This window comes from Callospermophilus lateralis, chromosome 11, assembly GCF_048772815.1.
Source record: "Callospermophilus lateralis isolate mCalLat2 chromosome 11, mCalLat2.hap1, whole genome shotgun sequence".
In the NCBI taxonomy this organism is placed as follows: Eukaryota; Metazoa; Chordata; class Mammalia; order Rodentia; family Sciuridae; genus Callospermophilus; species Callospermophilus lateralis.
The window spans coordinates 102,624,617-102,696,705 of record NC_135315.1 but is presented as its reverse complement, the minus strand read 5'-3'; the positions used below and the strand labels follow the sequence as shown (position 1 = coordinate 102,696,705).

Below are 72,089 nucleotides of genomic sequence, written 5' to 3'. Positions count from 1 at the left end.
AGGCATGTGCCACCTGCCAGGTGCAAATTATATTTTGAAACACATTTTAGATTATTTTCAACAATAGTCACCCAACCGTGCCATAGAAGTATCAGGAGTGATTCCTCCATTTTGGTCTTTGTGCTCCTCAATGAACTCTTTCAATCTGTCTATTTCTACTCCTCCCGGTGTCTTGTGATCACTATTCAATCCTTTTCTACTGTATTTACTTATTGCTTTCTACAAATAAATGAGAACTTGTGGTGTTTTGTCCTTCTGCTCTTGGCATATTACACTTAACATATAAAAAAGGTCAAGGTGTACTTCTTGTTATGAAAAGGTGCACAAAATAGAAAATGTACCATTTTGATCCTTTTCTTTGTTTTTCTCCAACATCATTTATTTTCTTGTGTGTGTGTGTGTGTGTGTGTGTGTGTGTGTATAATTTTGAAAGGTTATACATATTTAAGTTGCCACCCACTAAAGTTTTGGTGTTATTTCTTTTTTGGTTGAACTTTTAGATGCTTTCTAAGAATGCAGATAAGAAGCAGTAAGCACATTTTTACTATTGTGAAATATTCATCATCCATTCCATTGATTTTTCTTCTTTTCAAAATATCACTGACACCTTTTCTCAGCTCCTGGTAAATGCCATTCTATTTTCTGTCTGTATGAGTTTCTACCCTCAATTTCACCTTCTACATTAAAGTCTTACAGCATTGGATAATTCATGACCTACGGGTCACTTGCAATAATGTTGAAAGGTTCGTGAATTACTCCTGAAACCTTTTTTGTTGTTGTTCTAGTCTGAATAATATTTCATGGTATGCCAATGCCATGTTTTTTTTCTTATAATTTCATGTGTTTGGGGACATTGAGGTTTTTTATCAGAGTTTATTTTTAAAAATGCTAGTATGAGAACAGGTGTACATATGAAATCTTGAGTCCCTACATTCAATTCTTTTTTTAAAAAAAATTTAATTTAGCTTATTTTTTAAATACATGACAGTGGAATGCATTACAATTCTTATTGCACACATACAGCACAATTTTTCATCTCTGTATGTATATAAAGTATGTTCCCACCAATTCATGTCTTTATACATGTACTTTGGATAATAATGTCCTTCAAATTCCACCATCATTTATAACCACCTGCTCCCTCTTTTGCCTTCCACCCCTCTGCCCTATGCAGAGTTCATCTATTTCTCCCATGCTTCCTGTAAACACCGAAGTATAGGTTTTGTCTTTTGGGGATTGGATAACTTCACTTAGAATTATCTTCTCCAACTCCACCCATTTACCTGAAAATGTTATAATTTTATTTTCTTTTATTGCTGAGTAATATTTCATTGTGTATATATGTCACTTTTTTTATTCATTGATCTACTGAAGGGCATGTAGGTTGGCTCCACAGTTTAGCTATTGTGAATTTTGCTGCTATAAACACCGGTGTGGCTTTTTCCCTGTAATATGTTTTTTGTAAGTCCTTTGGGTATAAACCAAGAAGAGGAATAGCTGGGTCAAATGGTGGTTCCATTCCCAGTTTTCCATGTAATCTCCACACTGCTTTTTATGCCAGCTGCACTAATGTGCAATCCCACCAGGTATGTATGAGTGTACCTTTTCCCCCACATTCTCACAAAACTTATTGTTGTTTTTCATAGTAGTTGCCATTCTGATTGGAGTGAGATGACATCTTTGAGTAGTTTTAGTTTGCATTTCTCTAATTTCTAGAGATAATGAACATTTTTTTCATATATTTGTTGATTGATTTTGTATCCTCTTCTGAGAAGTTTCTGTGCAGGTCCTTGGACATTTATTGATTGGGTTATTTGCTTTTGTTTGTTTGTTTTGGTGCTTATCTTTATGAGTTCTTTATATATCTTAGAAATTAGTGCTCTATATGATATATGAAGGGTAAAAATTTGCTCCCAAGATGTAGGTTCTGTATTTACCTCAAAGATTGTTTCTTTTGCTGAGGAGAGACTTTTTAGTTTGAGTTTTTCTTGATTTTAATTTTTGTGCCATAAGAGTCTTATTAAGGAAGTTGGAGTCTAATCCCACATGATGAAGATTAGGGCCTACTTTTTTCTTTTATTAAATGAAGAGTATTTGGTTTAATTCCTGTGTCTTTGATCCATTTTGGTTTAATTCCTTTGTCCTTGATCAACATTGTGTGTGTGGTGACAGATGGGGGTTTAATTTTATTATGTTGCATATAGGTTTCCAGTTTTCCCAGACCATTTGTTGAAAAGGCTGTCTTTTCTAAGGTGCATGTTTTTGTCACCTTTGTCTAAGAAACATTCTGGGAAAGAAAAATATGCAAATACAGGTTCTCTTTATTTATCAGAAAACATTATTACATTTCTCATCACTGACAGCATAAAATATGTTAATTTGAATACAAAACCCATATAAAATTATTTCTTCTTTTTAAAATTTGTTTTATACATACACATGACCCTAGGATGTATTTTAACATATTATGCATATATGGAGTGCAAACCATTACATTTTTTATCCCATTGTTGTGCAGGTACATTGATCATGTGTTCATATGTGCATTGAAAAATCATGTGCAATTCATTCTACTCTCTTTATATTTCTACCTCTCCCTTCATTCCCTTTGTCCAATCCAGTGAACTTCTATATTTCCTCTCCTTCATTATAGGTTAGCATCCACACCACAGAGAGAACATTTGGCCTTTGTTTTTTTGAGACTGGTTTATATCACTTAGAATGACAGCTTCAGTTCTATCAATTAACAAGCAAATGCCATATTTTCATTCTTCTTGAGGATGGGTAATATTCCATTGTGTATATATACCATACATTTTTTATTGATTCATCTGTTGATGGGCACCTAGGTTGTTCCAACAATGTTAATTGTTAATATTATTCTATTACACACTTAAAATGACTAAGATGTTATTTTAATAGAATTAATATTTGATTTTTCTTAAGTATCTTTTAAATTAATTCATTCCTAGCTGAAAATTATAGATTTAAAATGCCAGCATATTTTAATACAAAAAAATCTATGTATGTATCCAACATAAAAATGTTCATATGGCATTACAAAATTAGATACTTAATAGTGCGTGGGACTGTAAAATAAAATATGCAATAAGCCTGTTACTCTTGTAAGTTGTTTTTTTTTAAATTTATACTTTGAACAAAATTAGTCTGTCAGTCTATAAAAAATGGATAAGGTGGTAAAATCAATTTTTTAATCACTCAAAGTAAAAATGAGGGAATTAACTTTGCCCCTTAACTAATATGCTTGAAGGACATACATATATAACAAGATAATGGGAAGGGAACGACCTGTGAGAACAGAAGAAGATAGGAGTGAGTCAGCTGAAAGCTGAGGATTAAGAGTTATCACCAAAGCTAGGAAGAGAAAAATATGGATTTTATCTAGAGTCTCAGAAGGAGCACAGCCTTGTTCACACTGTGATTTCAGATTCTGACTGCTAGAATTTTGAGAGAATAAATGTCTATTGTTAGCTACACAGTTTATGGTATTTTGTTATGTAATTTCAAGGAAAATTACATAGTCCCATTCATATCTATTCTGTCACATAACTCTTAACCACACGTGGGCAGAAATAATAATAAATAAACCATAAAGAGATTATAAATTGATAAAAAAATAATTTTGGTGGTTAAAAACATTAACATTTACCTACTATTACTACTACTACTACTAGAAACACGTTTAGTAATTGCCAGGAGTTACCATGGAATCGGGACAGAATAGTTATTAGTTATTGTGAAAATTTGGTCTTGTAGAGTGTGGATTTAGGTATTTTCATTGTTATTTTGTACTCATGCAAAAATTAAAAGAGCTCAAATATTTGAAAACATATATAGATATGAATTTGAATTCCAATTTTAGAACCTGACTATTTTTAAAACAACAGGTAGTTGTTAAATTAATTTAAAAATCATAGTTTTCTTTATTTCTATTCATTTATGTTGTATGTATGTATTATGTTGTATGTATGAGAGAAATATATCCATTTCAGCTTGCTGGTTTAGAATTTAGTGTAACAAAATCTGAAATATCTCCCTAAATACTTCTGTCCTAAAACAACAAAATATTGCTTTATATTGCATACATGTATGTATGTATGTATGTATATATATATATATATATATATATATATATATATATATATATATATATATAATTAAATGTATTTAATGTGTATATGGTTCACAGTGTTCTTTGAAAATTGCATAACATACTTTGTAGCTATCCAAAAAGTATTTTTTTTACTTTTCAAAAAAAAACCCACTTTTCTTACAGATGCACATCTCAAAATAAAATGGAAGTAGGTATAAATATGCAATTTTTGTTTAAAATGCCATTTTTAGGAGGAAATATAAACTAGACTGATTTCTTATTAATAATGAATTAGCATAATATTTATAATAAATGTTTTAAGAATATACAAAGTTTATTAAAGTTTTCTGTGATGATAAAGGAATCATATTTCTGCAAAATAGTTAAAATGCTAATGTTATATTATTTTAGAAAAATTATGTATTAATTACATTTCTAAAGATGGCAGATGAAAAATTACATAAAAATTACTGTCAGGCTTCATTAATGGTGCATTGATTCTAAACTTTATTGAGATGCTCATGCAGTTCTAAAGATGCAGGTGATAATGTCACAGAGAAGAATTTACCTACAGCTTGTTCCTCTGCTGCAAGGTGCTTAATGTCACACCTATAAAACATGAACATGCAATGTGTTCTGCTGTTTAACTTACAATGCATGTGATCATCCATAAAATGTCACACATTTTTTTTCTGTAACTTCTGGCAAGATTTCTAGAAATAGAATTAATAGTATAAAAATTTCAAGTTCTACAATTAATTTTTCAGATTCATTTTCAAAAGAATTAGAAATTTTCTAGTTCTCCATCGTTATTCTCATATAATAGATCTGCAACCTTATGTCCACACTATAATGTTTTACTATAGTATTGATACAGTTAAATATTTTGTAGAACTACTCATTTTTATTTTCCATGTATCTCAATGTATACATGGAAATAAAAATGTATAATGTATAATGTATATGTATAATGTATATGTATAATGTTTATATTGATCATACTTATGCATCTTATACAAATGTTTTTGTTAAATTTAAACTATTTAAGTATTATCCTTTATAGCTTAACTTTGTAACTTATTTTTTTAATTCAAAATATCCTGATTGTTTATTTTTTCCCAAAACAAGAACAGTATTATTTATTTCAGTGAAGTGTTGTAGTTTTTTTTCAAATACCTTAGATCACTTTTTAAAATTATTCCCAGAAATACTGATGCAGATATTAAAAAGAATTTTACCTTATATCTGACTGCTGATATTTATGATTTTTATTATATTATTCCATTAACAAAGATGTGTACCATGACAATTCTTTTATTTTTAGTATTTATTTTCAGTGCATAAAAGCATATTAATTTCTAAGTTGCAAGGAGGAGAAAATCACTGACAGATTATTCATTAAGTCTCAATATAAAAGAGAAGATGATGCCACTAGAACATGATTCATCTTACTTCTGCCAGTCACTTCAGCAGTAAAAATTGGGAAAACAATCACCTATACTGAAGAATCAATGGAAGGACTAAATTAGAGAACTTGTATAATATGTTTAGCTTATTGAATAACAAAAGGAATTCATTATATTTATGTTAGCTTCTTTTGGTTTGTATTTTTATCCTAAAGGTACATCTGAAGTAATGTGACAAGAGTAAATTCATTTTTAGAAGGAAAATTCCGATGTAAATTTAAATAATAGGAAAAGCTACAGAAGATAGGTGTCATGGAGACAATTTGGAAGGCTGTTAGTAATAATATTTCAAATAGCTGCTGTTGGATGTGTTCCAAGAATGTCACCCAACAGTGTATGAACAATGCATAAAATTTTTTCAACCATGTGCAGGAAAGAAACCAACCATTCATCAAAAACTAATTTATGACAAACCAAACCCAGAAAGATTAGCTATCACAATTTAGATCACAGAGAATCAATGATATTCTGAGGGATTAAATCTCTTTCATCCTACAGCACTGTTGTAATATGACGACAAAGGACCACAAGATGAATGACAGTGGCAAGAGTCACTGCCATTTTTGTTGGGCACTGTCTACACGTCAGCTGTCTTCACATCATTTATTTAAAACTAATGGCAAATACTGTAAACAAGCTGCTATATTTACTGCTACCTTTAGATAGAGAAAAAGAAACACAAAATAAAAATAAGTAAATTGCCTCAGTCCCCATAGAGCAAATGGTTCAAATCTTGATTACTTGACTTGAGAGAACACACATCTTTGGGTCCTTCATAGAGGACAAGTTGACATTCTCCTTTGTCATATAAAAAGCTATAATATAAAATTGTCTTTTCAATCTCCAATAAAACATGTTTCAAAATAAATGGGTAGACATAGATAGATTCCCATATCAATCAGAGAAAGAGAGAGGAAAAAGCATTTTCCAAAGTCCTTGTTATTATTTTCATACTTCGGTATTTGCCACTCACACCCCAGCTTCATTAAACCCCCAGATTAGGATTCTTAAGCCATATTTATGATTAAATTATTGATATTTTCAAAGAATGGTGGCCAAGCCATGCCCACTATACACTAGATACAACTAGTTTCTAACTAGTTATTAACACACAGAAATAAAAATAATTAAACTAGTATTTCAATTTTTCAGTAATTTAAAAATTACCAAAATAAATCCTATGAGTTGTATAATAATATGGTTAGTACAAAATAACATTCTCCTTTTGTTTGTTCCACCTAAATTTAAAAAAAAAAAAACACCTTAAATACGTTATCTCGAAAACATACATGTTCAACTAATTGGTTATTTTTTTTCATTTATTTTTAATTCATTTCTTTCTAACACTGGAGATTGAACTCAGGGGGGCACTATCACCAAACTAGATCCTCAACATTTTTTTTCAGTGAAACAGATGGAACCATTTTTGAGAAAGGATCTCACAGAGTTGCTGAGGCTTCTCTTGAACTTGCAATACTTCTGTTTAATGTCATTATGTCTTATTGTTTCAAATTAATGTTTTCTCTGGTATGTATAAAGCTCTGTTTTACAAAAAGTAATGTGATTAAAACCTTTAATCAAGTGCTCCTGAATTCAACCCATCATACAAAAATATAAATAAGTAAATAAATAAGTAAATATGTGTACTAATAGAGAATATTTTAGTGACGATTATAGAAAAATGTTTATGTACTTTTCCAATTACATGATTATTCAGTAGAAGCACATAAAATTCAGTAACTTTTCCTTGATGACAAAAGTTCATTTTAAAAATTCTAGGTAATTTCAGGTTTCATAATGCTTAATTCAAACCTTATGAAAATGAGCAGAGTATTAGCTATTCAAAGCCATGTCACTGCATCAAAATAACAGAGAAACTAGTTAAAGGAGAAAAAAATTATTTTGGCTATTGATTTCAGAGGTTATAGTTCATGGTCCTAAAACTGCATTTCTTTGTTGTAAGTTGAGGCAGAACATCATGTCAGAAGAATGTGGCACAGGAAAACCACTCACCTTGTAGCATCAAAAAAGCAAAATATATAAGATGTACCCTCAAAGGCCCACCAACTTCAACAATGACATGCCTCCTACAGTTTCAACTATGTTCCAATAGTTTATTTAGCTATGAATACTCAATGGATGAACCTGCAATGGATAAAACCATTGATGAGGTCAAAGCCTCGCAATCCACATCCTCACCCCCAGAAAACTGTTTCATTGTACAATGTCTTCAACACATAAGTTTTTTGGAGGGCATTTCAATTAAAAAACAAAACAGCTTCATAATAAATATAGTAAATAATTTGGTTTTTTTACTTAAGTTGATTATTGGTTATTTTTAATAGCCTATAAACATGAAATTGTAAAAGAATTTATTCCAATCTTAGTGTTAACTTATCCTTTTTGAATATTACATGAAATTACAAATAAGTTGAAAATGCAGAAAATTATAATAAAAATCAAGATTATAGTGTGTAGGAAACGTTTAATTCTCTCAAAAATGTTGAATAGTGATTTAGTCTAATATGCACTTCAATTAAGCTTAAAGTAAAGGCAAATAATTAAAATATTTCCTTTGTTAAAAATGTATTGATACACAAAATTGTTAATTTTATAGGACAATTAAACCACATATTTCACAAAATGTCATTTTATGTGTGTAGTAAAAAAAACAAGTAAAATTAACACTTCTCGGTGAAAGGTTTTGTGATTCCTGTGGGTGGTCTGTTCACCTTTTGTTTTAAAATATAAAACTGTTACAGCACTGCCTCTTTTAGTAAGACACTCAGATTTGGGGAAAATATCATAAATACATTTTTGTTCAAAAATATTATTTAAAGAATTATTTTGATGCAAGTGGTTCAATTATTTAATATTAAGATATTCAGTGCTTATTATTCACCAAAATTCTATAGTATTTTTCAGATTTTTATAATTTATCTTCTCTGCATTTTTTCTCTTATAAAATATTTATATTTTAAAGGCACACTCCAGGAAAGAGAAATGAGAAGATACCACTAGAAGTTCAACATTGAATAACTTTGAATATTTACATATAAATTACAGAGAGAACAATTTGAGTTCAAAAGTAAATTAAAAAAAAATCTTCACTATCATTGCACATTTCACTATTAAAATTCTATATGTCAGTTTAAAAATGTTTGAACTCATGGTATTCACTTGCATATACACATATAAAAATATTTAATACACAAAATATTCAAAACAACTGATAATACTTTAATTAATTTACATGTAAACATATTCTCTAAACAGTTATATCAACTTCTGCTTCTGATTGCTGTAATGGCCCTTTCTAAGACATTTCATAGTCAGCCCCATTAGCAGGCACTATTTGATGTGAAAAGTGGAATCTAAGAAAACACACTGAGAGTATTAAATATGCTTCTAATCATTATGTATTGCTTTCTTCTACAATTCTGAGATCTGTATTTCTTCAAATATTTCACTAGTCAGCTCATGAACAAATAATTTTTCAATAAATTACTATTAACTAGGTAGAAATGTAGAATAAACTAGACATAATTTACAGCTGTGAGACAAAAATGATATATGTGGCAGTTTGCCAAAGAACACTTGGCATATTCAAAGACTAAAAATATGTAATATCCCAGAATGGTTGTTTTCCTTTATGTTACAGGGAACATTTTATTGTCATATTGTTTCAAAAAGACATTGATTTTTTTTAAGAGAGAGTGAGAGAGGGGAGAGAGAGAGAGAGAGAGAGAGAGAGAGAGAGAGAGAGAGAATTTTAATATTTATTTTTTAATTATCGGCGGACACAACATCTTTGTTTGTATGTGGTGCTGAGAATCGAACCCGGGCCACACGCATGCCAGGTGAGCACGCTACCACTCGAGCCACATCCCCAGCCCGACATTGATATTTTTTATGAATAATGTTTGTTATTTTTATATGGACTTTACTTGATTTCTTTTTCTTTTTTCCCATATGTCTTGCACACTGAGATGGTATTTGCTAGGGACAAACATGGTGAGATACAGATCAATCAATGGCATTTTCAAATAATGTTTAATAATACATTTCTGATGCATTTCAGTTGTTTCCATTTTATATAATGGCATCATGCACATTCAGCATGAGAATAGATTACTTCTTAAATTCGCTATCCATATTGTGTTAGGTACTTTTAAATGATGTTGGGAAAATTATAACGATAATGACAAAATCTCCCAGTATGTTGTTTCCATCTTTTTTTGTGCTTCTGCTGCTGCTACTAGTATCAGCATGCTGACTTTAATTTGCATTGTCCATATAGTTTTTCAAAAGATAGGATACTTAGAATTGAGAAAATCACATATGACTTGTTTGTTTTATACACTGATATAGGCTCAATGAGAGACTTCAGCATTATTAATGTATATTTTATCAAAATTCTATTAAATCACAATACGATGTACACTAACAAAATTTTTTATAGCTTAAGATTTCATTAACAATGAGTGATAAGGCATCATAAGCTAGTATGTATTTGTAACTATTCATTTACTGAAATCCATTCATTTGCAATATAGTATTTTTAAAAAAAACACACATGTCAAAGTGCTTGTTTTTGAAAATATGTTTGGTGAATTACTAACATTTCAGAATTTACTTATTATCTATTATAAGTGGGTCATATTTTGCCCACATAGTAAAATTGTTACAATATTCAATGAGTTATAGGCAAAACCAAAAAAAATGCCACATACCACATTTTACAGATTATTTAAAGCACTTATTCTTTCTTCATTCATTATTATTTTTTAAATTATCAGGCATTTACTATAGGCTAATTGGCATGAAGTGCATCCTAATTATTTCAGATATTTCAAGAAACTGCAAGACTTCATTTCAGAAGAGCATTGTAGATTTCAGAAGTAACTACTCTTCTTATAGTGACTATTATATATAAAAATTTGCTAAGTATTTGGGGTTTGCAAAGATATTTGCAATATATTACAGAAATTCATATGAAAAAATAGTGCTATTTATCATGTTAGATAAATGAAGACAGATATCATACTAACAGCTAAAATGGATTTTTTTATACGTGACAGTGAAATGCATTGTAATTATTATTACACGTATAGATAACAATTTTTTACATCTCTGGTTGGATACAAAGTATATTCACACTAATTCATGTCTTCATACATCTACTTTGGATAATAATGATCATCATGTTCCAACATCATTTCTAACACCATGCATCTACCCTTCCCCTCTAACGCCTTTGCCCTATCTAGTATTCATCTATTCCTTTCATCTCCCTCTCCCTATTCCACTGTGAATCAGCCTCCTTATATCAAAGAAAACATTTGGCCTTTGGTTATATGGGATTTTCTAACTTAGCATTATATTCTCTAATTCTATCCATTTACCTGCAAATGCCATGATTTTATTCTCCTTTATTGCTGAGAAATATTTTATTGTGTGTACATGCAACAGTTTTTAAAATTCATTCATTTAATGAAGGGCATCTGTGTGGGTTCCATAATTTAGCTATTATGAATTGTGCTGCTATAAACATTGATGTGTCTGTGTCTGTGTAGTATGCTGTTTTTAAGTCCTTTAGGTATAGATCAAGGAGAGGGACAGCTACATCAAATGAGGGTTCTATTAAATGAAAATTTAATAAAGAAAAGATAAATTGTGCACTGGTATTTTAAATAATAATAATTTTGACTATAATCTGTTGTTTCTGGGTCTTATTTCACTCTTTACTGCAATGACATATCAATTATATTTTGACTTAATTACCCCTTTGATGTTAAAATATGTAAGGTTAATTTATTGTGGTTTGAGATGTCAAATGGAAATAATTTAGTAGATAATTCCACAAATATTCTGTTATGCTGTACTAAAAAGTTATTTCAGGTTTATTGAAAAAATTAGGTTTGTTTCCATGTAACAGTAGTTTCCAAATGTACAAATTACTAAGATAAATCTGGATGTACTCAAGAAATCTTTAACACAATATTTGCTAATCTTTATGTTATACTCTATATGAAATGTTGCTTCCATACACCCAAACTAGACCTCATTAAAATGTCATTTGTTGAATCAGCATATCTTATTATAGATGGAGACTTTGTCATTTTTCTCTCCTTTCTTTCCACCTACAACCTGGCTAATTTACCATAGCAAAGTTTTATGCTTGTTGATCCTCTCACAAACCTCAGAACAAACTGTAAAATATTCATGACAATCTACAAACAATCATATGTCTGGTACTGTATAAATTAACATATAAAACTTCCAAAAACTTATTGATCTGGCCAAGAGATGATGTAGTAGCTATATACTGATCAAAAAACAGAAATTTAAAGACAACTAATACTGAGAATCACTAACAATCATGTAGCCATTAAAAGCAGATATTCTGAGTAGGAAGCTATTGGAAATGATGTCCACTTCATTTTTCATATGAATATTTGCTCATTATGAGGGTCACCAGATTTTAACCAGGATACTTTTGAGGTCTCCATAGAGCATATTCAAAAAACTCCCAGCATTTTCTTTATGTACCTAGGTATGATTTCCTAAATATCCTTTGAGTTTTTTCACTAACTATTTAAATCTTTTAATACAACTAGCCCATTATTCCTGTCTTATTCAAATCTATCCATCCTTTAAAAAGAAGTTTAATTAAATTGCCTAGGATCTTTAAAACAGTCTCCACTAAAATATTTTTCAGGTTCTCAAGTATTTTTATTGAACTATCTAGTATCTTCATGACCACTAAGTAATGGCCTTCTATGTCTCATTTGTACAATGTGTCTCTATTATATTACTTCCATTATGATTTGAATACGTTGTTCCAAGGATCATGTGCTGGGAGCTTGGTTTGCATTGTAAGAGAGTTTGTAAATAGTGGAACTTATAAAGAGTTCACTAGTAGATGGTGGTTAGGTAATTTGGGAAAATTCCCTTAGAAAGGACTAATGTAGCTCTCATGGTGCTCAAGTTAATTTTTATTAAAGCATGATGCTACAAAAAGAGCAATTGTCCCCAATTTGTCTGCTTCCTGTCTCTTTATCTTCTCTCTCCCTCTTGAATTGGCTGTCACAATCATACCTTCTAATGTGTGATGCAGGTGAAGGGGGCCTCACAGAAGCCAAGAAGATGCTGGGAAAGTGTTCTTAAATCTTCATAACTATGTACTCAGATAATATTTTTATGCATTTTTTCCTTTTTATGCATTGGCCTGCCTCAGGAATTTTTGTATAAAAGTATAACACAGACTAGAACAAATTCTGTGTCTTATTTCTCAAAATAATTACTGGGGAGAGACTGCAGTGCATTACCAGGAGTTCTAAAAAAAAAATTGGAAAAAGTTCTGTTCTGCATTCACTGAGTTATCTTTAGTGAGTGATTAAATGTCTTTGAGTCCCAAGCCTCTCATTTATGACAATGAGTAGGACATCTATGATTACATTTTTAAGGATCTTTTGTAGATCAGATGGTAAAGGGCTCAATTTTTTTGAATCTCATATTTTTTTTTTGTTCAGAAGATGTATCTTGTATTTTTTATATTCCCCATGGTACTTAGACTATTTTTTTTGCTATTTACATTGGAACTGAAATATGTGGAGTGATTTTGCTCAGTAAGCAAAAGGAATGGTGACTTCTTAAATCATAGCAAAGACTCTATGTGAATATTCTGATATATAATGTGATGCACTGCCCACTTGCTACTAATTATAGAGCAAAGTGGCATTTATGGCTAGATCTTGATGGCACCCATTAATCAGAAGTGATTTGAATTTACTTGATCAAAACTGTTAGAAAACCATAAATAAAGAGGCTGATCATTAAACAAATTTAGGTTTTGCCAGCAGCAGTTTGAGTCTTCAACTAGAGTAAGAGTTATGTGTATTTTTACTAGTGAATGGACTTTAAATTATGTATTTACTCTTTAAGCTACTTTTATTAACATAAGTCAAAATCAATTATAATAGCAGTGTAGAAAGAGATATGAAGATCTTCAAAAGCTGAAACATGTCCAAGTACAAACTCAGGTTTGTATTTGAATGCAAAACAGCTCTCTTGATTCACATCATACCTCTTTGGGCTTGAGATACTCATCCAGAAGAAAGCAAATTTTGTGTGCCTATGCACATATGTGGGCAGGTGCTAAATACATTAAGAACTAACATAATTAGAATGTAAAGTAAAAATATTTTTATTTGGGGTTCATTTGTTCAAAGTAGGAGGAATTGCCTAGGAATAAAATGCAAGAGATTTTGTCCTCCATTTCACCAACTTTCTATGTGAAAATCAATTGTCTGTCAATTATAAGTGGAACCCAAAAGTAATCAACAGCAGGTATTGAAATGCTGTGATGAAAAACCAAACTAAAGATGTTTTTTCTCGTTTCCTCTAGTGCTTATTGCTGTGCAATTTGATTTGGATGTTTGCTATGTTAAAAATTGTATTGAAAATAAACATGACCTATTTTTAAAAATTATTTTAATGTTATTTTAAAACCCATAGCCTAAGGTCATAATACACATTATAGTTACCTCTTATTTTTATAATGCACTCCAAAGATAAAGCATTTGGAATATATCCTTTCCGAAAAAAAATCTTATTTTTCTGAGTAAAACTAAGTTGTAACATGCATCATATTTTTCTCTGAAGTATATGTTTGATCTTAAGATTAATAGAAGAAAGTGTTTTTATGGAGCAGCCAAAATATTATTATGATCTTTACTGGGGGGATGTTGTGGCAGGATAGATGGAGGATGAACCAGAAGTCCTCGGGGATCATGTAATTTTTTGGCCAAAGACAAAGAAACTGACATCATTGTTATTAATGGAAAAGACTGGCTAAAAACATCAATGTTCTTTAAGTTGTACATAAAAGAAGAATTTCTTTGTTCAGCAAAAATTCCCTGTGCAGCCAGCAAGGCTGAAATACACTATACTGAGATTTTGGGAACCTGGGTTCTATTTTTGATAGTTTCTGTAACTAGTAAAGTGACCTTAGCTAGCTCAATAAACCTCTTTATATCCCTTCATTTGCTTCTAATACCAGAGGAGCAATGCTTTCTAAAAGAAGAGGATCAATACATTTCTTTTGTTTCTTTTTTTTTAACTTTCTGGATTTTTTTTTTCCCAATTTGACTAAGATAAAACCTGCAGAAATATTTCAGAGTGTATCACACAGCATACAAATGGGTTTTAATAATCATTGCTAACTCTATTTATGACTCTTTTTTCTTTCAAAGGTTGTCCTTGCTCAAAATGGTTTATTCTCTTACTGCAATTTACTCAAACTGATTATATATAATTTTTTCCTCTTCTTTAGCCATACTATATCCACTAGTAGTCTCTTGCTTAAATCTGTACATTTTTTTGTATGTTCTTGTATGTAAACCCAATTGAGCTTGCATGTCATTCAGTCATGTTTGGGGACATAAAAGTTGTTCATATAATATATTTTATCATGTTACATGTTGAATTAAATTGGAAAAATGTATTTCTATATTTGAGAGTGTACTATGTTCCCATAGCTTGTTTTTAGCCATATGTTTTTGTGAACTTACTTCTTCATGAATTATAGGTAATATCAAAAAAATTAATAATTTTGGAATATGATTGTTGTATAGACCCCATGTATGAGAAGCTTTTACCTTATTGTAACTGGTAAGCCAAAATTTTATTATAAGAAATTTAGTATTATTTACATTCAACCTGCTCTGGTTATCTTTTACACTTGGCCCACACAAAATAAGTCTCAGAAACATACCTCACTGTGTATTTTTTCAGATATCTAGGGCTTCAGCCTTGATTCCAGATCCATTTATCTGATTCCTGCCCTGAAGTCACACTACATATGGAACCACAGTGATCTCAGAATTTACTGGTGTACCTTCAAACATTATTGGCCACATTCACAACAAGATTAAATATTGCCACCAGGGCTGAATTCTAGAAGGCCATTGTGCACACACAAGCGAGAGCAAGCTGTTCTCTCTTACAAAAGTCCACATTTAAGTCTGTGGAAATTCTACCTTCTCAAAACAATTCTTGCTCAACCCAATCAAAATGCATGGCTCTGACCAGAGTGACAGTTCACGATGGACAGGAAGCAGCTGCTAAATTTATCTAGGACACAACACATTCTGTTACTGAAAATTAGGTGAGGAAAGCAACCCGATGCTGCCACTGGTCATTTTCTACCTGAACTACAAACTTCACTTCACAGTATTCTTACTCACACCTTCTAAATTCTACAATACATGTAGGTCTGAGAAACGATTAAGAAATAATTAAAACCAAGAATCAATAAATGGAATGGATTCAACCAAAATGTCTCTTCCTCACCAAATGAACAAACACACAAACAGAAAAACAATCTGTGAGGTGTATAGAGAGCCTACATCCTGGTAGCAAATTTTTTACTCCTCACATATCAGATAGAGAACTAATCTCTACGGTATATAAAAAACTGTAAAATTCAAGCACCAAAAAACAAAAATAACCAAATCAATAAATAGGCCAAGGACTGAACAGTCACTAATCAGAAAAGAATACAAAATAAATCCACAAATATATAAAAAGAATGTTAATAATCTCTAACAAATAAAAACTACTCTAAGATATCTCACTTCATTCAGAATGGCAGCTACTATGAAGACAAACAATAATACGTGCTGCCAGGATGTGGGGAAAAATACATTCGAACACTTCTGGTGGGGCTACAGATTGGTGCAGACAGTATTGAAAGCAGTATGGAGATTTTTTTTAAAAAATGGGAAATCACCATTTGGCCCAGCTATTCTCTCCTTTGTCTATACAAAAAAGATATAAAACCAGCATACTACAGGGACACAGCCACATCAATATCTATAGCAGCACATTTCACTATAGCCCAACTCTGGAACTAACCTAGATGCCCTTTACTAGATAAATGGATAAAGAAAATGTGGCATATATACACAATGGGATATTACTCAGCAATAAAAGAGAATAAATCATGGCATTTGCAGGTAAGTGGATGGAGTTACAAAAGATAACTTTAAGTGAAGGTAGCCCATCCAAAAAAAATTCTGAATGTTATTTTTGATATAAGGAGGCTGATTCATAGTGGGATAGGGCAAGGGAGCATGGGATTAATAGACAAACTCTAGATAGGGCAGAGGGGTTTGAGGGGAAGAGAGAGAGCATGGGGTTATTAATGATGTGGAATGTGATGATCATTATTATTCAAAGTACAGGTTCTAAGACATGAATTGGTGTGAATATACTATATATACAACCACAGATATGAAAAATTGTTCTCTATATGTGTAATAAAAATGTAATATATTCTGCTGTCATATATGAATAAATAAAGAAAGAAAAAAATCCATCATATATAAAAAAAATGTTTGTATTCTAGGTGCATTACTTCAAATACCAGAAAACCCTTAAATAACTAAATACAATATAATAGACAATAAACTGAGAAATATTATGCTACACAAATACTTACACAATAACTATAAAAATATCTTCTTTTACAATGTAAAAATCATGAAAAAGTTAATAAAGTGGAAATTATAACCTTCTTAATTTTTAATTTTATTTGTAAACATTATGGAATCCCACTACATTATTTTTGTGCTTGTAAAATTATGTGTGTCAAGCAAACTAGTGAGTAAGGAAAAACAGTTATTGAAAAATTAAAAGAAATATCTTTGTAGAGGCTATCCTGCAAACAGGAAAGCTTCTTACTCTGAGGCTACAGAGAAAACTCAGAGTGCCTGTAGTCAAATTCTGAAAACATTCTGAATTTGTTTTGTTTTGTTTTGTTTTTTGGATTGGCTAACTTCACTTAGCATTATCTTCTGTAATTTCATCCATTTATCAAATGAGAATGGTGAATGTGAAGAGTGATCTGGAAATCCAAAGATAGGGCAGGAAGTCTAAGGAGAGAACTGAGCAGCATAAGTAGGGAATGCATTTAACTATTACAGGAAGATAGGGTCCCAATGAATTTGGACGATAGTTACGACATAAAATCATGCATATCCATAGTATAGGCCATTGAAAACAGATTTGGTCCTATTTCTTTGGAAGGACTAGATCCAGGCTTATATATACACAAACATGTAAAAAATGCTTACTTGGACTGAAAAATGCTAAGTGAGGTGGATTTTGGTTCCATGAACAAAAATGGATTGAATCACTCATCAAAAGAAATTAAAGAGTGTTTTCTGGAGTGAAAAAGGTACAGGAAATTCCAATACAAAATGGAGAGTCCAACAAGGGAATTCCTGATCCTCTTGATTCAATGATTTCACAGGTCTATCGTCTCGTGTCCAAGATTCCTAATTTTTCATAGTGGTAACATGCAGTTTTAAATGTCTCTCACATATCTCTTTAGTTCATAGATTTTAATCACATTTCCCTGCTATTTTCTGAATGTACAATACACTAATGAAAAAGTATGACCTTAACAAGCATACTGAAAGAATACACGTATTTTGCTGGGATTCTAACTATGAGTCAACATTATAAATGTCCCTTCATTACTATCATTTTAATATCCACCCATAAATTTCTTCAGAACAGATTGAGATATAAAAATGTATTTTTGATGAACAAGGTGACATTCCAGTGTTTCTAGATACTTAGAGAATCTCTCTTGAAAAGAAGATCCATAGCACCAAGTGCTGGGTCTGCACAAATATCTGCTCTGCCTTACTGGGATACCTAATCTGTTAGTTTCCTCACTTGTAAAATGAATGATAATATCTGCCTACTGACATTTTCATGAAACTTAAATGGGATAATTTATGTAAAGTACACAACAACATTTATATCCCAGTTTAATTATCTTTTGAGATTTGCCATATATTAACTTGTATCATGGATATCTTTATGCATCTTATCCCTCATGGGGTAGCTCCATGATGTACTGTCCTGGTTATACCAGTAACTCTCACAATATTTACTTTCCCTAAAGTGACTTGAAAAGAGTTAAGTTGGATATTAAGAAAAAAAGCTGGGCTGGGATTGTGGCTCAGTGGTTGAGCACTCACCTGGCACAGGTGGGACCCAGGTTCGATCCTCAGCCCACATAAAAAAAAATTAAGGCATTGTGTTGTGTTCATCTGCACCTAAAAAGTAAATAAATAAAAATTTTAAAAAAGAATAAAAGGCTGGGCATGGAGGACCATGTCTAATTCTAGCAGCTCTAAAAGTTGAGGCTTGAGAATTGTGAGTTCAATGCCAGGCTTACAAAAGTGAGATGCTAAGCATATCAGTGAGACCCTTACTCACAAAAATACAAAAACACAAAAGAGGACTGGTTTTGTACCCCTGAGTTCAATCCATAGTACCCATTCCCCAGAAATAAAAAAAAAATAATAATGTTAAAAACAGCTAGGGGAATAACCAAATAGTAGAGTAGTCGCCTACCATGTGGGACGCCCTAGGTTCAATGTCCAGCACCATAAAATAAAATAACATAAAATTAATGTGACATGACATAAAGTGAAATGAAGTACAAAGAGTGAAAATGAGGAAAAGCATATTATATTTTTCTTAAGAAAAGTATGTTCATTTAAATGTAAATTAAGTAAAAAAAATACAGATGAAATCATAAAATCTAGCACCTAGTCTTTAATACTTCAAAATAAGAGTAAAACAGAAACCCATTCAAAACAATCTGGATGAAGAAATAATATTTCAAATATTGATAAGGCACTTTGAGAACAAAAACTTCTGAATGCTAATGATAAATAAAGTGAGGCTGGGTTTGTGGCTCAGTGGCAGAACATTTGCCTAGCATGTGTGAGGCATTGAGTTCAATCCTCAGCACCACAAAAAAACATAAATAAAATAAAGGCATTGTGTCCTTCTACAGGTAAAAATATTTTTTAAAAAAAAGATGCATACAGGAGATGATGATGTACACCTATAATGACAGATACTTGGGAGGCTTGAGGATTGCAAATTCAAGGCCAGCCTGAACAACTTAGTGAGACTGCCTCAACATAAACAATGAAAAGGGATGGGCATGCAACTCAGTGGTAAATTGCCCATGAGTTCAATTCCCAATACCAAAATATAGTTTAAATAGTTTAATTGAAAGGATAATTCAAACTTCCTTTTACAAAAGTTAATTTTATAGCAATGCTTGCTATTTTGTTATTCCCAGGAAAAGGCTGCTATATTACAGTAAAATTGCAAAACAACAGTCCTGAAAGGTGTCTATGCAAGTTACAATGTAATAAAGCTAGTGTCTAGACAGAATTCAGTGGCACCCACCTATAACCCCAGAGACTATGGGAGCTGAGGTAGGAGAATTGCAAATTCAAGGCCATACTTGGCAACTTAGAGAGATCCTGTCTCAAATTTTTAAAATAAAATAAAGAGGATTGAAGATGTAACTCAGTGGTAGAGTACTCCTGGGTTCAATCCCTAGTACCAAAATAAAACAAAAAGAAAACAAAATTAAAAATCTAGGAGTCTACTAAACACTAAATATGCATATTTCACCTCAGTTCTCACAACAGTCATCCAAAGTTAGAAAGGTAATTATCTTTCTTTAATGGAGATAATTATCCTCATTTTCAGAGGAAAACACTGAAGTTCATGGAAATTAACTAACCCAAGGACACATGACTAATGAATAGAAGTTAGAACACTGAACTCCCATCATGCCTGCTTATGCATAATCAGGATCAAAAGAAGACAGACCAGATACATCAGGAAAGTGGCAAGTATCAAAAAACGTAAGACAAGACTTCAACATATTTACCACAGATTCTGACAGAGTACAATATACTCACAACATTAGAAATGGTGCATATTTCAAGCAAATCTGAAAATTTTAGGAAGACACATTTAAAAAGTGGCATTGCAGGGTGTTGTAGTGCATACCTGAAATCCTAACAGTTTTGCATGACTGAAGCAGGAAAATGACAGGTTCAAAGCCAACCTCAGCAACTTAGTGAGGCCCTAAGCATCTTAGTGAAATACTTCATTAAAATAAAAAATAAAAATGGCTGGGGTTTTGGCTCTGTGGATAAGCACCCTGGGTTCAATCCCTCATACCAAAAAACTTTAAAAAAACTGTAAAATAAAAAGAGAGGTATTGATAAATTCCAATATTAATAAGCTAGTTATTTAGTTCTTATTAACTTTCTTAAATCACAGGATCAAAGTTTTTAGCTTGTTTACTAAATAAAAAAAAATGTTCTAAGCATGAATTCTATAAGTAGCACTATCATACAAACAGAAGGGCATTATGGTTAAGCGGAAGTTCTTAATGTTACCCAGTCTTAGCTTAAACAAGAATATAAAATGAGTCTGGAATTAAGCATCCTCCATTCCTATTCTCTAGTTATCAGACATGATGGCTCTGTACATGAAACCCGCTCCCCTGCCTGCCTGCCACCTTCTGTTCATCAACAAAGATGCAGTGAAAGTGTCAGTTTCCTAGGAAGCTTCCCCTTTGGTTTACCAGGAAAGAGAGGGAGATATATCTAGCTAACTTGAAGCATAATGATCCTTTACTTTGGTCACAGTCTCTTTTTGAGACTGTGTTGAAGTAGACTGTCCTCCTAGTAAAATATGTTCTCTCAAAAAATTTAAATATTATTTCAGTGAATTCTACAACATCTAAGGACACAGGTTAATAACTCTTGCTATAGAGAAACAAATGAATATCTCATAGATAGCAGCACATGAAAGTGTGACTCCTGTTTTACATCTTGCTGAAAACGGGCTCTTTTCTCCTTGTCTCCTAAATATGTTACACAAGAAAGTCCTGGAAAAAATCTAAATCCAAGGAAAAACTCAGTGAACTAAATGCCAGAGCCATGAGATGGTTTGTGCATGTCATAGAAAAACTATAATATGCAGACACCTTTCAATAGGTGCTGCTCATAGAAAATATGCTGGGACTCTGAATTATCACCTAGAATAATGGTTAAACCTCTGGGTAAGTACTGTGTTTAGAAGGGAGAATAAATAAGTCTAAGAGTGTCTTAGGCTAACTAAAAATGTAATGATGTTTCTCACTTTAGTTACTTCCTATGTGAATATGAGAAGGACAGTTTCTCTATTAGATTAGCAAAATTTATTAAAAATGAGCATCAGCCTACAAATTGCAGAATGGTAATAATAAAACTCATTAGATCCTCCCCCATTATATCCTGGGTCTTACTTACACTTTTTCAGTTCAAGTTTTCTTGAATAATATCATTGACTATGACAAGATTTTGACTTATGATATTTTACACATCATCTAGAAAAATATCATAACATAAATAACACAAGTTTATCTACATCTACTCTGTACCTTTTCATTTCTTATATTCAGTTGTTCAAAACAGAAAAGGGACAGAGTTTCTGAAAAGGTCCCTTGTCATGTAAGCTTCCTGCAAATAAATAATGAGCACAATCATGTGGAACAAAGCAAGAAGGTAGTCTTGATGCCATTGTTTCCCCATTAGAAACAACAAAGAAGTTTGCACAACCACAGAGAGAGAACACATACTCATATATAATTGCTGTATAAAGAAAGTATAAGAAAATTATACTATTTTCAACACAGTAGGAAACTAGTACATTCCTAGAACGATATCAGGTAAGCCTCAGTGAGCTTGCCAAGGGAGTTGATAGTATTCAATTACTTCAGGAGTTAACAACCAATGAGGTTCTATATTTATGTAACTGAATATGTAATGCAAAAAAAAAAAAGTCAGGAAAGAACAGAAATCAATTAAACCAAGACACATGATGGAAAAGAGAAGGAATACTTTGAAAATATTAAGCCAGAAATGCTAAGACCTGATTGCAAACAGGATCCACACATTGTGGTCTCCCACATTGCCCTGGCTGCCCAATGCCCATTCCTCCCCAACTATCTCCCAACTTCTATGTTCTCTTTCCTTCTGTATCTATATATAGAGTGTCTTCTACTGGCTCAAGTTCTAAGATCAGGTTATGTGTGAACAAAACAGATAAAACCTCTTGGTCTTTTTAAATTGGTTAGTTATAAGGGTTTTTCTAACTATTTCCTGAAGCTTTTGAGTTTACTAGTGCTGGAATTTAGTTTTTCTGACAAATTTTTACATAGGGAGCATGTTATCTCAATAATAAAATTACAGGAAGCCTCAGTGTGCCTCATGATTCAGCCTACGCTGAAATCCAAAGAACTGTCTCTGACCTTCTGCTTTTTCTGAGTTGATAAGAATCCAAAGCCATCTTATACTCTAACGTGATAAAGACTGGGTATTAGGTTTGAAAAATAAACATGCCTATTGCATATATATCTCTATTGCTAGGTACAGTTATAACATTAAGCAAAGGATGTTCCCAATTTTGATACCCCAAACTGCTCAAAAATGGCAAGAAAAATAATCTTCAACATCAGAAGTCTTAAAAGATCTGAGAGTTCTTCTGAAAGGCCCATGATGCATTGTAATTCATAGTGAGGTCATTGGTAGCTGGTTATGAAAACTAAATGAAACCATGTTTTTTAAAAATAAGAAACTAAACACAAATTTGAATTTCTAGGATATTGCAAAGGACCAAAACACATTGGAGGAAATGAACATGGAGATCACCCAACTATCTGCATCTCAGCAGCAATGACTCCAGAGATCAAGAGTCATCCTTCATGATTGAGGTTCCAAAGTAATCTCATTCGCTTGGGAAGTCCACAGGCAAAGTGTTTTCTCCATTTGCATGGCCCATAGATATGATCTCTGAAGGTAAATGGAAACAGAGTGTGCTATATCTTCTCAATTATAGGACATGGATAGCTGTCTTTGGTAGGTTGTATTTCTATTCCTAGATATCCACTTTCTCCCCTATGGGATTATTGTGCATCCTGACCCTTAGTCAGGTGACTTTCTGTGTCTCTGAATGGCAGTGCTCATATGCATTGTTTTGGAATGTAAATAGATATTATGTATGAGTTGAAGCTTTAAATATGCCTGCTTACGTTGTTTCTACCCCCTGCCATGAAACATGTAAAAGTCAATTAACTTCCATGGTGATTAAAATCTTTCCTAAACCTCCATGTAAGTATTAATTCATATCATTTTCAAAAAATCTGTATGCATATAGATATATGTGCATGTCTCTTAATGTTATCAACTGTAGTGGTGGAACTTCAGTGTTTCTGCATCCTTCTTCATCATGCCTCTTCATTTGTTCCCATATCTCATATCTCATTTCCACTTTAAGTTGCCACCTTAGGTTTTCTGCTATGGCATGTATTTTACTATACAAATAAGGTAAAGATAACTGTTGAATAATTAAATGACTATGCTGCACAAGTGTTTGCCCCTCACTACCTAGAGGTGCACTAATTATCTGGGAAAGTCATTTCTCTTAATATTTTTTAATATCATTTTTTTTCTTAGTTACTAATGACAGTAGTATGTATTTTGGAATATTATATATACATGGATTGTAACTTCCCATTTTTGTGGTTGTACATGATGTAGTGATACACCAGTAATGTATTTACATTTGAACATAAAAAGGTCATGTCCATTTCATTTACTGTCTTACCTATTCTCATCACCATCCCTTTGCTTTATTCCCCTTTGTTTAATCTAAATTGTGTCTGTTCTTCCCTCCCCCTGCCTTATTTTGTGTTAGTATCTTCATATCAGAGAGAACATTCAGCCTTTTTTGGGGGGGATTGGATTATTTCACACAACATGATAGTATCTAGTTCCATCCACTTTCCAGCAAATTCCATAATTTCATTCTTCTTTATGGTTGAGTAATATTCTATTGGGTATACACAACACAGTTTCTTTATCCATTCATTTGGTCAAGGGCACCTGGTTGTTTCCATAGCTGAGCTAATGTGAATTAAGCTGCTATAAACATTGATGTGACTGTGTCCCTGTAGTGTGTTGATTTTAAGTCCTTTGTGTATAAGCTGAGGAGTGGGATGACTAGGTCCAATGGTTGCATTCCAAGTTTTCTTATTAATTTCCATAATTCTTTCCAGAGTGATTACACCCATTTGCAGTCCCACCAGAAATGTATGAGTGTGCCTTTTTTCCACATCCTTCCCAACATTTATTATTATTTGTATTTGTGACAATTAATGTTATGACTGGAGTAAGATGAACTATCAGTGTAGATTTAATTTGTGTTTCTCTAATTGCTAGAGATGTTGAACATTTTTTTCATAATTTTTTAATCTGCAACTCACAGTGTTCTTCCTGTCTCCTGGGGGGAGGACAGTATGCCCACACTATGGGGTCATGTTGGCCTGCAGTGTCAACCTGGTATGTTTTCTTATACATGTTTTCTTATACATGTTGTTTCCTACCTCACAGAATTAAGGTGGCAGCAGGTGTGAAGATCACAGCCTTGAGAACTAGCAGTGGGCAGTGGACCACAGCAACACCCAGATGATGGCTACCTTCGCCTGCGTGGGCCACCAGACACCCAGGGCAGGTGAATGCTGAGAGGCTCAAGGCCTAAGGCAGTCAGGGGGCTGGGGATTGTGTGGGAATCCAGGGCTGGATGTGGCATTTAGACTGATGCAGCTCCACTGAGGATATGTGCTCTTCCCAGCCCAGTAGCCCGGTTCTGAAGGTCTGTGGTGCAGGACACATGGGGCAGAGCTTGGTTCTTTTGCTCTTCATGCACAAAGGCCTAATGAGGTGGATGGTGTCCAGAGCCATTGAGTTCACATTTATCATGGTGCAGGGTTTAATATCTAGTTTCAGATCATCTTTATTATTGTTGTTATTATTGTTTTTAACTAAGGGTTGATGAAGGTAGTGGGAAAAGCAGAACTGACATAAGAGGTGAGAGGAAAGTGGACATTTTATGGCAAACAAAGGGAAGCTCTGGCTTTTGGTCATTGTTCCTTACGACCTAAATAGTCATTGCTCTGATGTTACACCTGGGGACTAGTGCATATCTTTGGTCTTAAGCTAGGTCCCAAGTGCTGCTGGCTGGCGGCCTCTCTTCTTCAGGTGGGGATGGAGCCTCAGTTATGTGGGCTGTGCTCAGCTGTGCTGCAGAGAGAGGTCCTCACTGATGATGTTGCATCAGGACACCTGGTAGGTGACAGGATCCATTGCCTGAAGTCTCGGCCCCTGCCCCCTCCCATGTGTGGAGCAAGCATCTTCATCTTGTGGAGCAAGGTTATTCAGGTTAATGACTACGACAGCTGTGCAGACAACATCGCAGCTCAGGCCTCACCCTGGGTGAGGCATCAGCTCCTCATCTGGGAACACGAGCCCCTGGGGAAACTGCTCTGTCACCCTGCATTGTCATAGTCTTTTCTCTTTTCTTTCTTCTCTATTAGACTCTTTAAGGACCAAGGGCACAGGAGTTTTGGGTGGTGGGGACAGCCTGTTCCCTGGAGTGGCATGGTGTGGCAGCCTCTTCCTTGTGACCCTGACAGCATCAGCTGCAGTTTCTCTCTGCCTGCTCTTTCAGGGGCAAGAGGGGCTTAGATGAGTGCTGGTTAGAAGCCTATTAGGAACCACTGTCTGGGTTATCTGGACACCTCTCCCTTCAAACTCATTCCAGCAGCCTCAAACTCTATCTCTATCTGCTGAGCACCCCCAAATGCTGGGCACCCCAAGTCCAGAGCATCCCCAAATCTTGAACATACCAAAATTCTGAGCACCCCAAGCCTTGAGCACACCAAATTCCTGAATGGTTAATATTAGCTCAGGGGATTCAGCTGCAAGTAATAGATCATCTGCCCACAGATGGCTGCTACAAAAGAATTTGGTCATCTCCTGTCACAAGCAATTCATAGCTGGTTGATCCTGTTATTTGTGACACACTGGTACCACATGTCTGCTCAGTGTTTCTGTCCTTCTACTCCATTCTAGCCAGAGAACTGACCACCATCCTTCACCTTATCTACTCATGGTCACAAGATGGCTGCAGCTCTTCCAAGCATTGAAAACTCACCCAGAACTGTTCAGGGGTTGAAAAGGAATGGGACTTGTCCTAAGTGTCTTCTTCTACAGTCAGTCTCCAGGGGACTCTTCCCTTCAGAGCTCATTAGTAAGCTGTAGGATCTCCGCCTTTCCCCAAGAAGCAGGTACTCTTGGGAAGTACCTGCTGGGTAATATTTTGGGCTTTGTAGTGGGAGATGGTCTCTGCCATCAGGGAATGAAGAGGGGAGAGTAGCCGATAGTACTCTTCAGAGTTGGTGTCTGTCAAGGGCTGTGACTTTATTCTGTTTTGCACAGTGTGTGATTCAGCTTTTCATTACTGTGACCAGGATACCTGACCCCTACAGCTCTGAGGAAAGCTTTGTCTGACCATTTCAGAGGCTTCAGTTCCTGGCTGGTTAAATAGATGGCTCTGTTCCTGAGGTGAGGCAGAACATCATGGCTGGAGGGTGTGGTGAGGAGAGCTGCTCAGTCCCAGGCCTTGGGAGTGGGGAAGGCAGGAGCTGGGGATGAGATGAAACTTCTCAGGCCACATGCCTAGTGATAACCTCCCTCCAACGGGGTCTCACTCCCAATTAGCCATTCCCATCTTCAATCCATCTGCTGCATTATTCCACTGAGGAGGTCAGGACCTGGGGATGGAGTCATTTCCTATGAGCCAAACCTCTGGACATTGCTGCACTGGGAACTAAGCCTTTAGGTGCATGAGTCTTTGGGGTAATTTCCAGACCCAAACCATAACACACAGCACTGCTGTGCATATTCCTGGTGGAAAAGTTCCTCTCAGGTGCTTGGTTTATCAGGTGGTTTTGTCCATTTGGTCCTGTAACAATGAATGTCTTCAGACAGGTTGAGTTCATGGTGGACAGACACCAAGAGTGTTGGATTGGGGCTCCAACCTTTTTTTCAGAGCCTATCTCCATCTTCCCATGGTTGTATTCCTCTCAGGTGCTCTCCATCCTGGAGGAGGATGGTGGAAAATGACTACATCTGCATCCATCTGCTGAAGTGGTCACTCTGATAGAAGCTTTTCTTCCAAGACAGGCCCAGCACAGGTCCTGGTCATCCCTGGCCCTGGGGATATAACTATGACATGTGATCCCCTAAGCAACTGCCATAGCCCTCCTTGAAGACAGGGGTTAACATCAGCCTCAGCTGAAGGCCTGGGATGGAAGGTGGGAGGGAATCTGGGGGGGGGCATGTACTCTGATGGGGACTTGAGTGAGAGTAAGCCAGACAGTCAACACAGTGTCAGGGGTCCTCATACCCACAGAGCATGCTGTGGGTGCCATCTGTCCCTGCATCCTGGGACACTGGGAAGGTGATGGTGTCCAGGTTCCATTCAGAGGGAATTTTGTTGAAATGTTTGGTCAAATAGTAATCTCTTTCTGGTGCAGAGAACCACACAAATTCTTGTAGATGGTTGTCTCTGTTGTTTTTTTAAGAGCAGAGTCTGTAGTTCTTAGAAGTATGAGAAAGATTGACAGCTCCTGGCCTCACCCTCCTCCCCAGGGCTGAAGAAGGCCAGAGATTGTGGCTGTGGTGTGATAATTTATGCTTATCTAGAATCCCCCTAGAATCCATTCCATAATGTAAATAAATAACTGCTTCTTTGTATGCCTTCTATTGCATTTTTATATCAAATGAGGTGTGAAACACAGGCCTGTGGAGGAAACTTGCTGCTAACAGGAATGTGTGAATGTATCTCAGCACATCATCTGGCAGGAAGCTGTGATCCCTGGGTTGTGACAACCTTGAGTGGAACTGAGTTTTTAATAGAATATAATGTACAAACTGCCTGAAATCCTGTGATAAGAATTACACGTGTTGTGTGGGGAGCCCTGATGCACACAGCTAGGAGGGCAGTGCAATATTAAAATATTGTAATGAATACTCATTCTGAGGGAATGAGAGTAATAAAGATGAAACCAGAAGACAAAGGGTTGTGTTGCCAAAAAAGAAAAGATTAGAAAAAGAAGCATATTGGAAACGTTCAGAACAGATAAGCTGAAGCCAAGGGAACAAGACAGAGGACATGGCTCTCTGCATGGATGCCACGTGCCTTTGGCCAGTGGGGGCAAGTGTTTCCCTGCCTTGTCTGGCTGTTGGACCTAGACCACAGGAGGTGAGCCACCATGACCCATAGTTCAAAGCCCTTCTCTTCTGAGCACTGTTGGTGGGGAAGAGGAAGGCTCTGTTGTCCACAGGGAAGAGGGGAAGCAAAGCCCAGGCTTTCTGCAGAGGACAGGCCCTCCCCATGCTGTTGCCCTGGTGCAACGTGAGCTGGGAAATGTGACGTTGTTTGGAAATCTGGAATCCATTCCCAGCTCCCTTCTGGGATTTTTCTTTGCTGTTGTGGTCCAGACGACATGGTGACAGTTCACTGGCTTCCATTACTGGAACAAACACTTGAGACATCAACTTGTAGAGAGAAGGGGTTTGTTGGCGTATACTTTTTGAGGATTTAGACTGTGATCAGGTTTGGGGGCTTGTGGTGAGTTAGCACCCTGTGGCAGGTAGCGTGGGGTAGAGAAAATGTCCCCTCATGCTTTCCCTGAACAAAAAGAGAAGGGAGCTGGCTTCCTGCAGACTCCCTCAAGGCCCATGATCTAGAGCCTTCTGCAAAGTCCCCAAAGATTCCCCCCTCCATCAACACCAGACTAGGAACTCCATCAAAACCTGGCCTCTGGGGATCACCCAGATCCAAATGGAAGCAATCACTAATGAAACAGGGGAGGGCCACCCTGTCAATCAATTTGTCAAACCCAGTTGTGTTTTGTTAATATTCAACCATTGGCCATGGAACCAAAACACAGTGCTGATTAAGACAGCCAGCACATCATGGGTCATGGGGCATGAATCAGACTGTGTCTCCCATTGAGCTTACATTTCACACCTGAGCTGAGAAGAAGCAGCTGCCAGCCAGTCCTCACCAGGCCATGCAGCAACTCTGCAACTAGCCAGTGCAGCTGCCTCTCCTCACCGCCGTTTGGTGATAGCTTCTCCTCTTCTTCTATTAAAGGGTTAACTGAAAAGTGAAAGAACACAGGGAAAGTTTAGTCTGTCTCTCAGGAACATCTTGTGTGATTTGGTCATCTATACCTTATTTTATGAAAAGATTTTGTTAAAATCACAAACACACAAACACATATATAGACAGACTTATATAAAATCATATATATATCAGGAGCCAGAAATCATTTTTAAATTCTTTCAGGAGAACAACATTTCAAAAATTAGAAACCTGAGTCCTTGTAGTGAACACCTCTTATTTTTCCCACTTGACAGCTGTTTGAGTGGAGATCCAACGCTTAATGTCCCACAGCCAGTTTGTGGTCAAAGCCATTGACTCCAGAGCTGTGCTTGGACCACTGCCCAAGGCTCTGAAAATGCTTGTCAATGGGTCCCTACATGTGTCCCCATCCTGCAGCTCTGTGTCCCACTAGATGGAATCCTCAGTAGCAGCAGCTCCTACAGTGCCAGCGGCCATGTAGCATATGGACGTAGACAACAGGGGCCCCTCCAAAAACAGGCCTGCATTCTCATCTCCAGAACTTGTTAGCCTGATCTTTGGTCAATGGGCCTTTGCAGAGTTGGTTGATGTGGGCTATAAGGTGGCCTTCACTGAGAAACTGGCACCACCCTCCTTGGCTGGACAGGGGAGGGAACTGGCACCATATTCTGGGAAGGAATCCATTGCAGCTTCTCATTCAGTAAGGAGCAGTCTTGTGTCCACAGAGGATCCTGAAAGCTCATCTTTAGATGGTGCCACAGACAGGCAGCTGTGGGCCAGGTTCTGTGAACACTGACATGTGTGGGTCGAAGGTGGCAATTGTTTCCTTGGTTGACAAAGAGGAAAGAGCCATTTACTGTATTCTTGACATTATGCTGAGTTATGTGCTTCAAACTGAACTTTAATAGGTGTTTGTTTTCCAGAGCAAATGGCTCAGTCTATGAGATCCTATAAGTGGACTTTGGCATCGACAATAGCAGTAGTCTGTCTGGGACCCAGCAAACCAGGTGGCAAGTGGTGTACCCAATCAAGGACTTCATGAGTGAGCTGGTCATTTCTGAAATCTTTATCAGCCAGATGACCTTTGTGGGCATTGTCCCTCTTGCAATGGTGTGCAATTATGGCTTTAGGAGAAGAGGTACAGAGACGTTTTTTTTGAATGTCATCTTTTCTCTCCCATACACTTGGAACATGTTGTTTAAACAAGAAAAATATTCTTAAATTGCATTTCAAGCAGAACTAGTATGGCACTGAGTAAAAACGTGGATGTGTAACTGATGTGATTCTGCAATCTGTATCCGGGGTAAAAATAGGAGTTCATAACCCACTTGAATCAAATGTATGAAATATGATATGTCAAGAGCTTTTTAATGTTTTGAACAACTGATAAAAAAATTGCATTTCATTTACCTGTTTTCTATAGTGCCTCCTGGAAACTATGTACGTCTACTGTGTAAATCCTTTTTCATTTTTGGAGACTGTGGAATGGTTTCCTGGGGAGCCCTTGTCCTTTGTTGTCTCTGTCTTTGTGCATGTCAGGACCAAGTGTTGTGCTGAGGGAAGATAGTTTTATTGAAATGTATGGTTGCGTGTGTGTTGGAACAGAGTTCTGTGTGCCCATTTACCAGACCCTCATCAATTGGCTTTTCTTTGAGACTCCTCAGGTGGCCTGGGATTGGCAAACTTTGAAGTACAGGTGGACCAAAAGAATCTTGTTGGCAACTGCCCAGATAAACTTGGACAGGATTCTAGAGCCCACTAAACTGCCTGTGGTTTTGCTTCATGGGTCAGAAGGTGGCTGGTTTTCTTTCCCTGTGTTTGGCTGAAACTCTGTCCACAACCAAGGCCCAGGGACCACACTTGAGGATGGAGTCATGGATGATATTCCAGTTCATGAAAAGGAGGGTGCTGTGGGTCTATCGGAGGTCCATGCACTCCATGCTATTCTGTCCTGGAAATGATCAGGTACATTCTGCACTGAGTTGAACTTCCTGCCGGGACCTCACACACAGGTGTTCTGGGGTGTTCTGGGGAAATCTGTGGCTACTTTGGATCATTTGTCACTCAAGTTGGATACCAGAGTTGAGCCAATTACAGATGAAAACCCTATTCATTAATTAATCTACCTGTATTTCCCCCATCTTGAGATCCTAACATGTGCTCTTTGCCTGGAACACATGTTCCCTGCCTCTCCCTGGGTTGGTTCCTCTCCTGCACCTTGGCTGTTAGAGAGGCACCTTCTCTGACCACACTGGTTTGTGCAGCCCTCAGCCCCTCCCTGCCCTTCTGTTTCTGTCCATTTCTTCCTATTTTATGATCCTCACAGATGTCACCCCTGGCCATTGCTGGAGTCATCTACTGACTCTCTCCCCAGAAGATGAGATCCTGGTAAGTTTTATCCACCCCTGTCTCCGTGACACCCATAGAAAGGTCTGGCACAGTTGATGGTTGTTGAATGAATGAATGGACCCCATGCTTGAATCCGAGTTCCAGGGCATTAAGGTTTTGAAAATTCTGTGATCCTGTCAGCAGTGATCCACATTTTGGTGTGGTGGAGTCAAGACTTTGTAGGAAAGCAGCTGCTAAGGAACAGAGGGGGCTGGTGTGTATTTCAGGGAGAGATGAGGCATCATTGCAGTGCCTCTCCCCGGGAGCTCTCCTGCAGATTCTCCCACTCAATCTAGCTTGGGCCACAGTTGGGGAATATCTTCACTCAAGTCCTTGCCCTTTGTTGCATGCTTTATCTCCAGCTCTCAATTTCCTATTGGTGCCAAAGCCTCCTGACACTTACAAGGGTAGAATTAAGCAGAGAGTTTCATGCTCTCTTCTTGGGAAGGCATCAGTTTTGAGAGTTGCTGGGAAGCAAGATGTGTTTACCTGTCAGGACCTGGGACCAGAGCAGGAGTGGAGAACAGGGCTGGGCAAGTGCAGAGCACAGGCTGAATCCAGCCTTGTGCCTGGTTTGTACATAAAGTTGTATTAAAATTCAGCCATGATCATTTTCAGAGTCTATGAGTGCTTGGACGGTGATGCTGGTGGAATTGAGGATTTGCAACACAGAGTATCTTTGGCTGAACTTTAATTTTACCACCTTGTAATAATGTGTGAGGAGTGGGTGAGGAGAAGACTGCTGTCCTGTTGCTGTTAGGGAACATTGTTCTTGACTCTCAGCATTTCTCATCAGGAAACGAGACTTTGCCAAAAGCACTCCAGCCCTCTTTGACCAGTGGTGATATTGTCTTTCATTGGGCCACAAAACTCAGGTGCTGGGCTAATTGAGATGTCACTTACTGTGTCAGGTCCCAGGGTGGGGACAGAGCAGAATTGGGTGGAAGAGCTGCCAACAACTTCATGGCTGTAAATGAAGGGCTGAGTGACAGTATGTGGCCTGTGATCAAGATGCAGGTCAGCCTGGACAGTCTTTTACAACATTACCACTGTCCCCAGGGGGCTATCAGTTTCTTGGTGACTGGAGCAGAGGCCAGTAGATAGAGCTGGGTGCTGCCCCCATGGGTGGCTGCCTGAAGCTTGGGTGAGGTGCACTCTCTGTAACCAACCTCATTGTCCTGTTTCCTCCCTGCTGGTGCAGGCTGAGTGTCTTGACACCACACAAGGCCATGATCCTGCTGTGTGATTTGCAAATAGTGGCCATGAGCACCCCCACCTGGCTGATCTTCACTCAGCAGCACTCATGGTATAGCCATCTGCTTTTGGAAAGTGCTGTGGAACTAGGACAGTGGTGTCAGCTGTGATCACGCTCAGGACCCCAGTCATTTAGTGGAGTTTCATGAGGATTGAGACATTACAGGCAGTCTTTGTAAACTGACCTGCATATTGCATGCAGCTAATATTTAGTTTTTATTATTTTCATCCAATATTGTCATCAAACTCACACCTATTCACAGGTAAAAGGAGCCATTTCAAACTGTCAAGGACAATGTGTGTTCAGTGAGCTCACTTTACACATGGCCAGAAATAACTACTCTTGTTGGTGGAGCCATAAGCTTGTGCAGCTGGTGTTCACACTTGCAGCAGAGTGGGTGCCACGTGGGTGCCACATAGGTGCAACACCAGTGCCCAGCTGAGCATCTTTCTAGCATGTGGCTATAGTGTGTCATAAATATTATTGTGCACAGATGCGAGGACGTGTTCCTCAGGGCTATGTCAGTAGCAGTAATATTTATGACCCACCCACAAAACGACCATCATGCAGCACATTCATCAAGGGCTTCTACCCTGGGAGCATTCAGTTTTGTGGGCGATGGGGCCTGAGTGACAACTTTAGGAGCGATTATGTGAGGGACTCAAGGTTCTGTTTGACACCACCTTTAAGGTGCTGAATCATCAGGAGAGCCAGTCTGAATACAGTGGCTTTCTTAAAAACCAAAAGACCCATTTGACTGTTGGCAGGTGAACTAGGCTGTTTATCACGGCATGGAGCTGTGGCCGTGGGAGCTGTCCATTGGCACTGTGGCTTCCAGAAGCCTTCCACAAGCATTCTATTTCTGTTTGGAAATGACAGAGAATTCTTGCCAACAAATTGCCTTGCCAGTCTCTGCACTGGCCCTGGCGGGGAGAGCCCTTACCCACAGTTGGGGACCAGGGAGATGTCTTTGCTCACACTAAGACAAGCTGATCAGTTCCTGTCTGACTCACTCTCTGCTGAAACTGTGCCTTCAGCAGGTCTGCCTGGGTTGTCCCATCTGCAAAAGGGTCACATGGACTCTGCAGTGTTGTGTTTCCAGTTATTGTAAAGGCAAAACACAGGCACACACCTACACAAATGCCACATAATTCACATATGGGAAATGCTAATGCTATTTTCTTTTTATATTTGCTTAAAGAGGAAATAAACAAGAACAGTGGTGGCATTCAGAATGCTTCCTAATGGGCGGCACAGGTTCAGACCAGCTAGAATAGGTGTGACTTGTAAATAATCACAATGGCTCTGCCTTTTCCTGGGCCCACCATGCTGCACACCAGCTTCAAAGCACACAGCAAGTGCCCTCATGCTTGACTGGCTCACTGCAGAGCCCAGAGAACTCATTTCTAAATTCCAATGGTCAAGGTGACAATTTTTTTTTAATCTGATTTGATTTTTTATTTTGCAGAAGGGAATCATGGGTGACTGTCCCTAATATACCCACTAGATGATGCTGACATGCCAGGTTGTGGCCACAGATGTTCTCTTCTCCCCTCCCCCAGAGGGCTCCAGAACACCTGAGGCCAACTGGCGTTGCCTAATCTCCCCTGAGAGTAAGCAGAGAAGCTCCCTTCTGTCACCCACCTGGTCCAGCCAGCACCTGGCCCCTGGCAGGCTGGAAAGGTACCCCCTCCCTTCTCCACACTACTGCAGGCCCCACAGCTAGAAGGACACCTAGTGGACATTTCTCCTCAAAAGTCTTTACTATTTTTATTTCTAAGGATTGGTGCTCATTATAAAAATTGTAAGCTACCTATGGAGAAATCAAAATCCCAGCACCCCCAGTATGATTCCCATTCCAAATGGCTCATCTAAGTCAATGCTGTGCAGAGACAGCTGGCTGGACAGAGAGTTGGGGGTGATCATCACACCCTGTAGCCATGAGCTCCTGCTATGTATGCTAGGATTCCAAGAGATCTCAAGTCCACCATTCACTTCTACTTAAGAGGAACCAATAAATCAAATGTGAGATCCTTGCAATTCAAAAAGCATCAACCACCACAAGGTACTGATTTTTGATAGAATAAAATCCATCTATATTTTACCTAGAAGAATCTCAATTCACCTCCAAAAGAAACACATAGGACAAAAGTGAAGAATAAGAGAAAGCTATCTCAAGCAAATGGAAACAAAAATTAAACAGAAGTAGCTATTCTTATATCACAAAAATTACACCTTAATACCAGTGATTCTCCTGCCTTAGCCACCTGTAGTGCTGTGATTACAGGTGTGCACCACCACACACAGCTGACTTTAGTTTTTAATGCAGTTGGAATTCAATCAAATTATGAAAATTTTCTTTTAACTGTTTAATCATATCCAGTTACCCGAATAACCAAAATGTTCATTTCTTCTTAATTTAATGTTAATATTTTGATATATAAAGCTATAAAATCAGATTTTTCTTATTTCAACTGATTTATAGGTTAGTGTTCTGATCCCTAAATAACCACTGTTATTTACTTATAACATATTTTTAAATAAATGCATATTTCTTTAAAGCATAGTATTAAGATGTATAAAGATTAATAAAATGATAATAATAATAATAAGCAAAGAAAAAGCAAACATAAAAGAGAAAATACTATTTGTCAGGAGGGTAGACATTGTCACAGGTAAAAATACCCTAAGCCTCTTCAGACCTTTTAATTATTTGATTCTGCACATGCTATATCAATTAGATTTACATATTCATTTAATTTTCAACTCTCAAAGAGTTGTGGTACAAATCTATATATTACAAGATAACAAAAATAGAAGACAGTAAGAGAGGAAGAATTGTCACACAGCACAAGTAGTTAACAATAACCAAAATGGCACTAGTATATATTCACTTGTCAAGAACCCCCTTAATGGGGTAAATTTTCCAGTAAAAAAAAACATAAAGTTCTATAATACATAGAACAAAAAAATCTAAATTTTGCCTAGAAGAATCTCATTTCACTTCTAAAAACACATATGATAAAAGTGAAGAATAATAGAAAGATATCTCAAGAAAATGGAAATAAAAACTAGAAGTAGCATTTCTTATATCACAAAAAATTAGACCTTAATACCAAAAGTAAAAGTAGACTAAAGTCATTATATAAAGACAAATGACTTTAATTAAGCAAGAAACTATCCTAAGTATAAATATAAAATCAGATAATACTACAACACATAGACATAAGACAGACACTACTTCATCTAAAGGGAGAAAGAGACTTCAATGTATATTAATAGAGGACTTCTAATAACAGAGTTTGAAAAATGGATAGATCTTTCATCCAAAAACATTAAAAAAGAGACACAGAGGCTGGGGATGTGGCTCAAGCAGTAGCGCACTCGCCTGGCATGCGTGCGGCCTGGGTTTGATCCTCAGCACCACATACAAACAAAGATGTTGTATCCGCCGATAACTAAAAAATAAATATTAAAAATTCTCTCTCTCTCTCTCTCTCTCTCTCTCTCTCTCTCTCTCTCTCTCTCTCTCTCCCCTCTCTCACTCTCTCTTAAAAAAAAAAGAGACACAGGATTGTAAGTGTTTTGACCATAGAAATATACGGACAGCATTCCTCTGGTGAGCAAACTCCCAGGAGGTAACAGACACCCTGTTTCCTACGTTAGGAATATTCTGCAGTTTCTTTCAGAAACCAGCAAGATAACTAATACATGTGCAATACCTAGCTATTGTGGCAATGCCTTGCATGAGGAAGCTCTTTGCTAGAATGTTATCAGCCTCGACCTTGACCTTAGGCACTTTGCTCCTGGTGGGGGGACTCTCTTTTTAGACAACCACAGTGTTTTGCCAAGCTCTGTTGCACCTGAAGCTGTGCACATAATAGAAACTTGAAACAATGGATTTACTTGAGAGCCACACAAATCTCCTAACATTGCACATTGCAACCTTAGTAGGTAACTATCGAAGAAGCTGCATAATGTTGTTAAATCTGTAGCTTAATGGCACAATGAATAATAGAGTACTACTGATGTCAGTGCCCTAATGTGACCTACTAATATAAGTAAAGCTAGCAGCTTGGACAAGGAGACTTTCTACCATCCTGTCATTCTGCCTCTGCACCTTGCTTCTGTCTCTTCATCTTTCTTTACACAGGATTTAAAGTACACTGCAGAGCAAATAGACTTAACAGAACTTTCCAACATAAAACAAAGGAAGACAAATTCTTTGCAACATTACCAACAACATTCTCCAGAACAGACAATCGATTAAGCCATAAAACAAACCTTAACAAATTTTAGAAGCTAAAAATCATTTGAAAAAACTTTTTTTCTGAATACAATGTAATAAAACTGTAAACTTACAACAGGAGGAACTTTAGAAACATCCTGCATGTCTGCAAATGTAACAACAAGCTCTCAAATAGCCAAGAGCCAATGAATAAATAGAATGGAAATTTTTAAAAATTCTTGAGAAAAATAATGATAGAAACACAAAATAAAAAACCCTATAGCATAGAGCAGAGGCAATTTTAAAAAGATTAAATCAGTACATACCTACATCAAAAAGAAAACAACCAAGACTTCCCCTTCAAGGAGGTAGAAAATCAAGAACATGCCAGACCCAATACTAGTAGAAGAAAAAATACTAAACATCAGAGAAGAGGTATATAAAATAAAGACTAAAATATTATTTTAAAAAATATCAACAACATAAAGAATTTATTTATTTATTTATTTATTTTTAATCCATCCCTAGGATTGAACTCAGAAGCAACCACTCACTGAGAGATGTCTCCAGCCCTAGTTTGTTTTTTATGGAGAGACAGGTTCCCATAGAGTGGCTCAGTGCCTCACTTTTGCTGAGGCTGGCTTTGAACTCACCTTCCTCTTGCCTCACCTTGAGGATCTAAACTGTTCATGTCAATGGTTAAAAGTAAACCTTTGCCATTGAACTCACTTAAGCAGTAGGAAGATCATGATGCTATATAATGAGGATTCCTAGACGTGACACCTACAGACATCTTTGCATTGGCTTTGTACATAGAAAGCATGAGACTCACCTTTTAGGACTCTGCTTGGTGCATGGTTTGGCTTCTTCTCTTTTTGGGGGAAGGTTGTCTGCTGGAGACTGAACCCAGAGCATCATGCATGCTAGGCATGTGCTTCCCCATGGAGCTGTGGCCCAAGCCCTCCTTGGCCTTCCTTGGTGATCAGAGGAAAGGGTCTTTGGGATCATTTTTATTGACTTACTGCGAAACTTCATGTCTTCTGATTCTGGCTCTTCTGCAGATCCAGTTGAAGGAGAAGGTACTGTGGATGGCCATCCCCTTCTTCATCTTCTTAATCTGCTATCAGGTCAATCCAATCTCCTGTGCTGGCATTGGGGCAGGGGAGAGAGAGGGGACACACGTGCCACTCCTTTGGTTTCTGCTTGTTTTCAGATCTTCTGTTTGGTATTATGGCCTCAGATTCTGCAGACCCTTTCTACTGGATGTGTGGGATTCTGGCCTCCAACAGAGGGAGGCTCAGATTCACTCTGCCTCTTCTCTGCTGGACCTGAACCATTTAGTTGAATGACAGACTTACTGTGAATCTCAGAGAATGTGCAGCTGCATGGCCTGGAAAGTCTTCATGTGCCACCTCGAACAGCTTAATCAATGGTGTATTCAGCCTGGGAAACATCATCTTCTTTGGAGTTGGATTTGAATGCAATACAAAACCTGGAAGAGTAAGATAAGTCTCTGCTTGAAAATTTCTGAAAACTTGAAAAAACTAGAGTGTTTGAAATCTCTGAAATGAGATGGCGAGTCCACCTAGAACATTCTCAAAAACTTTCCAGTGGTTTTGCAGCTGCATCTTTTTCATATCTACAGGTGAAATATATGGATAAAAACCATGAGTGAAAGTGGAGGGATGACTCTAGCAAGTCAGCTGTGGGTCTGGAAATGATTTTCTTGTGTATGTTGATGGTGCATTTGATGGACACAGTTTAAAAATGGGGTTCCAATGAGGTTCCAGACACTCAGAATCAGAGCTCATCTGAACATGATGGAAAGGGAAGGTTGATTCTCCACTAGATCCAATTGTGCCAGCCCCGTATGTAGACTCAGGAAATGATTGGTATGTTCTCTAGTTTTATGAACTGATGAAGGATGGGCCTCTCTGACCTCTGTCCAGCCAGAATGGATCTGTCCATGGGGATGAGAATGCAGCAGGCTGTTGAGGGGTATGTGAATTTCCAAACAGAATGACATGGGGTCTGGCAGGCTCAACTCAGTTTGTTCTAATATTTGGTTTTGGGGAGTTATTCTATAATTGCTGCCAGCATCCTGAAGCCCATCCAATGTGGAGAAGGGGTCACATGCAATTCTGTAGGTTCATTTTATTAAACGATGTCTTGCTTTCCTGAGCTCACAGGGGCTTTGTGGCTGCCCCTTTCCTTAGGCACACTCAAGGAGCTGGGTATCTCTGCAATGGTCACCTTGGGCCTCATCATGCGTCAGCCAAGATGATTGAAATTGGTGACACCCCAAAAGACCAAGCCCTCTTCAAAAGAGCCCAGAAGTGTAAGAAAGATAATGGGTACAGTTCTGGTGTCTAGTTGAGAATTTGAATTGGCTCTAAAATTGCGGGCATTAAAACAGCCCAGTTTGCCCTGTGTGCTTGGCCTGCTGACAGTGTAGATGCTCCATGGCCTGTTAGTGAGAGAGCACTTCTGGGAGGTGCTGGGTATGGGGGAAGGCCAGGAAGGGAAGGGGAAGGCAGGAATGCCCAGAGGATGGACTTGAAGGATCAGGACATGGAGGGCAACCCTTCACCAGCCGTGATTTCTGAACCTCACGAAGGAGGTGACATCTACTTCAGAGCTGACATAAAAATTAAATCAAAGCCAGGTGCTGTGGAGTATGCCTGTAATTGCAGAAGCTCTGGAGGCTGAGGCAGGAGGATTGCCAGTTGGAGGCCAGCCTCAGCAACTTAGCGAGGCCCTAAGCAAATTAGTGAGACCCTGTCTCTAAATAAAATTAAAAAATGGCTGGGGATGGGTCTTGGGGTGAAGCACTTCCGCTCAGTCCTCAGTACTAAAAAAAGAAGAGGATTAAATTGAATAATCACTCTCATAGTGCCTAGTGCATGGTAGTTATTTAGCAAGTGCTATTTTTCTTCTGTACTTAAAAGGATTTAATGAGCAGAAAGGTGATCCTCTCAGTCCAGCTCTGCTATTGATTAGTTTTGTGATATGGAAGAAATTTAGATAATACTTCTGCAGTCTCAGTATAGGCCATATCAAATGATAGGCAGACTCAATAATGGGGGCCAGCCTCAGAGTCAGACAAGCCTAGCCTCTGTTAATTGGAATGTATTATTTAGAAAACAATATTTACATTTTTCTACTCTACCATCTTCCATACAGCATGCCTTAGAGATCTTAAGTTAGAAGGTTAAATAATTGAGTGAGAAATCCTTCTAACTTAAATTTGTGAGTTTCAGACACAAATCAAGATTGTAAAATATATTTATGTATTAATGCATTAATCATTAATGAATTAAGTAATGCATTATTAAATATTAAGTAATGCATTTATTATTCAATGCCTTAAATTAATGCATTATTTTCTAAAGCACTAATAAGTGGTTTTCTTTTTCTAATTTTTATTTTGGACATTTTAACATATACTTGGCTTAGGGCAGTGGTGACGGCTCTAATCCCAGCAGCTCAGGAGACTGATTCAGGAAGATTGTAAGTTCAAAGCCAGCCTCAGCAACAGCGAGGAGCTAAGCAGCTCAGTGAGACCCTGTCTCTAAATAAAACACAAAATAGGGCTGGGGATGGGGCTCAGTGGGTGAGTGCCCCTGAGTTCCATCCCCGGTACCAAAAGCAAAACAAACAAACCAAAAAAAAAAATTGCATTATTTTTCTAAAGCCCATATTTGGTGTTTTTCTCTTTCTCTCTTTGTTTTTAGTATTAATTTTTTACAGACCAGGAAATGGAACTCAGTGCATCTACCACTGAGCTACAGCCCCAGAAGTTTTCTCCTTACCCTTGACAATTTTTTAAAATGTTTTTCCATCTTAAAAATTCAAGATCATTTTTTAAAAAAAGAATTTAGGATAACTGGGCTGAGGTGTAGTAGAGCACTTGCCTACCATCCGCAAGGCCCTGGGTTCAATCCCTAAAGCAACAAAAAAGTCCAAAGGTGCTTTCACTAGAAAAACTCTGAGTTCTCATGCGCTTTGATGTGTGACAGTTGGACACTCCTCACCAAGGTCCCTGGGGGGCAGTGTCAGTATTTGTCATCAGTGTTCCTGCCACACTCTGCCCAGGGTTTTCTTGGGATTCTAGTGTTCGGAATGATCGTCACCATCTGACAGTCCATCATGGATGTGATGACGGGAATGGACAGGGACCCCTCAGAGATGGGTGCTGGGATTTGCCTGCTGATCACCACTCAGGTGAACCCCCTCTCGCACCCCGCTTCCTGAGTGACTCTGCTGTCCCTCTTCCTCCTCATCAGTACTCAGCCAGGGCTGGGGCCAGGCTAGGCTCAGGACTGGGCTCAGGGCTAAGCACTGGCCTGAGCAGGGTGAGGCCCCGGGTTGGAGGCTGGGCATCGCCCAAAAAGAAATCAATCAAATAAAGACACCGTGTCCATCTACAATGAGAAATATTGAAAACAATAAAGGCAAGCTGTCCACCTGCAAACCCCAAAACAAGTAAGAAACAATCAAAAATTGTAGGGGCTGAGGCTGGGGCTCAGTGGTAGAGGCTCACCTGGCATGCATGAGGCCTTGGGCTGTATCCTCAGCACCCATAAAAATAAAATAAAAATGTTGTGTCCACCTCCAACTAAAAAATAGATTTACAAAAAAATAGAGAATTGAAAGACTCAGGCTTTGGCTTCTGAATACCTGTGAGGCAGATTGAGAAAGATCTCTTATTTGGCCTTCATGGCAGAGAGCCCAGTCATTGAAGATACAAGGAACCAGGGCCCTGGGGCCAGTAATGCAGAGTCCACTTTTATTAATTTATTTATTTGAATTCTTCAGTTCTTTGTGGTGGGCTTGCTTGTACTCCTTTCAGATGAGCTTCTTTAGAAAGGGCATGACGTGGGCTCTGGCTTCTCCCTCTCCATTTCAAGCAACATCTGTGAAAACATCCTGGGGAAGGCCTTCAACCCCACCACCATCAACACTGACCAAGGTAAGGGCCCTGCCTCCCGTGGGGGCACCTCTGCAGGTGCCTCATGCATGCAGAGTATTCCTCTGGGGAAAAATGTCTGTTTCAGAAACATTGCTTCTGAATTTTCAGTGTGCAAAGTTTTAGAAATATAGCTGAGTGGAGAGGCTCAAGCCAATCATCCCAGCAGCTCAGGAAGCTGAGGCAGGAGGATCACAAGTTGGAGGCCAGCCTCAGCAACGTAGTGAGGTCCTAAGCAACTCAGTGAGATTCTAAATAAAATATAAAAAGGGCTGGGGAAAGGGATCAGAGGTTAAATTGTCCTGGGTTAAATTCCTAGTACCTAATAATAATAATAATAATAATAATAATAATAATAACAACAACAACAACAACAATAATAACAATAAAAATAATACTTACATTCAAAATGATATCTAAACTTTCACCTCTTTTAAGAATATTTTAAGGACAGTTAACATGCCACAGAGTAATCCTGCCTCATATTTCTTAGCAGGAACCTGCACTGCAAGGATAAAGGAGTGTTGATTTTAGCCAATTGTCTTCTGATGGACATTTCAGTCCTTTCTCAGTCACAGGTAGCATCGAAGTAAATATCCTCAGACAATTATCTGCACATATTTTAGCAATCGTTCTTAGTGAATAAGATTCTAAAAATGAAATTGCTACACCAAAACACTTGTTCAGGCAAGGAGCAGTTAGTTCAATGATTACAAGTTCATGGACAGCCTTGGCAAATAAATGAGACCCTGTCTCAAAACAGTCATGGGTAGAATGACTGTTCCTGGGTTCAATCTGCAGTATTGCCAATTTGGGGTGGAAGGCACTTGGGATTTAACTCAGGGACAGTTAACCCCTGAGCCCTGTCCTTGACCCTTTTTTTTATTTTATTCTGAGACAGGGTCTCACTGAGTTGCTTAGAGCCCCAATTTGACTGAGGTTAGTCTCCAATTTGCAATCCTCCTGCCTTAGTCTCCAGATCCACTGGGATTACATGCATGTACCAGGACACCTGGCTTACGAATCTTAATTAAATAAAAATTGCAAAACATGTGAGACTTCTTAGGAGAGGGAAATTGTCTTTTTTTTTTCTTTTTCTTTTGGCCTCTGAACCTGAATCTGTTATTTGCTGGGAAGTCTCTTATGGAAAATATTTGTGTGCATTTTAGTGTTTTCTTGGAATTGACTGTGGAGCTGGTTCTTGGCCTCCAGTGCCACGTCATCAAATTGAGGAAACTGCAGACGGGTCCCTGAAGGGTGCCTGAGGGATCCCATGGGAAAGACTGGACCTTGGGAAGGAGGGTCAAGGACACTTACAGAAGAGTAGGAAAAGTGACACCTGACTCTTCCTTGAATTTCAGAAAATCTAAGGTGAATTCAGTATCTGGGGGTGCAAATCAGCTGGGCCCCAGCCATGGATACCCAGCTGGGTAGGAGTCGGGGTGTCTTCCAAGATCTTCTGGCTTTGCGGGTGCCTGTTTTGAAAGGATTGGGAGCCGTGGTGGCCACTGGGGGCCAGTCAGCGAAGGCATGGGCTGTGTCAGCCAGTCAGAGGATCACTTTGCTCTGGAGCAGGATGGTGAGTGAGGGGACAGTTTTGAAAGGAATGGTTTGCTGTCCCTGGGAGACAGGCTGAGAAAATGGCTGGGGAAGTGGCACAGCCATCCAGCCTGAGCCAGCCAGTGTGACATCAGAGTGAGGGCCTTAGGACTTAGTGAGAGATAAAGGCCACAGAGAACCTAGACGTGGAGGTGGCTGCCCTTAGCCACTTCTGGGACCTGGGTGGGGCAGAGTGGCTACCTAGGGGGCTTTGAGTTGTGCTGAAAGGAGCCAAAATGGTGGAGCTATGGGGACACCCCCAGGACGGGCAAGAAGAGGGTGGAGCAGACACAGGTAGCTTGAAGCTGTAAGGGCCACCTGTTACCAGGAGTTCCACCACAGCTCAGCTTGCAACATGTCCTCCACCTCTTCCATGAGGTGGAGGACAGTCCAGGCTGGGAGGGAAGTGGACAATACTGACAGGACATGGCTCTTGTGCTTGGGAGACACTAGCACATGAAACAACCCAGTTCCCACAGATCAGCGGGTAGTGACTTGCAAAAAATTACCACATGAAACATTCAAAAAGCTCCTAAGGCCCTCACTCTGCCATTGCTGTCACCCAGCTTTCATTCCAGACACTTGTGAGGCAGGTGCTGTTAAGAACCAGGCGCTTCTGTGGGTGCTAAGAATACAAAGGATTATAACATAAGACATGTGAGGATCAGTGTCATCCCAGGGCCCCTGGTCAGATTAGAGCAGGGAAGGAAGATGGGATGACTGGGGAAGAGTGTTACAGGTCCATCTAGAGAACCTGGCAGGTGCAAAGGCCTGGGGCAGAGATGAGCTGGTGTGTCTGAGGGTTAGCACCTGGCTCAGCGGAGCAAGTGAGGGAAGTTCAGAGAGGTCACTGGTGGCAAGAGGAGCCAGGACAAGTCCCTGTCTTCTCTCCCTGGGATTGCAGAACTTCCTCCTTTACAAAATGCTCAAGCTTTTATGTCTCCAGATTCTCAACCACAGGGACATCAGTGGTTGTCCCACACAGCCAGAGGCAGTAGGGAGAGGGGCTGTCAGAAGACCACCATGGGGATGCCAGGGGCCAGGGAAAGCTAGGAAAATATTTCTGTCACAGACATCCCGTCCATGTGGTCTTCAGGACAGATGGCCCATCTGAGTGGCCATCTAGAAGGTGATGAGAGTCCTCCTGTCCCAACTCTGGGGTGACAGGAAAATGCTGTCCCAGGGAGAGACTGGGACATCTGAGTCCCCAGCCATTAGCCACTCTGCCCACAGACTCTACATCAAGGGAAGTACTGACCTGACAGCAGGGGTCATGGTGACAGTTTTTCCCACTGAGCTTTTATCCAAAAGTCAGGCTCAGGCCATTTCTGAAGTGCCCGGACCTTGGCGCCCTGTGCTGCAGTGTCCCTGGCTGGTCTGTTGCCTGTTCCTCAGGCCAGGCCCCTTTCTGCCTATTGCTGAGGCTTAGGCAGGAGGATCTCAACTTGGAGGCCAGCGTCAGCAACAACAAGGCCTCAGGAACTCAGCAAGATGCTGTCTGTGAATGAAATACAAATAGGCTGGGGGTGAGGTTCAGTGGCTGAGGGCCCCTGGGTTCCACACCTGGTGCCAAAAAATTCCAGACCATGACCCCATGACTGTGGGTGCCGTGAGTCTCCTGGCTGAGTCTCCTGGATGATTCTGTTCTCCTGCCTCTGCTTTGGCTAGGAGGAGGCCTAAGACCCAGCGGAGTCCAGCCCCTTGTTCTTCCCTTCACGTTTGTGTCCTCCTCTGCCAACAGGCATGGAATTGGAGGGTGCCATCTTTACACTGTTCCATCTCTGGGCCATGTGCACAGACAAAGTCCGAGCCCTTAGAGAGGCTTTCTACCGCCAGAATCTCCCTGACCTCAGGAACCTCATCACCTCCATCTTTGTCTTTGCTGTGGTCATCCATTTCCAGGTGTGTTCAGCGTGAGCACAGGAAGTCTGCATTTCTTGTTCTTTATTTTTTGGTGACAGGGATGGAACCCAGGGGCACTTCACCCCTGAGCCCTGTCCCCAGCCCTTTTTATATTTTATTTAGAGATAGTCTTGCTGAGTTGCTGAGGCTGGCCTCCAATTTGCAGTCCTCCTGCCTCAGCCTCCAGAGTTGATGGTTGATGGTGATGACAGGCCTGTGCCACTGTCTCTGGCTTCAGTATAATTGTTTTTTTTTTTTTTCTGTTTAGATATGAATGGCCATAGAGTGGACTTTTGTACATTTTGAAACCAGTTTTTCTGTTTGTTTTTTTTCTGAGTGTGCCCCCAAGCACAGTGGGAGTGAGGGAAGGGGCAGGTGCTCTACAGCACTATCAGAAGTCAGTTCCCAAGAGCTGGTACCACCTCTTGTGTCTCTGAACCACAAGGGGCAGCAAGGCAGTGAAGGGCGCCCTGTTCTCTGTCCTTGGGGCTGCTGGGTGGACCTGCCCATCAAGACTGCGTGCTACCAGGGCCAGTACCACACCTACCCCATCAAGCTCTTCTTCACCTCCCATGTCCCAATTGTCCTGCTCTCCACCCTGGTCCCCACCTCTACATCATCTCCCAGATGCTGTCAGCCTGCTTCAGCATACACCTGCTTGTCACCCTGTTGGGTACCTGGTCTGTCAATCAGATGTTCCCAAGGAGCCTCTCCTGGCCACAGAGCAAGTGGCACTGCTCAGCATCTGTGCGTCTTGCTCCTGAGCAAGTGTCTCACCCATAGATCTCCTCCCCTGTGTCGTTTCCCAATTTCTTTGCAGGACTTTTTTTGTAACAGGGACAGAACCCAGCGGCCCTTGACCCCTGAACCCTGTTCCAGCCCTATTTAGAGTCAGGGTCTCACTGAGCTGCTTAGGGCCTTTCTAAGTTGCCGAGGCTGGCCTCCAACTTGCCATCCTCCTGCCTCAGGCTCCTGATCTTAGGGGTGACAGGTGTGTGTCATTATGCCTGGCTGCAATCACAGTCTTCCATCTGCTCTGGGTTCATCTCGAAGCTCAGGTTTAGTATACGCAGCGTCCCAGACTTTCTGTTCCTTCTTCCCAAGACATGTCTTCTGGAGGCCCCGCCCATGCCTACCCAGTTGGTGGCATGTGTTACTACCTGTCTCCACCGGAGTCCTTTGGCTCTGTGTTGGAGGACCCTGTCCATGTGGTAGTGTACCTCGTGTTCATGCTGGGCTCCTGCACCTTCTACTCTAAGACCTGGGTCGAGATCTCGGACTCCTCTCTAAAGAGGACATTCTTAAAGTGTCACTCGGCTTGTTGCTTTGTCCAGTGGTGGTTTGTGACACGCAGATGGGCCACCCACCATGGTGAGACAGTTCAGAGCATTAAGGACAGATGGATAGAGCTCAGCCATCAGCAGCAGGTCTGAGAACCTGAAGCTAGAGTGGAAAATCATACCTTGTCTGGTCTTCTCTTTACGGCACCGTGTTGGCCCAGGGAAACTTAATCCCTGAGCCACCTCCCAGCACTTGTTAGATTTCATCTGGAGACAGGGTCTCACTGAGCTGCTAAGGGCCTTGCTAAGTGGCTGAGGATGGACTCCAACTTGTGATCCTCCTGCCTCAGTCTCTTAAGATGCTGGAATGACAGTGGTGCACCCCTGGCCCTTAGGGCATTTTTAAAGTCCGTGTAAAGACATAGAGCTGCAGAAAGAGCAGCTTGAGATCTTTCCCTCTGAACCCACCTCTAAGCCCATCCTCTGCTTTGGGCATCATGCAGGTGGCCAAGCAGCTAAAGGAGAAGCAGATGGTGATGCGGGGGCCACCGGGAGACATCCATGGTGCATGATCTCAACCAACGAGTGCAGTACGCACCCCCAGTCAGCATATGTGGCTCCCGGGCCTCGAACACCAGTGGGTATTGGGGTCTCCCGTGTCCATGAGTCTCATTCTTGGATAACAGGGTAGGCAAGGTCCCTGTGTCATTGGATATTCATGGAACCTGCTAAGTGCTGGATACTGGGAGACATGGAAAAAGATGCCTGCCACCCTCAGCAGGGATCCAGGAGCATGCAGCCTGGTGACCCAGCATGGGGCTCTGTAGGGATAGTACTGGCAGCAGGGGAGACTCACCTCTGCTCATGCTGGTGAGATGTTGCCCTAGGCATCCAGGAGCATATGCCCAGGTTTTGAGCATAGAGTGGGGCTCCAGATAGACGTGAACTGGAAGTGCTAGACTCTGTGGCACGCCTGGAGGCCAAGGCAGGAGGATGGCAAGGTGGAGGCAAACCTTAGCAACCTAGTAAGGCCCTAAGAAACTCAGTGAGACCCATATCTCTAAATAAAATACAAAAAAGGGACTGGGGATGGGGCTCAGGGGTGGAGCATCCCTGGTTTCAATTCCCAAGACTGAAAAAAGACAGATGGTGGATGTGGCTAAGAGGCCAGGAGAGCCGCAGAGGGCTGGTGGTGTTTGAAGTAGGGAGGTCAGTTCCAGCAGACAAGGCTATGGCAGAGAGGAGGCCAGAGAGCAGCTGGGCAATGGCCAGGTGGCCTGTGTGGCTGTCACCTTGGGGTGGAGAGGAGGGTTGGAGAGGCCCCAGGGTGCAGGTGCCCAGGGCAGGAGGAGCATCCGCTGCAGCTGCCTCGTCCTGGATTGAGGGCTGCCCCTGGCCTCCCGGGTACCCTCTGCCATTTTCTTAGCTCTTCCTCTGCCACTCGGCAGCAACCACAGTGAGAAGGACTGTGTCTACAAAGTCAGGTGGCAGCCCAGGTTGTCCTGTGGGTTCTCACTTCTTGACCTTTCCTGAAAGAAGCAACCAAGGGAAAAGCCACAGTTGCAAATTCTAGGTTGCTTTCCAATCCTTGGTAGGGACAGTGGCCATTTCGAGAGACATCTTAAGCATTTGAGTTTCGTGCCCAGTCCCCAGCCACCTTACTGAGGACCAAACCCAGGGTCACTTGACCACTGATTCCCATCCACAGCCCTTTTTATATTTTATTTAGAGACAGGGTTTCACTGAGCTGCTTAGGGCTTTGTAAAGTAGCTGAGGCTGGCCTCCACCTTGTGATCCTCCTGCCTCAGCCATTCAAGTTACTGGGATGAGAGGTGTGGACCACTGCACCTGGCAGTCTTTCAGTTTGGACTAGTCACAGTCCCATAGCAGGGATTCAATCATGTAGCATTAGTGGGGTGCAAGGGGAGTTAGTAGATGATGCTTCAGGGAGGTGCTGGGGCCTCCTGAGGTTCTGGGCTGAGTCATAGGCAAGCCTAGTGGCCAGCTTGAGGGCTCTGTGGTGGCCCAGGACTGACCACCTGCCCTCCCCCAGGTACATCCCCATGGCGGTGGCCTCTGGAGGCCTGTGACTTGGGGCCTCTCGGTCCTGGCTGCCTTCCTGGGTGTCGGGGATTCTGTTGGCAGTCACCAACATCTCCCAGTCCTTTGAGATCTTCATCAAGGAGCCGAGCGAGGTAGGCAGCATAGGCACCCTGCTCTTCTGAGAGCTACGCCTACCTGAGGACCAGTGAGGACACCGGGCAGTGCCTCGGAAGGCAGTGGTGGCTGGGGGCAGCGGTGCTGTGGTGCTTGGGGACACCATCGTCTGGCTGACATCTGCCCCTCCTCTCCACCATGGGGCGGCCACCCTCAGCGGGGCCTCTCTTCTCCTTCTGGCTTTGGCAGCTGCAACCATGACAGGAATGGGAAGCACTGTCCCCATTTTCTGTCTGACTTTGGTTTTGGCCACCACTCCCCCGCCCCTCAGTGATGTGTGCAGCCACCATGGCGTCACTGGTTCCCACAAAGGTGGCTTTTTGACTCTGGTTAAAAGCACAAAGTCTCTGTGTGTGGCCTTAGGTTGGTCGGGTGTCTGGTCGAATTTCCTCTAGGGACATGGACAGCGTCACCAGCATGTCTCCATTGTCACCAGCCATGGCACTCTCTGGGTGCAGACTGTTCTTGTGGGGGGCATTGGGTCCTCTGGGCCCAGGACGACACAGCTCCCTGCCCAGCCGTGGGCAGCTGCTCTCCCACCAAGTGTCCAGATGGGCCTCATGCTGGGGCAGAGCCAGGACTGCCATCCCTGCCACCTCATGGCCACCTTGTGGCCAGGCAGCTTTGTCCTCTTCCGGGGGAGGCCTGGGGTTGCTACCTCCACCCTCGCCTGGCCAAGCTTGGTGCCCTCAGGGGACCACCCCACCATGTCCACTTGTCCAGATTCAAGTCCATGCAGTGTCCTCACTGCTTAGCTGCCCCCCTCCCCTGGGAAGGGACATCTTCTGTCTCTCCCTGTGTTTTTAGAATGTTCTGTCTGTACTTAGGGACCAAATGCAAGTAAGGGGACAGCAAGATGCCACCAGCTCTCTCGGCCACCACCACATTTAGCCTCCACTGCACTCGGAGGCCAGGAGGGAAGGTTCAGGCTCAGGGCCTGAGCACAGGGTCAGGGGCTTGGTTTCCCTGGGAAGATGCTCTGGTGTCTGAGACAGAAAGACAATGATGTCTCTGGTGACAGGTGACGTAGACCATGAAGCTGAGGACTTTTCTGGAATTCTCAGCAGCCCCTCTCAAACTCAGCTGCAGGCTCCTTTGGGAGGGTGCCCCAATTCTGCATGGGCTCTGTCATAGATCAATAAAGGTGGCACACACTGTCCCCAGAGACCTGAGACAAGAACCAGAGGGGCCCTGGCCCTGCCTTTCTCCCATGTGGCCTTGTCTAGATCCAGTCCCCAGCAGGGCAGCCTGATCACCAGCCACCACCCAGCCCACAGGGGCCTCCACCATACCTCTCCTGCTCCCGTTAGAGGGTAGGGCCTCCAAGGCCACCCCTGGGGACTCCATGGCTTCTGGCAGGCAGGCCCAGTCCCTGGATTCCGGGCTATGGCTCGAGAGTGCCAGACCTCAGAGGAGCTTGCATTCATGCTGGCCCCATGTGGCCTGGGCTTCCAGCCTGTGGGCAGTGATCAGAGTGGGTAGGTGGGCAGGGACTGACCCAGCTTCCAGGGGACTGGCACTGTGGACGCAAAAATGGCATAGCTGAGATATAATAAATAAATGATAAATAAAGGCAACTTTTACAAACTGCTGGTTCAGGTCTCGTTTCTGCTTAGGCTCATCCTCAGAGATGTGCTGGCCTACAGCCTGGCCTTCCTCCTGCTGGTAGCGTCCCTTTGTGCATATGCCTGCATCCCAATGACTCTGGAGGCTGAGGCAGGAGGATCATGAGTTGGAGGCCAGACTCAACAATTTTGTGAGGCCTCAGCAACTCACGAGTCCCTGTGTCTAAATATAAAAGGGCTGGGGTGGGCCTCCGTGGTCCAGCAGCCCTGGGGTTCAGTCCCTGATACAGGGAAAAACCAAGACCCCAAGTCAGGAACCTCCTGCACCAGGAAGGGCTGGGCCTTTTTTCTCTACCCTTGGGACTTGGGGCTGTGCCTGGGGCCACCTCCAACCTGCCTCAGAGCAGACCAGATGGAGCCCAGGGTTAGACAGAAAGTAGATTTTGTGGGGGGATGGACTTGGGCTCAGGCCCTGCATTCAAACCCCCCTAGTGTCTGCCACCAATTTCGGTGGCCATGTGGCTCTTGCCCCTTGGGGCAGACTCTGCTCACCACTTCCTCCATGAGGTCCCTTTTCAATCATGAAGGCCCTGAGGAAGCAGCTCGTCCCCATTTTACAGGTGAAGAAAGTAAGGCCCAGAGCAGTAGGAGGCCAGGAGGCAGCTGGGAGACCAAGATCCAGGCTCTGCCTACCCCAGGCCCCTGCCTGCAGGAACCTGCTGGAAGCCTGGAATGAGGGGTCCTGGTGGCATCAACAGCCACCACTGGCTCCCATTCCCTTCGTTTCCTTCCTATCTCTCCCTCCACCGCTGACCCCCACCTGCACTCTGGCCTGGCCTGGTCCTCAGGAGCATAATTCGCATGAGCCTCCAGTCCCAGCCTCCGGGTGGGTGGCCCAGGGAAGCGCAAATCTTCCTGATGAGGGCCGGTGCCTGAGCATGTAGCACCATCCAAGGGCCATAATCCAAGGGCCATCAAACACTGACCCGAGCTTCAGCACCCACCACACCCACTGATGTGTCTCCTTGGAGGCTCACAGGGGTGTCCTAACTACGTCCAAACCCACCTCACTCCTTGCCCCAAAACTTCTGGGGCCACATCACCCATCTGTCCATTCTAGAAGCATTAAAGCCTGGATGAGAAGCAAATAGTCCAAAATCAGGAAAGGTCTAGTAGTTTCCATGAGGCCAGTACATGTGCATGCCTCTAGGGCATGACTTGATGCATGCTTCCTGTCTTGGGGCTGCACACGTGACTGGGATGGTGCCTGGCAATCAGCCAGGAGGCAGTGCTCTGGGTAGTGACGGAAAAAACAGACCACCTCCAGGAAGGTCCAGGAATCTTTCGCTCCCATGGACATCTCGTGCCTTCTCTTACAGACCATGGGATGAGTGGACATGTGAACTCACTCCACCCCTCTGACCTTTATCCTGATTGGCTCCTGTGCAATATATTAGCTGTGTGTACTTACTCATTAAATGAGTTCCTGCTTTGACTGGTCTCCCTGGCACGTCTGATTGTCCTCCAGCGATGGAGGGCTGGGTGTGGGCAGCCAGTTGACCTTAGCCTCTCTTGGCTCGTCCTAGTCAGGGCATGCTTTCCTCATTTCTAATGCAGGTCAGGAGAAAACGGGGGGCTAAAAAAAATGACACATGCACCTCTCTGCTCAATTCTAAAAAGAATTGTGCCTACAAAGACTTGGACAAGAGCGTTCTTAACCCCAGCCCCATGGCGAGAGCCTTTAATCCCAGTGACTTGGGAGGCTGAGGAAGGAGAATTGCAAGTTCAAGGCCAGCCTCAGCAACTTAGAAAAACCCTGTCTCAAATAATAGGGCTGGGATGTGGTTCTGTGATCTGCCACCCCTGGCTAAATCTCCAGTCACTACCAATTAAAAAGAATATGCTGAACACTGGGTGATGACATGTATCCTGAAGTTTTCAGGGACTAAAATATTGCATTTGCAGTTCCAAAATGCAGGAAATTGGAAGTGGCATGGACAGTGCAGAGGTTGATGGGATGACAGGGAGCGCCTTATGGTGGGTCTCGGACTCAATAGCGAGTTTTCAGCCTTGCACTTGCTAAGTCTCAAAGCCAATGTCAGACAGACACCTTGATCTGGTTTGGGGGTCTCCAGAGAGGAGGCCTGGGGAGCTTGTGGTCAGGGACCAGAGTCCGAGGATGGGCACTGTGGGGCAACTTCCACTGAGAACCCCTCTCTGCCTTCCTGGGTTGTGGTCCTAGGGACTGAACCCAGGAGTGCCTACCCGCCGACTGTCCCAGCCTTTTAGAGACAGGGCCTGGATGAATTGCTGAGGATCTCCTCCACCTGGCGAGCCTCCTGCCTCAGCCTCCTGAGGCACTGGGATGACAGACACACCCCACCGCACCAGGCTCCTTCAGGATTTCCAAGCAGTCCCCCTCCCCTATGCCAGCGAACAACTACTGCAGGCTTAGCTTTCCCAGATGTCTCCCCCTTGGGCGCCTCCCCAAGATCTGCTCCTCTCCTGATGGGGAGCAGGCGACAAAAAAGCTGGGTGAGCTGGGCCACGCCCCAGGGATAAGGAGTGGTCTGTGCAGGAGAAGTGGCCAGACCCAGGGGCTTGGAATGGGTAGTGCAGAAACGGGAGCGTGGCTATGTTCCAGGGGGTAGGTGGACGGGGCTTAGGCAGTGCAGGGGCAGGGGGAGCGAGGCTACGTCCCTGGGGGGGGGGCATGGGCGGGGATGTAGGCGGAGCCAGGACTGCACTGTGCAAGTGTGTCCTGAGGGGATGCTGCAGCCTCCTGGTTACTGGCCATGCTTCACTTTGAGGCGACAGCGGAGCCCCCAGGAACTGCGAGGAGGTGACAGCGCATCTCCATTTCAGGTCTTGTGAGGACCAGACGACCTGGCCAAAGTCTGCACCTCGTCCCTGCTCGCAGGTGGGCTCCTCTAGGGAGGGTGTGGCTGTCCCCCTCCTGGCGCTGCCACTGAAGGCCGCCCTCGAACTCCGTGGCCCCCTGCTGTTTGCGCTGGGCTCTGGGCGACTGGAGCCGCTGGTTTTCAGGGATGCTGCCCAGGGGACAGGTCACCTCAGGGGTCTCCCTGGTCGCTGGAGGAATGTGTCGGAGTCAGGTGGGGTGCGCGGGAGCCCTGGGACCCTGGCAGCTTGTTGCCATCGCCACCGCCTCCTGAGTTCTTAGATTGAAGAGTGCAGGCGGCTGGAGGCCTGAGCTGCCCCTAGGCTGCCGAGCGCAGGTGCCTTGGGTGTGGGATTGGCCCCTGGTTTTGGAACTGAACTGAACCTAAGGGCGCTGGCCTCAAATGCACATCCCAGCCCATTTTGACTTTTAAGACAGGGTCTTGCTAAGTTCAGAGGCTGGCCTCAAATTTGCCATCCTCCAGCCTCAGCCTTCAGCGGGGGATGACAGGCACCCAGCTCAGTTCTGGGGTTCTCCAATGACTGGGACAGTTGGAAAGGGGTCCCCAAGGGACAATGATGGTGGCCCTAGAGGCTGTCTGTTGCAGGCAGGGGTGATGTCGGGAAACCTCCCTGGTTGTCACTGCACTCCTGCCCCCATCCCTGCTGAGGTCCCTCTGGTCCTTATGTGAGCCTGGTGCAGGAGCCGGCGTAATGGTGATGGTGATAGAGGGGACAGAGTGGACAATTGGTGGGGGCCCACTGGTCCATCTTATGGCATCGCCTATTGATCACGGCCTACCATGGTGATGAGGGCGACAGAGGCCCTCTGTACCCGGCAGCCCAGTCACGTCCTCTAAGTGGGAGGTGGCAGTTTTGTGAATCGCCCTTGGGAGGGAACAAGGCACCATGCTGATCAATGGGTGAGCGGGGAGAGGGGTGGCTGCTGCCCTCCTTCCCTGGCTCTGCTTTCCTGAGGCCTAGGACCGAGGGAGGTCGCTGCTCCCTCCCTTCAGTGCAACCCTGGGACAGCAGCCCAGGGTCTTTCTCCCAGTGGGAACACTGGGTGGAGCCAGTGACTTCGTCTGGTATGATCCTCTCAGCTCTGAGGCCCTCCACAGGCCTTGGGTTCTTATCCCCCAAATAGAGATTTTTCTTCTAAGCCCAGCGTCTGTGTTCGCACCTATGACAAGGGACAATGTGCGATGTCATTCAGTGTCCTCATTAAAGATGGAGCCAGCTCTGCTGATCTCTGGGAGCCAGTGTGAGGGAGCAGACACTCAGGTCACCAAAGTGACCCTATCTCCTCAGGCCTTTGCTACCCACAGGAATGTTGAGTCTCAGAGGCCCGTGGAGACCCTGACCATCAGGGACAGGGCAGCTGCAGCCTTCAGTCCCTCTGCTGTCTCCTCCCAGGGGCAACATGTACTCCCTTCATCCCATCCTGACTTTTGATGTCATGGGTGGGGACGGACCCAGGGAGCAGGGACAGTTGGCAGCACCTACCTGATAACACGGTTGCCTAGGTTGGAGGCAAAGATCATGATGGGGGCAATGGAAGATTCCAGAGCTCGGAACCAGCTAGGACACACCCAGGTTGATGTACTTGTTCACCACCTTGTTGATCTCGCCTCGGACAGGGTCCCAACCAGTGGGGGAAATGTCACCTGCTCTCTACTCCACACCTCAATTCCCTCCAGACCCAACCCTGCAGCCTGGTTCTCCTACTGGCTCTCTGACCCCAGGCTGGTTCTGGACCCATTCCAGGTTTGGTGTCATCATTTGAAAACAAGAATCATGCCAGGTGTGGTGGCACATGCCTATAACCTCAGCAGCCTGGGAGGTTGAGGCAGGAGGATCTCAAATTAGAGGCCAGCCTCAGCAACTTAGTAAGACCTTGAGCAACTCAGTTGAGACCCTGTCTCTGAATACAATACAGAATAGGGCTGGGGATGGTGCTCAGGCGTCAATATTCCCTGAGTTGAATCCCTGTACCCTCATCTAAAAAAAAAAAAGAAAACAGGCATGATTGCCCCCAAATGCCACAAAAAACCTTCCAAGGAGCTGTGTGGGGTGAAGTATCCAGGAGTTGCCCCTTCTAGCCAGGAGCTTCCCCTTCTAGCCCGAAGCCTGATGCCAAGACACCCCACTTGGGAGCCCCAGGGAGATGTGCTTTCATATGCAAATTCTCCTCTGCTGCACTTAGTCAAGAAGCCCTTGTGGGGGCCCTGTGTGACAATGCTCAGGTTCATTAACTTTCCATCAAGTGCAGTTGGAATCCTCTCCCCAGGAAACTTGAGCAAGGAGGGTCAGAGCAGGCCCAGCCTCAGCCCCAGAACCATCATCCCCTGCAGAACAGCAGACTCACCTCAGGTCCCAGTCCTCACCTTCCAAACCAGTGCTCCTGTCATCAGGATGGAGCTGTTCCCAAAGAACGGAGATTTGAGGCCTGTCCTCATCCAGAGCCATGATGCAGGGCTGTCAAAACCGAGTTCAGAGACAGATCTGCTCTTGGCCACTCATGGAGGAGCTTAGGCTGCTGTGAGGCCTCAAGGCAAACAGTAGATTCATGTTGAACTTATGTTTTCAGGAAGTTAAGTGGTAATGGGTCAGAAAAGGACATAAAATTGGGGAGGAGCCGGGCATGGTGGCAACCATCTGTCATCCCAGCAGCCGAGGAGGCTGAGGCAGGAGGATCACAAGTTGGAGGTCAGTCTTAGTAACCTAGTAAGGGCCTAAGCAACTCAGCCAGGCCCTATCTCTAAATAAAAAATAAAAGTGTTGAGACGGGACTCAGTGGTCGAGGGCCCCCAAGTTCAGTCACCGGCATAAAAAAAAATAAGTCTACAAAGGAGCAAGGGAGACCCACTGCCTGGTGTCAAAGTGGGCACCTTTCTGGGACCTCAAAGGAAGCAGATGCTGACCTCAGCAGGGCCAGAGCTCACAGTATGGCCATGGATTCTAAAGGGAGTGAAGACTCAGGGCCATGTAGTGGGGTTGCTCAGAGCTGGGAGCAGTTCAGAGGCAGGGCCTCAACTTGGCTCTGGGCTCAGGCTTCACCACGTGTCCTCCCTGTGATCTCTGTCTTCTTTGGCTTCATCAACTGGCTCATCATGGACAGGAAGTCTTGTCCCCCCTTAGGAGAGAGGACTTTCTAAGGCAGCTACCAAAGCCCATCCTCCTGCCTCCTGTGGGACCCGGATGTCACTCAACTTGGAAACCTGAGGTGGACAGGCCCAGCACAGCTCCCCTGGGAAGGATGAGGAGTTCCTGAACTCAGAGGGATCCCCTCGAGGTTTTCCCTGACCTGCAAGGATCAAGCAGAGTAGTGGGTGGTGGCACCTGTCTTTAAAAATCCTGGCAATTTGGGAGGCTGAGACAGGAGGACCATAAGTTGGAGACCAGCCTCAGAAACTTTGTGAGGTCCTGAGCAACTCAGCAAGACCCTGTCTCTAAATAAAATTTAAAAAGGACTTTGGATGGGGCTCCATGGGTAAGCACCCCTGGGGTTTAAGCTTCAGTACAAAAAAAAAACCCTCCGTCCAGGTAAAAAGAAACTCCAATCCCTAGAGTCTCTGGCCTCTCCTGGGCAAAGCTCCAAGGGACAAAAAGCCAAACCAGATTCCCAGCAGAAAGCCCATTCCTGGTGGGGAAGAGGAGGCCCCCTTCAGAATGAAGAGCAAACCTGACTCTATCCAGCGGGCCCCAGAGCAGTGCCATCTGGGAGCTGGAGGACTGGGAGCTTGGGTTCTGCAGAGGCTGAAGCCTCCGTAAGGCTGTCTGAAGCCCTGTGAAAACTCCCGCCAGGAATCCCCAGCCCGGGGTGGAGAGCAGCCCCCAGCAGGCTGGCAGGCAGTCAGGGGCAGACAAGGCTCAAAGATCAGCTGTGGCGGCATCTGGTCACTGGGCCAAAGGGGCCAAAGCTCATGTCGTGCTCATTGCTGAGCTTCCCAGAGGGCCTCCAGAAGGACATCACAGCCCTGACCACTAGTTCCCAGGGCCTTGGGCATGCACTGGACAAGCAGGGCCTGTCCCTGGTGCCTGGCGTGGGCCACAACATGTCCCATCCTAGATAACCTCCTTTTTCTTGTGCACATCACCTTTGGGCAGGGCATATCCTCCTCGGCATCCAGGGCAAACTCCATGGCCTAGGAGTCGCACCTGCCCTGCCTCTGCCAGCAGACCATGGGACACCCAGACCACAGAGAGCTCAGAGACAGAAAGTTCCCCGCTGCCCACCGAGGGCCCCCTACAGCGCCCTCCACCTGCGCCCCTCAGCCTGGTGCCATGCTGGGCTCCCAGACCCACCCAGGCAAAACCTGAGACTTTCTGGAAGATTCTCTCCCATTTCTTTTCACTCCTGATACAGGAGCATCTAGGGGACTCACTGGAGCCGGGAGCCCGGGTTCTTCTAGCTGGTGATTTATGGGTGACATGAGGTCTGAGGCTCACCCATGAGCCAGGGAGGTGCAGCCACCGTGGAAAGCAGCAGCAGATAGAGAAGGTGCCACCAGGTGCAGTCCCAAGGCTCAGGATTTAGGGAGGGACACCAGGGAGATAAAGGAAGATGGAAGACGCTGCCTGGTGCAGTGGGAAGGGACGAAGGCTGTCTGGTCCCTGTCCCCGACAGGGTTTGCATCTTGCACACTCTGCCTGCTTAAGTCATGAGGAGAGGAAGACAGAAAAGCCAAGGTGACTTAGGTAAAGGGACAGCTGCTGACCTTCCCCCACCCACCACTAATGAGCAAAGTGACACCCTAGTTACCCAGTTGTCACCCTGGCAGACCCTCATGTGTAACACTGTCCCCGGGGAGCATACCTTCTCAGCCCCAATGTTGGCCTCCATGTAGATGACGTCACTGGCCTCCACCCGCTCCTTCTGCAGACTTTAAAAAATGCTGAAGTTCAGCTAAAACCAAACCAATTCAGACAAAGGGGGACTCAGACAACCCTGATGCATGTTCCAGTTTCTCCTGACCCCGAGGGAAGGCACCTTTCCAGAAGAGACCTGAGAGGCCAGGCACAGAAGTGCACACCTGTCATTCCAGGGACTTGGAGGCTGAGGCAGGAGGATCGCCAAGTTGGAGGCCAGTCTCAGAAACTTAGAAATGGGAGACTTACTCTCAAAACAATACAAATCAAAATAAAAAGGACAGGCTTCTGGCTCCCTGCTTAAGCACGACGGGTTCAGTTCACAGGACTAAACACGAGAGAGAGACAGAGAGATAGACAGACACTTGAAGTAGCCAGTGACCCTAGGAGTGGGTGGGTATGAGGGTATTTGGCAGGGCACAAGAGCCTGGACTGGGGGCTTAGCACACCATGAGGTGAACCTGAGGGTGACCATGTCTACCTGCAGGGGACAAGAGAAAGTCACCATTACTCTTCCTTGCCTTGCCTTCAGGGGTTGCAAAGTGGAAGGAACATTCTCACAGGGACCCAGGTGCCCTTAGAGGGGATATATGTCCTTGGCCATGCTCCATGGCACCTTCCAGGATCACCACTACAGCTCCAGTCCTTGGGTTACGGACACCAGAGCTTCCTGCTTAGCCACCTGAGGCTGCATTTGATGTGGCCCATGATCCCGGCTCTCTAGGCCTCGGTCTCCTCCTCTATGTGACAGCACTCAGAAGTACCCACAGAGAAGTCCAGCTCAGAAGGGGAAACATAAGTTGGAATTCCCCCAAACTGTCTGGGTCAGGAGGGTGAGGAAGGAGGATCACCAAGGTGGAGGCCAGTCTAGACCACATAGCTAGGCCCTGGGGCTGGGGCACAGCTCAGTGGCAGAGTGCTAGTTCACTATGACCAGGGCCCTGGGTAGGAGCCCCAGGACAACAAAAAAGCAAATCCTAGCACCCTCTGGCCCCCGGGGCTGTGCACACACATCTCAGGGTGATGGTGCTCTACGGAGCCTTGCTCTTCCCCAGGGGTGTGCACTGGGCAAGGACAGCAGCCTCTGCAGGACCAGGCTGGCAGACAGGTCCTGAGGCTGAGCTTCCAGAGCAGCTGCTACAGAGGACCACCCTGTGGAAACACACCTGAGCTCTTTCCCAGACAGAGTCCAGAGTCAAAGGTGGGTGCGGGGGACATGACACAGACTAACACCCACTGTAGGGCTCTCTCAGCAGGAGGGGGCCCCCAAAAGGCTAATTCAGAAACAAAGTCAGTATGTGGTGGCCAAAGGTCAAGGGGAGAGACATCAGGTGGCCATTCATGGGAATGAGGTCCCTTGGAAGGTCGTGACAATATTCTAAAATTAAGATGGGGAGTGTAAACAATGTCATGCCTCAAAATCCTGTGCACTACACAAACTTAAAATGGGTGGATCATGTTCACAACTGCACCAACAGAGCTGCCAGGAGCTCACCAGGACCTGGCCTCTTTGGCCTCTTTGGGGCACTGTGCGAACAGGAGCAAGGTTGGGGAGTCCCTAGGCAAAAAAACTTCATAAGCCTTCTTCAAACTCAGACACTTCACAACTCCACACAACACACCTGAGGTCCTTCTGTGCCAGTATGTCATCCATGTGGAAAAACAGCCCAGAAGGACATGGGTTTTGGGGGGACTGGGGGTACCAGGGATTGGGCTCAGGGGCCCTCAACCACCAAGCCCCATCCCCAGCCCTGTTTGGCATTTTATTTAGAGTCAGGGTCTCCCTGAGTTGTTTAGGGCCTCGCTTTGGCTGAGGCTGGCTTTGAACTCGCAATCCTCCTGCCTCAGCCTCCCAAGCTGCTGGGATCAGAGGTGGGTACTACCTTTGTTTTGGAAGACAATTTTCCTCTTCTCTGTTAGGCTCATTTCTTTGAGAAGCTGGTCGAAGCAGAGTGATGGATGGCTCAAATTTCCACTGTGTTTCTGTGTCCTCTCTCCTACAGGGAAGAGGACAATTTTTCTTTTCATCTCAGGCACTTTTATTCGGTTGATTTTCCAGAAGAACTTTCTCAAGGTGTTATTCTTGAGAAGGGGCCACCTTCTCAGAACCTCATTAATCCAGAATGGACAGGATGTGATGAGGGATTAAAGAGATAAAGACAGGTTGTGGAGCCAAGCTGCTGAGATGAAGGCCCCATTAGGAAACAGAAAAATAGCCCTTGAAAGAAGTGACATTTTCATGATCTCCATAAAGCTGTGACCAAGAAACTACCTCATAGAATCAAAGAATCACCAAGTTATAAAAGAGGGAAAGATGGAGAGATTCTATGGGGGATAAATAGTGGTCTAGAGATGAGAAACTGAGCCCCAGAGAGCTCAGAGGATGCACAGGTGTTACCCAGGACCAGAGGACTTGCAGTCACCCTGGCCTTCAGCCAGCACTGGGCACAGGATGACTGTGGAGCCTCTTTCTGAGCCTGAAGACTTGATCTGGAAAACAGGGAAATGAGATTCTTGGCACCTGCGCACACGGGCACACAGCTGTGATGAGCCACAGGTAAAATACCTCTCTAAGCCCACAGCAAGAGACCTGGCCATGCAGCAGGGGACAGGTACAGAGCTAGTGTGAGTCAATCATAACACAGTGGATGAGTAAAAACATTATGAAAAAGAAAGAAAAAAGAAAACAAAATTATGTCCACTTTGACTTTTTTGGGAGGTGAGGGGGCAGTTTGGGGATTTGAACCCAGGGGTGACTTATACCTGAGCCACATCCCCAGCCCCATTTTGTATTTTATTTAGAGACAGGCTCTCACTGACCCGCTCAGGGCCTTGACTAAGTTGATGAGGCTGGGCTCCACCATGTGATCCTCCTGCCTCAGCCTCCTGAATGGCTGGGATGACAGGCATGCTCTACTGTGCCTGGCTGGCCAATGGCTGTCATTTGGGGGATAAGATGGCATTAGCAATTTCTTGACTTAACCACACAACTCACAGAAGCAATGAAAAAAGAAAGACCTACCTCATGAAGGGACCTATGTCCTAGCCCTTACGAGGTGTCCCTTTATACTACACGGTGTTATCCTGAGTGTCCCATATAGCATCAACAGTACAGAGGCCAAGTAAAGGGGGACACAGAGGTCACACCACCTGCCTGTGCCACAGTGCTGAGAACAGGGCTCAGGACAGACTTCCCTTGAGCTGCTTGGTGCCCTTGGCTGTCTTGAGCCCTATGATCACGTGGCGGATGGTCTTGCCATAGCCGCCCATGGGGTTCTCGGTCTCACATGACGTCAGCTCCATCACCTGCCCCTCGTAGACCTCCTTGACCTCCTTTATCCACAGCCCTGGAAGGGATGGCTGATGGGTACATGGTGAGAAGCAGGACCATCCATCTGTTCACATACATCTCCTCCTCACCAACACCCTTCTTACCTCAAACTTCCACAGCACAAGAACTGACAAGTCACCTTTAAGTACAACCTAGTGACACCATCATGGGTGGAGAGCAACTCTTCTGGGAGCGGTGGCACAGGCCTGTCATTCCAGCTCAGGAGGCCGAGGCAGGAGGATGGTAAGCTGGAGGCCAGCCTCAGCAACTCAGTGAGGCCATGATCAATTCAGGGAAACCCTGTCTCCAAATAAATTCAAAACAGGGCTGGGAGGTGGCTCTGTGGTTAGGTTCCCCAGGTTCAATCCCTGGTGCCTCTCCTCAAAAAAAAAAAAAAAAAAAGGGTCGCTGTTCTCCTGACAAATGGGGAGGCCACAGAAGACTTCTGCTGGCAGGTGGCCATCAGGATCCCTGTGAGCTGATATGGAAATATCCCAAAGGCAGAGACACACAGCCACATGATCAGACACTCAGGCCACTTCCCTCAGTTCAAGGGGGGCATTATCTTATCACCCCATCCCTTGCCTTCTCTTCTCCAGAAACCCAACCAGGACAAGGACACTCAAGACTGGAAGCTAGGGTCAGATCTCCTCTGCCTGTGATCCACCTGAGAGCCTATAAGTGGGACTTGTGGAAAACATCCAACAGGGAAGCCACATTCTGTGTTTGATGAACCAAATTCACAGCTCCTGAACCCCAAAACAAACTTCCCAAACAAATCCCGAAGCAGCTGTGCACACCTCGAGACCAAGTAGCTGCAGAGGCTGAGGCTGGAGGATCATGGGTTAGAGGCCAGCCTCCACAACACTGAGGCCCTGAGCAACTCAGGGAGACTCTGTCTCTAAATCAATGCAAAATAAGGCTGGGGATGGTGCTCAGGGGTCGAGGGCCCCTGGGTTCAATCCCTGGTACAAAAAAATAAAAAAGAAAGAAATTTTCCAGACAACATGAAGGTAACAGAAAACTCTATCAAGCTTGGAAAATTCTGGGCTTTTAAGCCTACTTTGATTTTTTTTAATAGAACCATTTCTATTTTGCAAAGAGGAAATTCCTCCAAATGGAATGCCTGCCCATACTCACTGTGAGGGGACAGTGATATGAAATTCCTCCAGGAGAGGAAAGAAGGCATCCCCATTTCTCAGCCACTCATATTTGTCTAGCAGTTTCTTGGTGGTGACAAGTAGACAGGGGAAGGCCCAGTGGACCATGGGCCCAGCTTTTGGCCAAGAGAGAGGCTGTGGGCGCTGTCTCTGGCCAAGACAGCACAAAGGACACGGGTTTCATCTGCTGTCTCAGGTTTCTAAGTCCCTGACATGGACTTTATCACATCAAGGAAGTGGCACAGACGGGGACAGATGACCCTCTCTCCCTCTCTCTGCAGCTTTGCAGGAATTTAAAGATGTGGGAAACGCAGGCTTCTGTCTGAGGGGAGACCACAGCTTCCCCTTTTATTCTGTGGCAGGATCTAGAAATTTCTCCTCACCTGCTGCCACCAAAAGCACTGCTGTGTCCCCCACCACCCCACTCCAGGGGCCACTCCCATCAAATGTGCCTGGTGACCTCTACTTTTTCAAATTTTAAAGCAAAATTCAGTTCCCACTGAGCCATTGAAATACAAGCAACTGTGAGAAGACCAGTTTTATCAGGTTTTTGTTTCACAAAAATGGGGGTTTTAAATTTTTTTTAAGTTGTAGATGGACATAATTTCTTTATTTCCTGAGGATGCAACCCAGGGCCTCACACATGTTAGGTGGGTGCTCTACAACTGAGCCCCTGACCCATCCCAGAAAAATGGTGTTTTTCAAATTTAAGTTCTTAAAATATTAATATTCAGGTATTTGAAAGGTAGTAATATCTTACTGGTCACATATTTTTCTTGGTTCCTTTTTGTACCAGGAATGGAATTCAGGGGCCCTCAACCCTTGAGCACCATCCCCAGCCCCTTTCATATTTTATTTAGAGACAAGATCTCACTTAGTTGCTCAGGGTCTGGCTAAGTTTCTGAGGCTGACCTCCAACTTGCTATCCTGCTGCCTCAGCCTTCTGAGCTGTTGGAATATGGTTTATATGTTTAACTTATGAGTTGAATAAAATCACTGGCACATGTTTAAATAAGGAAAAATAATCCAGGCACCGTAGCACACATCTGTAGCCATAGTTACTCAGCATACTGAGGCAAGAGGATGGTTTGAACCCAGGAGTTCCAGGATTGCCTGGGAAACATACTGAGATCCTGAAAAATAGGACATGAAAAGGGAAAAGAAAAGAAGATGTGAAGAAAAAAACAATAGAGAGAAAAACTTTAAATGTAAAACCCAGTTGTATACATGTATAATCCCAGCAACTCAGGAGGCTGAGGCAGGAGGATTGAGAGTTGGAGGCCAGCCTCGGAAACTTGGCGAGAAGCTGTCTCTAAATTAAATATAAAAAGGGCTGGGGACAGGGCTCAGGGGTAAAGTGCCCCTGGGTTCAATCCCTGGTACCAAAAAATAAAAATAAAAAGCCTAAGTTCAATGTGACACAAAGCTTAGCTTCTAGACACAAGTTCAGAATTAGAACTCTTCAGTTCAGCATTAGTGTCACACAGGGGCTAGGGGTGGCTCAGCAGCCATGGTCTCAAAAGGGAGATAGAGAGAGGGGGGGGAAGAGAGAGAGAGAGAGAGAGAGAGAGAGAGAGAGAGAAACGCCCCATAGTTGAGTGTTTACAGGGACCTGCTGGGGAAGATCAAAGGCAGAGCCAGTCCCACAAAGAGGCACCGCAGGAAGATAGAGTGCCAGCCATGGGGGTACCAGGTGGCTGTGGGGGGTAAAACAGGATCCCATGATGTCTCCACACTTCCAAATGCTGCACCCTCCTACTGCATTTTCTTTCCTTCAGCATTAAATCAAAAGTTCCCCAAGTAGACGTCTTAGTCTTTTTATTTATTTATTATTTATTTGGGTACCAGGGATGGAATCCAGGGGCCTTCGACCATTGAGCCCTGTCCCCAGCCCTTTTTATATTTTATTTAGAGGCCGAGTTGCTGCCTGAGTTGCTCAGGGCCTCAATAAGTTGCTGAGGCTGGCCTCCAAATTGTGTTCCTTTTACCTCATCCTCCTAAGCTGCTTGGATGGCTAGCTACTCTTGCCTGTCTTGTCAACAGCACCAAAAGAACATGAGCATTTTTAAGATGAAAAGATTCAAAGCACCGGAGAAGAAACAGCCATCTATCACACTGACGAGATACTCACTAATAGCCCTGCGGAAGTTCTCCATCAGCACCTCTGTCTTCTTGACCTCCATGGAGTAAACTTTGCTCCCCACCAAGGAGCAGAAAGGCACCTTACTCCCCAGCTCCTGAGCAATCACCAGAGAAAGGGCTGTCTACAGAGGCAAGAAAGGAAAGGTTTTCTTTTTACAGTCTTGAAAACATATTTAAAACTCATCTATAAAAATATTTATTCAAGAGGCTGAACATGGTATTGCACACTTGTGATCCCTGAGACTCAGGAGGCTGAGGCAGAAGGATGGCAAGGTGGAGGCCAGTCTCAGCCACTTATCAAGACCCTGGGCAACTCAGTGATACCCTATCTCTAAATAAAATATAAAAGTTTGGGGAATGGGGCTCAGGTGTTAAGTGCCCCTTGGTTCAATCCCTGGGACCAAAATAAATAAATAAATAAATAACACTAACAAATCAGGAAGGATTTATTACATGACCTTTATTTTATGTTAAAAGGCCAGAAAATAGTGGATAATACATAAGGCCAAATCTGTAAGCGGTGGCGTGGTCTGCACAAGCTCCCCCTGATGGTGCCCTGTGGTCAACTATAAATTGATGCTCAGTAACATAACTTTGGTTGGCAGATGCTAAAGAGAACCTGGTGAAACAGACACCTCATCAAATACCAAGTTTTGGAAAGCAAATGCTCTCAAGTGGGTCCAGGACTGGGAAATGCCATGGCTTGTATTTTTTTAATATTTTAATATAATCAGGCCTCCCAGCTGATCAATCACTACCCAACAAGACACCTCCCAGAACTTTATGTTGTTTATTTTTGAACAGGGTTGCATTATTCATATTTATTTTTAAGTTTTTTTCTTCGAAACAAGTTTAATTTTGTTCCAGCCCTAAATTAGGGAAAGAACTTAAATCTTAAAAAATTCTCAAAAATCAAGCCATTATAAAGTTAAGCACCCCTCCCCTTAACAATAAATATTGAACTGATATAGGTGACTGAACTGATATAACTTATTTAGGTGTAGATGGACACAACACAATGCCTTTATCTTTAAGTGGTGCTGAGGATCAAACCCGGGTCCTGCCCATGCTCTGCAAGCCCTCTAACACTGAGCCACAATCCCAGCCTGATAACTTATATTTTATGGATTAAGAAACTGAGAGCTGGGTGTGGGGGTGCACACCTGTCATCCCAGCAGCTTGGGAGGCTGAGGTGGGAGTATGGCTAGTTGGAGGCCAGCCTCAGCAACTTAGAAAGGCCATGAGCAATTCAGCAAAACCCTGTCTCTAAATAAAATACAAAAAGGGCTGGGGATGAGGCTCGGGTGTTTAGTGCCCCTGGGTTTGATCCTTAGTAGCCCTCACCCAAAAAAAGGGTTTCTCAGTCTTGCCTCTGTTTTGGGGGCACAGCCTTGAAGTGAAGGTTGCTTGGCAGCATCACTGACCTCTAACACTAGATGCTAGGAGTCCCACCATCACATTTTGAAAACTAAAAGAGACAACTCTCCAGATGCTGCCAAATATCTCCTGGGGGGCAAAACTGACCCAGGTTGAAAATCACTTCAGAGCTAATCTCACCTAGCTGGACTTCCAGAAAGACCACACAGAGAATGGGAACAGCCCACAGCTAAGGGGTTCAAAGCTGGTGACTGTCCACACCAACACCACCAAACAGTGAGACTCAGAAAGCCCTGTGGACATCAAGAAAGGGAAATCAGGGGAGGGCGCCCTATCCAAAAATACCTCCAAAACATCCAGAAAGAAAGGTCCCAACCCTGCAAATCAGACTTCTTAAGAGCAACACTGGAAGACAAAAAGTACTAAATAACACTGAGTAAAACAGCACTGAAGAAAACAGCTATCATGCTGGTGCTGTGGCACAGGCCTGTCATCCCAGGAGCTCGGGTGGCTGAGGCAAGAGAATCGCGAGTTGGAGGCCAGCCTCAGCAAAAGCGAAGCCCTAAGCAACTAAGTGAGACTCTGTCTCTAAATAAAATGCAAAAAGGACTGAAGATGGGACTCAGGGGTTGACAGCTTCTGGGTTCAATTCTTGGGGTTCAATTCTTGGTAACTCCCCCCCCCAAAAAAAATGGAAGACGACTTGGACAAGCTAATGTTCTTGTAAGTGCACATTGTATGGCATTCCAGCCTCAAAAAACTTCCCCCAGACATAGGACTTCTTCATCCACCATCAGTCACCACACAACACACCCTGGCAACTCCATATGTACAACTTCAAACTTAAAATTCAAGTTTTTTTCACAGCTGATTGTGTTTCTGCTTCTGAAAGGTCAAGTGGCCTTCCCCAGGCCTCCCAGCTGATCAATCAATACCCACCAAGATGTAGCCCAGAACTTTATGTTGTTTATTTTTTAACAGGGTCACATTAAGTCACTTAGAGCTTGGTGAAACTGCTGAGGCTGGCCTCCAACATGTGATCCTCCTGTCTCAGCCTCCAGAGTCACTGAGATGACAGGCAGGGACCACCACACCTGGTGAGAGCCCTCTTCCTTACATACAAGAGCGCAGGCTCCTACTCTCCTATGCCAAGAGGCCCTTCAAGAGAACAAGCCATGTCCAGACCAGGAGCTCTGGGAAGCCTGAGGATCTGGTTGATCCCCTTGCAAATCCCAACAAGCTCCACCATATGTCCTCTTTTGTCCCCTGGAAAGCCCAACTCTGAAGGGGAACTATCAAACCCTCTGCCCAATTCCAGCATTTAAAATCAGTCAGCAGTTTGAAGCTCAGCACTCAACTGAGCCATTTTATGCCATCAGGAGACTTCCTGTTTCTCTGCCTGAAAAACACTAGAAGCCCTTAAAGATCAAAAGTGCGTTTCTGTTATTGTAAATCATGCACGCAGCCAAAATAGTGGTGGGCAAAGTTTGCATTCAAAAAAATACTGGCTGACTCATTTTTCCCCCTCCAATAATGTGCCACAGAAGATTTTTTTTAATATTTTTTAATTGTGCATGGACATAATATCTTTGCTTTAATTTTTTTAAATATTTATTTTTTAGTTGTAGTTGGACACAATACCTTTATTTCACTTATTTATTTTTATGTGGTGCTGGGATCAAACTCAGGGTCCCGCATGTGCAAGATGAGTGCTCTACCAATGAACCACAGCCCATCACAATTTTTTATGAGGCCCTGGACCAATAGAAATGGATTTTCAGCTGGGCATGGTGGTGCAAACCTATAATCCTACCACTCAGGAGGCTAAGGCAGGAGGATCACGAGTTGGAGGCCAGCCTCAGCAACTTAGCAAGGCCCTCAGCAACTTTAGCAAGACCTTGGCTCTAAATAAAATACAAAAAAAGGATGTGGCTCAGTGGCTGAGTGCCTCCAAGTTCAATCACTGGTTAAAAAAGAAAAGAAAAGAAAAGAAAAGAGATGGATTTTCCAAGAAAAGGAGACTTGAAAGAGTTCAAAGACGATCCCAGTGACCAGACCTCTCAGAGGACTTTTCTTCCCCTCTGGCCAGGATGATTTTCATTCTAGAAGTAAAAGTTTGAGATCATATTCCCTTCTTAAACACACATGTGACTTATGTCGCTAAAAAAAGACTAGTTAAGATGTGAATTCCATTTGGCTTCAAAGTGAGGATCGTCCTCTTGCAGAGCAGAAATCAAGGAGAACACAAGGACTTTTCCAGTTCCCAGGGTTCCCGCCCACAGCAGGGCTCTTCCTGCCATCTTCTTGTTTTGATTATCCCTTCTATGACATCACATGCCTGCAGCACAGAGGATACAAATGGTCACTATTACTGTGTTTCAGTGGGGAAAAAATGCAGTCCCTGGTCCAAATGATTCACAGACTAATCCAACCAACCCTGGGTGCCAGCACCCTCCATGCACTGTTCTGGATGGTGAGAGAGAAGGTGAGAGAGAAAAGTCTGCTGGGCACAGTGGCCCACACCTGTGATCCCAGGGACTCCAGAGGCTGAGGCAGGAGGATGTCAGTTCAAAACCAGGCTCAACCAAAGTGAGTCCCTGAGCAACTCAGAGAGACCCTATTTCTAAATAAAATACAAAATAGGACTGGGGAGAGGCTCAAGAATCAAAGGCTCCAGAAGTTCAATCCTGGCACCCCTCACCCCCAAAAAAGAGACATAGACAAGAAACTAGAGGCTTTTCTTTGGCTCTTTCTGTTAATAGGAGGCTCCGAGGCCACAGTCACAAGCTCATATAAATTGCAGGTTTCTGTAGCTGTTCAACTTCCAGGGAGACCACAGGCTATGTCTCTAGGGTTCAGCAGCTTAGAGGTGGTGGATTGCAAACCCCCAGTTGTCATTACTAAACTCAGTGGCCATGGTACTGGTACCAAAACAGGTGGGTGGACGAAGGGAACAGAATAGAGGACACAGAGATCAATCCACAAAATTACAACTACCTTATATTTGACAAAGGTGCTAAAGCATGCAATAGGGAAAGTATAGCATCTTCAACAAATGGTGCTGGGAAAACGGGAAATACATATGCAACAAAATGAAACTGAATCCCTTTCTCTCGACATGTACAAAAGTTAACTCAAAATGGATCAAGGAGCTTGATATCAAACCAGAGACTCTGCATCTGATAGAAGAAAATGTTGGCACTAATCTACATCATGCGTGGTCGGGCTCCAAATTTTTTAATAGGACACCTATAGCAGAAGAGTTAAAAACAAGAATCAACAAATGGGATAAACTCACACTAAAAGTTTTTTTCTCAGCAAGAGAAACAATTAGAGCGGTAAATAGGGAGCCTACATCCTGGGAACAAATTTTTACTCCTCACACTTCAGATAGAGCTCTAATATCCAGAGTATACAAGCAACTCAAAATACTAAACAATAAAAAAACAAATAACCCAATCAACAAATGGGCCAAGGACCTGAACAGACACTTCTCAGAGGAGGATATACAATTAATCAATCAGTAGCCCACTTGGCTACTGAGCAATGAGATTTGTACACAATAGAACCTGCCTACAAACAAAAGTGAAAGTGGGTGTGATACTTTCACTTACATGTAGAAGAAAAATAAAGGGAGGACAATATATGACATACATTGCAGTCTCACTTATAACCAGAAACTTCAGCTGTGGTGAAAGACAGAATGTGTTGAGTGCTTGCACCTGCTGCTAATGAAGAAGTTTGAGTTGGTTAAAAAAAGAAAGAAAAAGTACTAGGATCCAGTTCAAACAAAAAAATCCAAGAGGGAGTTGAAGATAGAAACTAGTGTTGGGACACTTAGTGTTAGGACAACCTTATTTAAACTAATAAAAATGAGAGGCTAGATTGAACTAGGGATGACACTCCAAGGTCAATTACAGACTGCCTCAGTCTACCCACAGGCTCTACTATGACCCTTCCATGGATCCCTTCAGTTGCCAGGAATAACAAGTAAAATATTAACAAGATTGAAATTTTTGAATTCATTGGGGGGGGGGGGATTTATGTGCCATCTCATACTGTTAGCATATATACTAGTCTATGTATACTCACTATAATTTTATATTTATGTTGAGTTAATGTGTAGTTTGAAAAAATGAGCACTAGTTTTCAGACAGTTTCCTTATTCTCCTGAAGCACCCCTTACTCATTTGTCTTACATAATTAGAGGCAAGGGGTGGAGTTTCCTATAAAAACTTTTAAAAGTTGTGTCTTAAAGTAATGGTCATTTAAAGTGGGCTTGATTAAACCATTTTAAAATCAAAATTCTTGTGACCAGGATGAATCTTGATGATACAGATCCATCCCACCCAAGCATTGTTTGAAGCCTAGATCCTGACCCCCAAACACTAAATGCCCCCAAACACTAAATTTGTGTTCCTCAATATAACTAAAAATTTTCCTTAAGGACTGTTCTGCCTCTTTGAGAATACTATTAAGAACATATCCATTATCTACAATATTTTAATAAGAAAGGGATGAAAAACAACATTTTTCTTGGAATTTTTTTTTCTGATGTGTCTGACAAATAAAAAAGGCCATGATCTTGGTTAGTGACACCTTTGTCAATTATTCTAGAATCTTGGAAGGCAAGGTTGTGTTTGTCTGTGTTTAATGGGAATTCACATTAGAAATGTTGACATCTAAACACTAATATCATTTTAGCAGTTTGATGTGAGAACAGAGTTGGGAAGTGACAGTGGTGTGTACAATAGCAGTTCTGAGTTGAGTAGAATATTCATTCATGTCATCAGTTTGGGGGGGATGGGTTACTTACTAGGAGTTGAACCCAGAGGCACTCTACCACTGGGTTCCAGCCCTTTCTCCCCTTCTTGAAATGGCAGTCTCAAACTTGTGATCCTCCTGCTTCAGCCTCCCAAATTGTTGGGATTAACAAGCAAGCAGCACCATGCCCAGATGTAATCACTTTTAAAATAACCCTTTCTACTTACTGGTGTTCATATTACCAAATATGGAAAATGTAGATAAATGTACATACACCAGAACTCATGATATGACTCATTACAATTTATCTTTTCATTTGAAACACTACTAGTTATGATAGAGGAAAATTAAAATAGCGTTTAGCTCAAGCTAGCTACAGTGTAACAAAAATTTCTTCAACTTGTTTAACTCTAAAAAGAATGTTCATTTTGACTTTTTAAAAATCTTGTAAGGTGTTTGTTGCTTATTACTATTGAAAGGTGCTGTGGAAACAAACATGTAAGTAAAGACTTCTTGGAAGAGAATATATTTTCAATTGTGTAGAGATGTATTGAATCTCTTTGACCTGAGAAGTCAGCCAAATTGAAAATAATTACTTTTTTTATTTTGAGCAAGTAAAATG

The 72,089-nt window shown here is 42.6% G+C and overlaps 2 pseudogenes; one reads left to right on the top strand and one right to left on the bottom strand.

Moving 5' to 3' along the window:
- The first annotated feature begins 38,455 nt into the window (after positions 1-38,455).
- On the top strand, positions 38,456-49,366 carry LOC143385957 (protein transport protein Sec61 subunit alpha-like; annotated as a pseudogene).
- Positions 49,367-57,889: 8,523 nt separating this feature from the next.
- LOC143385916 (ruvB-like 1) lies at positions 57,890-69,009 on the bottom strand (annotated as a pseudogene).
- Between the last annotated feature and the right edge of the window lie 3,080 nt (positions 69,010-72,089).